At 38.9% G+C, this 65,191-nt stretch overlaps 1 protein-coding gene across 1 annotated transcript; it reads left to right on the top strand.

The window, feature by feature from the left end:
- The first annotated feature begins 20,210 nt into the window (after nt 1–20,210).
- On the top strand, nt 20,211–53,308 carry ZFN1 (zinc finger protein 1). The gene is made up of 7 exons (XM_006848397.4): nt 20,211–20,577; nt 21,102–21,259; nt 21,909–21,971; nt 45,559–45,678; nt 45,890–46,183; nt 49,782–50,105; nt 52,010–53,308. The coding sequence occupies exons 1-7, from the start codon at nt 20,454–20,456 to the stop codon at nt 52,328–52,330; spliced, it is 1,404 nt and encodes a 467-aa protein (XP_006848460.1). The 5' UTR covers nt 20,211–20,453; the 3' UTR covers nt 52,331–53,308.
- Nucleotides 53,309–65,191: the final 11,883 nt, after the last annotated feature.

Consider the following 65,191-nt stretch of genomic DNA (forward strand, 5'->3'; position numbering starts at 1 on the left):
TTTTTGGAGTACAAATCAATTTTCTTTCTCTTTCTTTCTTTCCTTTTTTTTTTTAAAGAAAAAGAAAATTCGACCTATAGATCAATAATGTTATGAAAAATTCCAAAAAAATAAAATGATCATCCTAGATAAGTGTTATGCCGTGGAAGTGGGTGTACATATCACTCGCGAGAGTATATAATATACATACCCATATTTTTAAAGGAAAAATTTATACAGGCTGTCAACCTTATTTATGGAAACAAGATTGCAATAATCTACATTGTCTATTTTAATTGAATAATATAAATTTGATATTGTCTTAAAAGACAAGTCATAGTTTGACAATGTCTTAAAGATGTGTCAAATTTATATTGTCCAAGCCAAATGGAGAGTGAAACCCTACTTTTGCAAATGGGAATGCATAGTACCTATAAAATAAGGTATTCACAAAATTAATAACTATAGGTATTATGGAGTGATCCTCGAGATTCAAGCCGGGGCACCCGGATCTCTAGGTTGAGAGACCCGGTTGCATTTATTTTCTTTGATATATTTCAGTTATAATGTGCCAAATTTGATTTTCAATCCCAAGCAATAACCGCATCTTCTCTCTCTCTCTCTTTTTAAAAAAAACCGCTTGTTTACCGCCAAATCGCGAGATCTTGAATGAAATCCCACCAAATTTAGGCCTTAAAGGAGCTAAAATTAAATATCAATCTCACCGGATTTAACTTAATAGTTTGGCATACACCATAGGGGCATCATTTTTCATCTTTTTTTTTTAAAAAAAAAGGATTTTCAAAAGAAGTTGCCCTATCACTTTGTTCTTCCCTTAATAGGCTTAGGGCTATCTAGAATGACTGATTTAGAGCTTTGGACAATGATTTTAAATGTCTGTACTACTAAAAATATACTATGGGGTCTACTAGGTTGTTGTGGTCCTAGGGTTTAGAAACTCAGAAAAAATAGCCAATTTCAAAATTGGTGTCTACACCTCACATCTCTGCACTCCTCTTTCATTTAAGTGCCTAAAAACTCAAAATCCAAATCTTTTAATACTTAGATAAATTATGTAAATATGTCTTATATTTAGCAATAAAATTTATTCTCAATGTTTCATACTTTTACGTTCATGTCCCACTTTTTAGAGCATGTATCATATTTTAATTAAAAAATTTTCTAGATGTTGAAAAGCTAGAAGTTATATCTAAATTTCTCGCATCATGCACATGTAAGAAATACAAAAATAATAATTTAAAAAATAAAAAACAAAATCCTCATAAAATTTGTGGAAATATTTCAGGCATTTTATATTATTTTATTTTTTTATACTTTTAATTGATGCATAACTGTGAGAATTATGAATACACAAAATTTTAGCTCACTCTAATATATGGAAAAATATAGAATAATAAGCACATTCGTAAAAATTGGGAAATAAACGTAAAAAATGAAATTATAGATTTTTTAAATTCCAATAATAAGGGATATTTATCAATAAGAAATCCCCTCACAGGATAATTTTGAAGTGGATTCTTAAAACTCTATATCATACTTAAGGAGCTTTTCTCTAAAGGAGCAAGTGTACATTGTGGTCCCTTAGACGAAGCTATAAGGGTACATTTGGTCCGCGTGTAAATATTCGAATGTTTACATATGTAAATACTTTACCTGTGTAAATATTTGCATATGCATTCATTTTACCATGTTTGGTAGCACGCTTTGTCTCACCATCTTATCCAATATATTAAAAATGTCATAGCGAGAATCCAATCAGTTTCCCCAATTTCCACAAAGAATACTGCCATCAAAGATTTACCAAATTCCGGCACCGATTAGCTTGAATCACTCAGACATTTGATACACATGCAATGCTCTCCGAATGGACCACACAATAAATTACATAACCATTTAGACCCAACCCATCTTGAGATCGAGTAACAGTTCAACAAAAATAAACAATGGAATTTAGTTGTGCCACATCATGAAGTAGAGAAAGAGAAAAAATCTGAAGGCCTAAAACATCAAATGGTGGCATCTAAAAAAATGGTAATTTTTTTGGCAAATACATCAGTCGTCATATTAGCCTCACGATAAACATGACAGATAGATCGTGAACTATTTGCAAGTTTAAATTGACAATTAGCAACTATAGTATAAAGTGCCCAAGGAGATTTGGAGCAGCCCTAAATAACCTATACAAGAAGAGAAGAATCACTTTCAATCTGTAAGGAAAAACAATCCATTTGGATAGTTAAGTTAACACCTGCTTCCAAAACACGAAATTCTGCATAGTTATTCGATGCAACACCAAGAGATATGGAAAATGCAGCAACAAAATACCATCATCTCTTCTAATGACTCCTCCACAACCTGCTATTCATGGATTTTAAAAAGAAAGTCCATCGGTATTAAGCTTGAAATGTTGAGAATGAGGAAATGACCACGTAATTAGAATGGTGTGAAAGAAAGACTAATGCGATCATGTCGGGGAATATTTTTTTATTTTTCTTCTTTTCACCTATTTTTTTTTCTTTTCTTTTGGCAAAGATCACTAACAAGTAGTCTTATTACAATAATCTTTCTTTACAAAAAATAAAACTAACAAATCCAATATCTTAAAAACCTTTACGCTATTAAACCAATTTTCTTTAAACAAAGAAAATATCCACAATTCTTATGCTTGGGAATGTAAAAACAATATAATTAAATATAGCAAGAAACAAAAAGAGAGTGCCGGAGATTACCTCAATCAGGCTTATTACACCCCACATTGAATCACTAGCATCCGATGGCACGGGATCAATGATCAACTTTCGATCTCAAAGGGGAAAACAAGTTTAGGTCAAGCCACACTAATAGAACATGAACCCTTTTGATCACAAACTTAAATCCTACGTGACTTCCCTTAGCAACCTGGTTTGACAGAGATGGATTCTCTTTTTGCTACACCCTAAAACACTTAGCCATAAATCTATAGTTGAGAGATGAGAGAGAGAAAAACCCCATAGCCTAAACCCTTAGCCCTTTTTTATAATGTGGGAGACAAGAGAGATCACAGATGAGAGAGTGGGGCGTGCCTCCTTTGGGCTCTCATGAGAGATAGAAAATTTCTTAGGAGAGAGATAAAAAGATAAGGTGTAGAGGTTTTGGGTAGAGACAATCCATTTTTATAGGCTTTAACCAATATTAGGGTTTTTTAGGGTTTTCCTTGACTTGTCTATTTTTGTGATATTCAATATGAACTATTGATCTTGGGTGACTTGTGGTGTGAGATATTTTGAGCCATCCATTCCATAGATAGGTCATCAACATTATGCAAGGTGCTAGTACATTTATCCCCCTCTTTCCTTTTACCATTATCCCATCAATATAAATCAAATAAAAATAATCCTAATCATAATATTGTGTTTTATAAAAAAATATGCACAAGCCTTATCAAACCTTTTAAAAGATTCACTCAAATCTTTTTTAATCACTTATCCCATAAAAGATAGGAAACCCCATAAAAGTGGGGCATGCCACCCCATGGGAATAGGAAGCCCCAAAAATTACGCCGTGCCACCCATGTGGCGGCTTTGGATGTCCTCACCAATTTTAGGACATGGTGGGCCCATGTGCACAATGGGCCCCCAATGCTATTTTTAAATATTTAAAAATCAACAAATGATTTTATAATTAACTTGAATATTTAAAATTAAAAATCGATATCTCCGTTTTTATAAATCCAAATTTTATAAATAAAATATTCTGAGATCTAGAAAAATTCAAATAATAATTCTAAAATCATATCATCATAAAATAAACACAATTAAATTCATTAGATGGGATAAGGATTCATATGGTCTATGAATAATTAATCTGATGCACTCCACCTTCAACTGTGGACTATGGACCACACTTGCTTTATCAAACCGACCCAGTGTTTTCCATGACCCACAATCCATGCAGGGGCTCATTAGTGGGTCACCAAAGTTTGACCGATGAGCCAAGGGGCTGCAATCTCTCCCTTAGAGACGAGCCAACGTCAACTAGACTTGATGCCACCACAACTCCTATAGAACATAGGGGTAGCTCTCGCACATGCATATGCTTCAACCTGAAAGGTGGCTTGCTTTCTCGAAACGGTCTATCAATATGCATGACGTGTGATGGTATATGGATGAGGCTTTGGCCCCCGTCTTTGAAGGCCACTATCACACACAAGGGTCACACAACCCCTCGGCTCAGTCATCCGGGCATACTCTGACCTCATCAAGGGATGACCCATTAGAACCCTTATCGATTTATACTCTATGCCCAGGTAACATGTGTTTTCCCAACTGACTGGCCTAGACCGTCAAGCACAGTCCGGTATCAACAAACATCATTTGTTTAGTATGGTCCACGAGATACCACACTCCCACTGAATTTATGTTCCACTATATCATTTCAATTTACAAGCACTCATAAGGCCTTTAATGGCCACACTCACCCAACATGAGTGGTAGTACGAAGCCCTAGCATTTGCCAAGTCTTGAACATGGTGAGTGATTCTTCTAATCAATTGTTCATGCTTGGATACCCTTGTTTATGATACAAATTAGAGAGATCTCCAGATGAAAATCCCTCAGATCTGAACACCACAAACTGATTTTTTAAAAGAGTGATAGAGAGTAGGACAATCAAATTCTGATATGAGGTCAGATCTACTCAAAAGTGATCAGATCTCCTTTTAGATCAGTGACAGTGCCAGCATTGATCCGAAATACGAAATACAACATAAAATACAATAAAACTAATTTAATTCTAATAAAATAAACAAAATAAAAAGAAACACATGAAAGAGTAAAAAGGTAACAGACCAGACCAGTTGGCCTAGGGCTCCTGAGGCTTCGAGGGCTTGCCCGTGTCAGTACCGACTGAGTTTTATGTCGTGCGTCCGCTTTGTTTCTCTTCACGTTTTTTACTAGGCCTTAGCTTGGTTGAATAAATATCTTACTCTAAGGGCTGCAGGTGACCTAAAGCTAAGGTTTTTCTAGGTCTAGGTTTCTCAAGTCTTACAATCTCTCAATTTTCTTTGGGCACACACAGGCTACTAAGGTTTCAAGAGTTTATAGACTCTAATCTATGACTCCGAAATGACATTTTTATAAGCTAAAAATCGTCTGGAATGGGTAACATACCACGACTAGAAGATTTGGCTTAGATTGCCATATTGATAGTTCAAGGCTTGGGCGACACTGGGAGCGTCGCCCAAACCAAAATGGTCTAGGTTCATGGAACTTATCCAAAAATTATCCGGGAGGAGTTGGCATGCAGAAACTGCCAATTTGGGGCAGTCGAGTCTAAGCGACACTGGGGCATCGCCCTGAACAAATTAGCTCAAAACTGACAGATTCCAATTATGGGGGGATCTACGAGCTCTTATGATGCTACCTACCAAACCTTGAGTCAAAATGAGATGTTTTGCTATTTTTAATGATTTTTTTACCAAAACAGGGTATTCTGCAGGATTTGGGTCAGTCTGGGCTAGGCGACACTGGGAGCGTCGCCCAGACCAAATCTATCCAAAATTGTAAAATTCTAGTTTTGGGGGGATCTACGAGCTCTAGTGATGCTGCCTGCCAAAATTTGGGTCAAAACGAGATGTTTTGCTATTTTTAAAGTTTTGTTTACTAAAACAGGGTATTATGTAGGATTTGGGTCAGTCTGAGCTGGGCGACACTGAGAGTGTCACATGGACCAAATCTGCCTAAAACCATAAAATTCTAGTTCTAGGGGGATTTTGGAGTTGTCGGGATGCTTCGTGCCAAAATTTGCAAAACGAGATGTTTTGCTATTTTTAATGATTTTTTTACCCAAACAAGGCAGTTTGCAGGATTCTAGATCACATGACAGACATTATAGACTATGGTGGTCTATGATCTGAGGGTTTACTTAGATAGTGTGGTTCTAATGATTTAAGAATATCACAAACTTTGCCAGTTTTAAAAATGGGGTATCTACAACCCTTCCTTAAAATACGCGATAATTTTGCTCTTCCCAAAGCATCCAGACCGTTGTGAAGAATAAGGAATGCCAAATATTAAGAATACCATCTGACTTGAATATGAAAGGTATATATTTCCTCAATGTGGTTGCAATTGATGAGTCTGGGATAAGTTTTTTACTACATCTCAATGAAATCGTTCTTCATATCCCTAGTGAAAAAACAAAATCGAGCAATAGATGATATATGTTGTCATCATTAAAATAACAAAAGGGACATACATAAGCTAGGGCGATTCCTCTTTGCTGCAACAGAGAGTAGGTGGAAAGACACTAATGAATGGCCACCCAAGAGAACCATTTTTTCCTAGGATGGCATTTAGATGACCAGAGCACTCTGAAAAAGGGTTCGCAGGAGCCCATGTGCCAGATAAAGTTACATGCCTCCTTAACTGAGAATAGCTCATTAGAAGAAGGAATCCATACCAAGAAGTCATTCTGTGGTTTAAAAGGAATTGTAAGTGCCACCACCTCCTTCCAGACTCTTATTAAAGGATTAGTTGTAGGAAGAGGCAAAAGCCAAGTATGTGGTGAACCATGTAAATAATCTATTATCTTAGGTTTAGCTAGAACCCCCAAGTCCTTATGAATACGATTATCATAGGATTAAAAAATAAACCTCTCTGTTAACCAAGGATCTGCCCAAAATCTACTGACCTGTCATCCCCAATAATCCATCTAACATTGTGGCGTAAAAAGGATAACCCCATTTGAATGCCCCTCCATGCATAAGAATAATTCTTCTTATGCGCTTCCCAATAGATGAATTTCTAAAGTATACGTGCTTAAAGAAACGTGCAATCAGAGAGGAAGGATTAGCGATGACCCTCCAAGCTAACTTTATCATTCATGTAGTATTGAACTCAAAAATTTCTCTAATTCTAAGCCTCCCTCTTCCATCGTGAGACATACCTTTTTCCATTTTACTAAATACAATCCTTTCTTACCATATGTGCCTGCCTACAGGAAGTTTTGTTGTAGCCTTTCTAACATATTACATATGCAGTTGGGAAGAATAAAAGATAAAATCCATAAAATAACTGAAGAACTGATAACTGATTTTAATAGTTGTAAATGACATGCATAAGATAGGGATGAAGACTGCCATGTCCCTATCTTACTCATAAACTTACCAACCAGACTATGGCAATGGTTATATTTCAAAACTCTATGGAAAAGAGGCAAGCCCAAGTATCTTATTGGGAGAGTTCCTTCACCAAAACCTAGTTCTTTCAAGATTAATGCTTAGAACTTTGGGAAGCCCCAAAGAAAAAAGCCTTTGCTTTTGGATAAATTTAGTTTATGTCATGTGGTCTTTTCAAAAGACCAAAAGATAGAATGCATGGCTCTAACAGCTATGTTAGAGGCTTTTACAAAAAATAACTGCATCATCAACATAAAAAAGATGTGATACCCCATAATCGCAATTAGAGGGGAAAGCTACAGGAAGCATACCTTGTGTCACATCATAATCTAATTGCCAGCTTAAGAAGTCCATAACCATCAGAAATAAGTTCGAAGATAAAAATATCCTTTTGGAGAGCCATTATGAAGTATTAAAAAATGAGTACTAATGCAATTTGTCTCTTCGTTGGAGAATCCCAAAAGCTCAACTTTCCATTAAAAGGGAAGCATCGAGCAACTCATTCCATGTATCAGGAACACCAGGCAAACACTAATGACTACAATTTTGATATTTTATCAGCCGCTGCAAATTCTTCAAGGTATTTGAATTGCTTTCTGTAAACTAAAGGATGTGCATCTTTTCCATAATCTATCATTCTATTGATATTGAGATAAGTTATAGGAGTCTTCATCTTGTAAAGAACTTATTCTAAGACACACACTCTCTCTCTCTCTCTCTCATCCACCAATTTTGATCCTCGCAAAGAGGTCGTGAGCAAAGAAGGTGACATCCTGGTTCATAGCTTCAACTATAGATTGTGTATTGTGTCGAGGTATTCTTCTGGTGAGATCTCAGAGCATGGCTCGTTCACCAAATGAGTGTTGGGTCGTTGCATCTGCTGAGCCCTTGGCTATGGGCTTCGATTTTGTACCTTCAAATCCATGAAATTAGAGAGAGAGAGAGAGAGAGAGAGAGAGAGAGATGGAAAGCGCAAGTTGCAAGTTGGGGAAGACGGCAAGGGGAAGAGAGAGAGAGAGACGAGGGTTTAAGTGGATTGAAACAAAATTTCGAGTCTGGCGTATTTGACAAAAACATGAGCAAGGGTTCTCGGCTTTCTTTCCATGATAAACACCGCGAGTGGTCAAATTGTCATTCCTACAAAGGTTTTGTTATGGTACTCCTACATATTTCTTTAATTTACTCAACATTTTTTTACACTTATTACCATTGCTTTGTAACACAAAATTTTTCGAACAAGGATATTTTTTATATCAAATTAGTAGTATGTAATTAGTAGTTAAAAAATAATTAATCATCCATATAGGTGATGTCATATCTCATATGGATGATGTCATTTTCCACTATAATTATTAGATGATTTCTTATCAAAAATTTACATTTACCCTTGATAATTATAAAAAATACCCCTAAAAAAGTTACTGAGAGTATGTAGAAACCAATGCTCTTCACTTGAATGAAAATATAGACAAAAAATAAGCCAATACACTTGCAAATCTTACAATGCACTTGTTATTTCAACTCAAAATTTCAAATTATTGCAATATCATTGTCATAACAGTGAGCTAATGACTTCCAAATACACTCAAGAAAGAGGATACAACTCAATTAGAGTCCCTTACACATGGACAAAACAAGCCATGAGTGGAGATCATCAAACTACAGATGAATAGTATGCTCTTAAAAATTCAGTACCACTCAAACTTACAATATAAAATTATACATCAATTGACCTCAAAACAATATCACAACATGATCTTTATTACAATATACATATGCTCAAGTGTATAATGCATTATGATCATGGGAAGCCAGTCGGAGCTCGGCTTTGGGTCTTAACTATGTGCCATTGGGTAACATACGATGGCATAGCACAAAATCGGTCAATTCATCATCTAATCAAGTGGGAAGCCAAGCATCTACTGATACACACTTAATCATAAAAGGATTTGTAGCGATCTAAATATCAAATCAATTGGAGAAATCATGGGAGAAAACCACTGTCTCAAAACACAAAACCAGTTCAAATGAGTACAATCCGACATAAAAAAAAAAAAAAATTAGCATAGTCTCTCTTTATAAAATCATCATCAAGGGATAAAAAAGAAGGTTCAAATGACTCATATGATCATAAATATCTCAAATAAATATTTGTCAAAATTACTCCAAAATCCAAGAGATAAAGCTTGTGGAAAACTATGTCAACATGTGTATGGATGAAACATTTAACTATATGGATTAAAGAGTTAATGATCAATCAAGAGAAAAAAAATCTAATGATCAAATAATGAAGTAATGTTACTGTAATTGAGAATTTACTGCTAGAAGAAACAAAGAAAATCAAAGGAAACAAACTTAATCTACTCAATTATTGAAAGCTTGAAGATTAGATTATCTATGACTTGAATTTTAAGAGTTGGGTCACCATTAATGGAGCAAAATGAGATATTCAATGGAATTTTTCTCTCACTTTAAGATCTTAGATAAAGAAAGGGGAGTAGAAATAGCTTGGGTGTGTTACTCTTTGGAAGAGAGAGAGAGAGGTGCATGCCACTATTTTTCTAGAGAAATTGAAGTGTGAACTCGGGAAAATGAAACCTCATCGGGTATTTATAACTTTTCAACCTGTGGAGATGTTTTTAGATGGATGAATTTGACCGTTCATGTCATCTACCAATGGCTACAAAGAGAAGCATAATCCTAGCCCATCATCTACTATCAAGTTGTGTGGTATGGATTTAAATACATTTATCATCATTAATTCATTATAATTTCCCTCGTAATAAAAAAACCCATACTTTTCATATTTAATAAAACTAAAACCAAGATGGAATATATTCTCTTATTGTCATTAAAATGAATTCCAGCAAAAAGTAAATCTCACAAATTCCTTCCATTTCACAAGAGCATGTGGGGATAAGGAAATCATGTCACATAAGCTAAGCGGTTATTTACATTTTTACCATATATCCTTCGAGTTAGGCTTGTAATTACAAACCAGTGCCCTTTTTAGAATCCTCCACACATGTACACAAACCACTTGCTTTAAGCATTTAATATGTGCCAAAAATAATTTTTTAAAATATTAATATTTTAAAAAATTCCATAATACTACACACTAAACTAAGATGACCAAAAACACAAAGAACATGGGGATCCCCAAGTGGGGTTGACGTCACCCCCGCATCATCTCCACGTGGGGAGACATGGGACCCCTTGAGCTGACACGTAGACACCCATTGGCCATTTGGGTGTCTTGTGTGGGCCCCAACAACCGTCTTTGTTTGTCATTTCTTTGAAACAATTTGGAAAACCAGATTTTTTTGCCTTAAAAATTTTACAAAAATTACCATAAATTCACAAAAAATATTTTAATAATTTTCCATAAAATTAAATAATTTTGACATTAATTAAATGGGAAAGTGTAAAATGAGACCGTTTACCTTTTGTGGTTATAATAATCTTTGACCATTGGATGTAAAGCTGAGTGGCTACAATTATTTTATTAAACAAGCTCAAACCTCAAAGGAAATTTTCTCGAACTTTGTGATGCATCCAAGCTATTAAATTTCGCATCAAATGGTTGTAAGGAATTATGGCCACCTTGTATAAAAAGTAAATGGTCTTATTGTATATAATCCCTAATTAAAAACATTTACAATGAAAATTATGATTTTTAGAGTTGAATTACAGAACGCAACACTCCAATTAGCTAAACCCGAAATCAAAAGCAACCTTCTCGATATGACCCAACAGACTTATGACCCATAGTGTATAATCAAAGGCTCATGATCTCAAGCTATCAAAGTCAAATTGACTTGTGAATAAATCCCCAAATTTAAATAGATTTCGAGTGCACCCCATAGAAGATATGCACACACGCGATGTAGGGGTTATACTCTTGGGACATATGCACAACTCTATCTAGTGGATTCCTAGAAGAGCGGCTTCCCATGGATTATAACTATATATGCATATGCTATGATAATGTTTTAAAATCAGAGATTTAGGCTAATGTCATCTATTGGCTCTAACCTTCTTGTAGAAATAATGACTTTTTATAGAGAGAAAGAAAGATTGGTTTCTAGACAAATAATGAGTTTTTAAAGAGAAAAAGATACATTGGGTTTTTAGAGAGGGGATGGGTTTTTAGAGACAATGGTTTTTTTAGAGAGAATTAGAGAATAAGACTATAGAGAGAATGGATTTTTAGAGAGAGAAATAAGTAATGAGTTTTTAGAAAGAGAAAGAGAGATTGAGTTTCTAGAAAGAAAAAGAGAGATTGGATTTCTAGACATAGAGAAAATAAGTATTTAGAGAGAGAAAGAGATATTGGATTTCTATAAAGAATGAGAGATTGGATTTTTAGAGAGAGAATGAGAAATTGAGTTTTAGAGATATATATATATATATATATATATATATATATATATTAGGTTTCTAGAGAGATAATAGATTTTTAGAGAGAAAGAGATATTGGATTTTTATAGAGAGAAATAGACATTGGGTTTCTAGAGAAAGATTGAGTTTCTGGAGAGAAAATGGGAATAGGATTTTAGAAAGAGAAAGATATAATTGGGTTTCTAGAGAGAAAGAGAGATTGGGTTTCTAGAGAGAAATAATGGGTTTTTAGGGAGACAAAGATATATTGGATTTTTTGAGCGATAGTAGCTTTTTAGAGAGAGAAAGTGATGATGAGTTTTTAGATAGAAAGATATTAGGTTTCTAGACAGAGAGAATGTGTTTTTAGAGAGAGAAAGATATATTGGATTTTTACAGAGAACGAGAGATTGGGTTTATAGAGAGAGGGAGAAAGAGATATTGAACTTCCATAGAAATAATGGTTTTTAGAGAGAGAGAATAAGGTTTCTAGAGAGATAATAATTTTTAGAGAGAGAAATAAAGATTGGGTTTTTAAAGAGAATGGTTTTTTAGAGAGAGAAAATAGATATTGGGTTCTTAAGGAGAACGGATTTTTAAAGAGAGAAAAATATATATTGGGTTTTTAGAGAGAAATGGGGGTTTAGAGAGAAAAAGATAATAGATTTTTAGAGAGATAAAAAGAGATTGGGTTTCTAGAGAGAGATATTGAGTTTCTAGAGAGATAATAGGTTCTAAAGAGAATGGGTTTTTAGAGAGAGATTGATTTTTAGAGAAAGTGGGTTTTTAGAGAGATTGTGTTTCTATAGAGATAATAAGTTTTTAGAGAGAGAAAAAAAGATTGAGTTTTAAGAGAGAGAGAGAATATATTTTGAGAGAGCCAAAAAAGAATGAATTTTTAGAAAGATAATTTCTAGAAAGAGAAAGAGGATTGGGTTTCTCGAGAGAGTATGAGTTTTTAGAGAAAAAATGAGTTTGGATTTTTGAAGAGAATAATTTTTAATTTTTTCAAAAAATGTTTTTAGCATTTATTTATTTTTATCTTAATACAGACAAGAAAAGTTTCAACTTTAAAGATTGAAGATTTTTTTTTAAAAAAAAAATGAGGCTTCTAGCTGGCCGGGCCGGGCCGGAACATATCAGCTGGGCCAAAATCTTTTTGGGCTTTCGAGCCAAGTGTGGCCCGCGGCAAGTTTTCATGCTTTCCAGGTCATTTCGGGCCATGTCCGTTAAGCATCCAGCCGATCATGGCCCGGTGAATAGTGCTTTTTCGATGGCCCAGCCCTGGGTGCCAGCCCGAAAACCTAACTGTCCGAATAGAGCTCAGGCCCGAGTCGCGGCCCGGCCATTGGTAGCCTGGCCGTTACAACTGGAAAGCACGTGCCAAACACAGCGAGTTTCTTTACTAAAAATAAGAAAGCAGTTTTGACACGTGGCGTGCGATGCATCTTCAATAAAAAAGCGAAGGGCCCAAATATTCCTCTATATTTAATCCGATCGAAGTAAAAAAGGGTTTGAATTTTGAAAAGTTGTCATCGCACGTGTGCAAAAAGTTGGAAAGATCTTTTAATGAACCACCAATGATGGTGGAGAATCTAGTATGGGCCCCCTCCAGAACAAGGCGCTTGGTGGGTCCCATCTTCAATTTGACACCCCCAAAAACATAACATTTGACGCCCCTCTCGACACCAGAAAAGAGTTCGGCTTATTTAACAAATTACCCCTTGGTTTTATGGAAATTCTCTACGCCCTTTTTTGTTTTTTTATTCGAAATTCACCTGAGGGAGGGAGAGAACCGTGTCGGCAAGTGGCCGTACCCTAGGGGATGACATCATGGAATCGGCTCCCAATACGTCGTGCATGACGCACCTCCTCGGCTCGGCTCGGCTGTCCTTTCTTTACTCCTCTCTCCCTCACTTCCGTTCCTACCTACGGGTGCCAACGGGCCACGTCCGGTCCATCCATGCAAGCCACTTCACCGGTTCCTCATTGACTCGGATACGATCCGGATCCGGATCCAACTCCTATCCAATTCGGGTCAATGTGAATTGGACTCGGACCCAAACTTAGAAATAAAATAAAAAATATGCTACATATATTTTGATATAATATTTTTTTTATTTTTTATATATTTTGTACCAAGTCAAATCTAGATTGGTTCGGGTTGACCCAATCCAACCTGATAGGGTTCAACTCAGACATGGACCTAGACCCAACATATGTTTGAGTCCAAATGACTTGTCGTGTCCAAAACATGGACCTAGACCTAGATCCGATTTTGGCAACTTGAGGACCTAGTGGGTTGACTCGATTGGATTACCACCCCTATTCCTACTGCTGAACCAAAAAAAAAAAAAAAAAGAGGCTTTCGAGGTGTCCTTCATCAAGGACACGATTTTGGTACGTCAGCCAAAACATGTGTCTCCTCATGCACTAGAAGTCCATCTTAGAGATGGATAAATGTGCTTCTACTATTATAACTTATAACGGATGTGCAAAATAAACATTAAAAAAATGCAATTTAACATAAGGATCACTACTTTTAAAAGTTTCATTTAACTCAGGTTCTTCTTTAAAAATATGTATAAATGACCAAATTGTCTTTCATTGGACTCGTATCTTGCTTAAGTGACATGAGCTAAACAACATGAATATCCCTAGTTGTTCAAGCTTAGGAAATCGAGCAAGGATTTACAATGTAAAAAGAAAAAGTGATTGATCACTTAAATGGGCCAAATTATTGAAATACTCTTGTTTGAGCAAAGGTAAGTTGGTTTTTTATATATTTTTTATAAGAGGCACCCAAATGAAACGAAACTTAGGTGGTAATCTTTCTAATATTAAATAAGATGATTCGATCGTCTTTAATGATTTTGAACTGTAACTATAGTGTTTAAGTGATACTATTTCCTATGGCAATTTAGGTATTTTTGAAACACCGGTTGACATAGAAATTGTGTACGAGAAGAACGTAAAAATCTACTTTTTACTTTTTGGGTTTTCCACCGCTAGTTGCCATGGTGGCTCTGCATGAAGAGAGGGGAAGAAGTTCACTTTGTCTTTTTTTGGTGTTTCTTTGTTAGATGTGATGATGAAACTTGTAAGGATACAGGACAACTTATAATTGATCAGGAGTTCTTTTCGCTTGGGGTGTTACAAGTTCACTTTTTTTTTTTTTTTTTTTTAACTTTGAGTTTAACCAATTACATTTACAGTCACCCGATTTGAAAATATGACGGAGCAAAGTGATTATTACCTCTTTGTATTAAAAGTAAATAGTCGCTTTATATATTTTACCTTATATATATTTATGCCATTAATATTGTTTATCATTAGTATCACTTCCTTGTGATTGATTTTATAAGCGAACCAAATCGATTTTATGCAAAAAAAAAATCCCCAACAAAATTTTCTTATCACGAAATTTGAATTAGGATTTAAAAAATTAACTCTTAATCTACTTGAAAAAATGAGGTAGGGGCCTGTCTTCCCACTGAATTACCCAAAAAAGTAAAAATGAGTTAGGATGCGAGAGAGACTGAGATAATATTAGAAATGTAAACTTTGTAAACTACTTGATGTGCAAATTTTTATTTATTCATAAAACTAGCACCAACAATAAAAAAAAAGTTAAAAATGTAATTTATGGAAAATCCTAAGAAGTCCAATCAAGGTAGAGGTTATCATGTATAACCCAAATAATGCAACCTTTAAGGGAGCACGACCCACCGAAATTTTAGTCCATTTGTCACGCTCTAGTTGGTGATGATCTATGATAGCCATGCTCAACCATAAATGGGAATCCAATGGCCACTTACTTCACTATTTCTAAGATCATTTTTACATTTGTTGCATTGTGTGGAAGGACAAATGGTGAAATGAAACAAAATAAAAGCCAAAAAAAAAAAAGTAAACCCATCTTTCTTCTACTCTTCTTTGTCGTATTATGAAATTTTAATAATCGAGGGAAATATCCACAACTATAAACATGTAAAAAGATCTACCAGAAAGAAACATGATTGTATATTAGAGGACTATTTATTTTTAGTACAAGAAGATCACAATCATTTTTAACCATTAGATGTGATACTTAATATATTGAAATGTATTGTAACATTTGAGAAGTTTTGTTTTAGACATTGTGTAAAATCAATATCATATTCTCAAGCACCTGATTGTATATCTAACTATTATAATAGTTGTGACCTCCTTCTACTACAAATAAATTGTCTCATTATATACCTTTTCGAAATAAGTAAGTAGACTCTAAATGCAAAATAAGACAAGGAATAGTTTTTCCTTGTTTGTTACTTTTCTTTACCAATCCTTTCTTTGGGAGCATATCCTAAAATATAATAAACAAATTAATAAGGAAAAAGCTTATACAAGGTTGCAACCTAGTAAGGTGCACCTAAAAAATCCAAGTACAAAAGAGTGTCTCAAAGTTCGAAAACTTTTCAATTGATCATCACGATCTCGATATGTATAGATGCAATGAAAAGAATTTCAGGTCCTAAAAACAATGTATCTTATAAAAAAATCCTATGGAACTTCAATTTCCAATAATCTCAAGTGTTTATTGATCTGCTCGATTTGTACTGTTTTTTAAAATTTAAATTTCATAATTAAGATTGAACATGAATTATTAAGTTGTCGAAAGGTTTATGAAACTAGAATTTTATTGATCTGCTCGATTTGTACTGTTTTTTAAAATTTAAATTTCATAATTAAGATTGAACATGAATTATTAAGTTGTCGAAAGATTTATGAAACTAGAATTGCATCTTCTGACGAGATTTGTAGGTGCACTTTATTTGTTCAATATAAGGGAGGCACCTTGTACAAACCTTTACCCAGTTGACAAACCAATGAAAGGTCCTAATACGTTCTACCTATCAAGTAAACAAGAGAGAATTATTTCATTTTGAAAATAGTTTGTATTAGATATACTTCACCAAAGTCCATTACATTAAAAAAGGAGAGGGCTAAGCCCGGAGAAACAAAATGAAACACCATAATAGAGCGCAGCTCTTTTATCTCCTAGAGAACCAAACTGAAAAAAAGAAAAAAAAGAAGAACGGTTTATAAGAAAACCAAACTAGGAAGATAGAGAGCTCGATTCACTATTTAAAATATTGAACTGAAGCAGTCCATGGCCAATCCCCATTGGTTAGTTCAACTAGTTCGTCCATATAATGCTCCAATAAAATAAAATAAAAAATGTGAAAAAGTATTTAAATTAAAAGTTCAGATGGAAAACAAAAAAAAAAAAAACTCATAAGACCACTTATTTTCTTGTTTAGTTAAAAAATGGCTTTAAATCTATTTAAAACTATTAAATAGAATGTAAGTCGTTTGAAACTTGGGTTTACGGCTATTTTTGATAGATCTTTTTTTTTTGAGTCCCCAATTTTTTAGCACGATATTTCAATAAAAAAGGATTTTGGCAAGAAAATAATTGCACAAATCTCGTGGAGGGCTCAGCGATGAGGATTTTGGGACAAATATTGCACAAAATCGATATGAAACAAGAAGAACAATGCAAATGCAGATTTTTTTAAAACGAGAGAAAAAATTGTTAAATATAATAACAATCTAGATCTAAGCAAAATGCAATGTAAAATGCTATAGTAGTTGTTGTAAATCCATAGAGGGCTCTATAACATAGGTTTTGAAACAAATTTGGAAGAAAATAGAGGAGAAACAAGGAGAAAAACAATAAAAGATAGAAGGGGTGTTTTGAGAACAAAAGGGAAACTTTTTAGTCTCCCAATCTCACCCAAAAATTGCTTCGACAATGTGGTGTAGATTTCATAGGTGGCTAGAAACCAAGGTATTGAAAAAAATTTGACAAAAATTGGTGGAGAAATTCGTATGAAAAAACTAAAAATAAAAATAAAAAAGAAAAGAGAGAGAGAGAGAATAAAATTCCTTGTTGGATCCATCTTGTTCTTCCAACAGAATCGGTTGATTGGCACGATAGACTCGCCTAGACAAAAACCAAGCGAGTCTTGTAAAACTACTCTTAAATCCAGTTCCACAGGGATCTTACACTGATCCCATACCGGTTCGTAGTTGGCTTAGGCAATTTTGAATGGGATCGTTGGTTTTTGAAACACTATATGTCATTATCAGAGGAAGTACAAGAGGAAATAGAGACCCACAAATACGAAATAAAATGGAGCTAAAAGAGAGAAGAAAAAAAAGCAGAGAAACGGACACAAAAGTATTTCAAAATTCGAAAATAGTACGATTAATAAGAGAGGAAATACCATTTAGTGCATATAATGGGAGTATATTATGCATCTACTCTCCCTCGGGAAAGAATTACTTAGGATGATCTTTTGATATGAAAATTTGGGAACCAAGCTAAATCACTGCATTGTTATTTTTAAAGAAAAAAAAAAAATATTTTGAGTTTGTAAATAATTCGATTCATCCAAAAAATAGACAATCCCAATTCAACCTCGAGTTATTGAAAAAGTTTCAATGGCACACCCATATATACTTGCATACAAGTAGTTTGAATTTTTTTTTGGGAAAAAGTTTATATGGGCTGCAGCCTTATATTATTGAAGTAAGGTACATCTCCAAAAATATCTATATGCATTGATAAGAAGAAAAAAAAGGAATTTCATGTCGGAAAAATAATGCCTCTTCCAACAAGCTATATGGACAGTCTATTTTCAAGATTTTGAAATGTTTAGAGATATGCTCATTCTGTATTATTTTTTTAATTTTAAATTTCATAACTAGGGATAAAAATTGATTTTCAAGCCATCATAAGGTTTTCAACACCTGAACTATTATTCAAAATTTTTTCTTGGAGGTGCACTTTACTTCTACACTACAAAAAAAAAACAGTGCCTTGTACAAGCTTCATCCTTTTGTCATTATCTTTTTTACTTTAAACACATACATTCAAATTTAAAGAAATGCATACAATGAGACTATTTACTTTGGTGCGGTTTCTATAAAGTTGCAACTTTAAACAATCCAATTAAGTCACACCTCCAAATTTCATCATAACATGTAATTTCAGTTAAAAAATCTTTAAATTATCTGAAAAATCTATTTTCATATTTAATTATAAAATTTTAAACTCTAAAAATAATTAAAATCAAGTAGATCTATAAGTATATGAAAATCTTGAAAATCGATCGTCTAGATAATGTGTTGCAAGATGCACTATTTATAGGACTCAAAATCTGTACTTTGTCGTATTCATATATCTCGATGTCGAGATGATCAATTAGAACATTAAAACAACATTTTTCCGATGAAATTTTGAGGTGCATATGTAATTCTACATTTTAAGGTTGCAACTTTAAATAAACTTTTTCCATTTACAATAATAATTGACTTTCATATTTGCAATCAAGTGGTCGTGGATCTATAATTTTTTGGGTACAAAATCCAAGAAAAAAATCTTGAATATCATGATACCCTTTCATATATTGGATTTCACATCCAATGGCAAAATATAATTGTAACAACTTTGTACCCAAAATAAATGGGGAAAGGTTTCTATACTTCCTTCCTCTACAACATAGAAGATCTATGCTTTCCCTACTATCCAGTTGTCCAATTATAATAAAGAGAGCCACTCACTGTTTGATATTGATCCGACATCTCAAAGTATTTTATTTTTAGTTTTTTTATACAAATTTAATGAATATGAAATTTGTCACATGTCATCTTCTCATTGGGGTACATCTATAAAAAATATTAACAATAATTTTTTGATAAAATATAATGATAAAAATACCCTTTAAATTTCAAAGGTATTTTGGTCATTTTATTTATTAGGAATATATTTTTTTTTATATTTTTCACTAGTGTGAGTTTAATAGAGGATTCGACGTACAAAATTTAGTGTAAAAATAGTTTATAAAAAAAATTAAAAATAAAATAGTGTAGAAACGTGACATTGTACTTGGAACAATCTTAACCCTCTATTTAGAATGGATGGTTGGGCAAGGCGAAGTATATAAGTTTTATGTTGTAAGGAAAACGTAGAAAGCTTGCCCAAATAAATGAACTCGTAAACAATCCCAAAATTTAAATTTGAAGTGGGGGGAGGAAATGCTCCCGCGGGAACATAAAATATTTTAGAGGTCCGAGAGAAAGAGCTCGATGAGACGAGCTGAGCTGCCTTCAGAGCGAAGCCACCTGGGCTCACACAAGCACAGAAGGAGAGAGAGAGTGATGCTGAAAAATTTAGAGAGAGAAAGTAGGGGGGAGTGGGGCCATTCTGACAGCCGTATCAGAAAATGGCGACGTGGTGAGACGTGGTCCGTTAATGTTCCCCAAAGGGAGGGGGAAGACCTGTGGGCCCCTGCCGGAACACTAGTGCATGCGTGGTTTTTCCACCCCTGCGCTTTAAATGCGCCTCTCTCTCTCTCTCTCTCTCTCCTCTGCTCAAAACTAGGCACGCCAAGTGTGCCCGTTCAATGGTGTGAACGGATTTCACGTGCCCTCCCTTTCTCTCTCTAAAACCCTACGAGGCTACGGCCCATTTTCTCTCTCCTCCCTTGTCCCACCTGCAACAGTTAAGAAAGAGACAAGGACTTCTAGAGAGAGAAAGATGAGTGAGGAGAGTGAGGAGAGAGAGAGGTGGGGGTCCACTGGAGAAGAAAAAGCAACAAAAGTAGGGGTAAGCAGTAAAAGAGGCGAACAGAACGAAAACGATCGAGCTTAGAGAGAGATAGAGATTGAGAGAGGAGAGAGAGAGCACACGAACGACTGGCTGGTGTGTATCGCCTGGTTCTTCTTTTCTCCCTCTGCTCCTCCTCCCCATGGCCGATTACGATGACAGCCTTCGCCCTAGGTCCTCTAAATGAGCTCCGATCTCTGTTTCTATCTGGTCCGATTGACCTGGCATGGCGAGCTTTCTGTGGTTGTGAGTTGTGGTTAAATGGAGTACAATGCTACAATTCAGAGGTCTAGGTCGGGTTTTGGTGCTCAGCAAGGATCAGCCATGGCTGATTCTTCACAGACTCATCAGTTCTCCAGACCTAGGGCCGGGGAATCTTCTGAAGGTTAGAGTTTCTCTGTAGTCTTTTCTCTCTGTATGCTGCATTTCTAGGGTTTTGGTTTCTTCTTATTCCCTTTGTTCGTTAATGCTAATATCCATCCAGAATTGGTGTTTTGATTCAGACTTCTTGTGTGATGGGGTTATGTACTTCGATTATGTATTCTTCCATTTTTTTTGTGGTGAATATTTTGGAAGAACCTATTTTTTTGGCCTCTTCGCCTTGTTTGGAAGTTCAGTTCTTTCATTACGGCAATTGATGTGAGAAATGCTACCTTTTGCTGCTCTTTGTCAAATTCCTTTATTTTGGGTTCCCTGATAGTTTTTGTTGGTTGTTCCCATTAATTTCATATGATTCTTTGATGTTGATATGAGATTTATCTGTGCAAAAGTCGCATGTGATAGGGTTGGTGGTAGGGCAGAAATTCACCGAAAGGTCATGGCTTTCATTGACTTTTTGTACATTCTGGGTTTGTTATGTTTGCGTACGACAATTAAACACAGTAAATATTGGTGGGTCTTTTGTTTCAGATGCAATGTGGCCATTGAGTTTGAGATCCAGTGAAACCATGGAGTCTGGGCCCTATCCTGAGAGGCCTGGTGAGATTGATTGTGCTTATTACATTCGAACTGGGCTCTGCAGGTTTGGAATGACTTGTCGATTCAACCACCCGCCCAACCGAAAGCTGGTACTTTCTTTTGATAATTAACCATATAATTTGGACAACCTAATTTTTCTTGTGCATGTATCATAGCAATATCAACTCGGAAATGTGCTTGACTGCTTTCCTATGCTCTGATTCTTCTCATTTGGAATGATGGGGCTCTCAGATTTTCTCTTATGGCGAGGCTCTGTGCATTTTTGGAAGTGACTTTATATGTTAATGTCTTTATCATGGCTGTGTAGATAAATCCGTATTTTGGAGACGTCCTTATTTGGTTAGAGTTACCAATGTTTTGTTTGGATCTAGGCTAAACAACTGAGCTCATTGATCTCATGTTCTAGAGGAAGCAATTGTTGGATAATTTGTTATCAAGCTAAATGTAGTACTTTCTTTGTAGCTCAAAGTATGTGAACTATATTTACATATCTCACTGAATCATGTGGATGAGTTTTCTCAACTTCGTCGTTCTTATTCTTTTCTGTGTTACCTGAGGTCTGCTACTGATTTCAGCTTGTTTTAGTTATCTGTTTATTGTCTAATTTTATACCTGTCAATACACTGTCTCAGTTTTTGATGTTTCATATGGCATTATCGTTTCTTCCTTTTTTTGATATTATTTAAAGTTCTAATTGTGTTGAGATTGCTTCGTTTACTATGTTTCATCAAATGCCAGGCAGTTGCTGCTGCACGAATTAAAGGTGGGTACCCCGAAAGGGTTGGACAACCTGAATGCCAGGTACTGTTAACTGGTTTGCTGTTTCCCATGTGATACTTTTGTTTTCTTTTTTATGCTCATCCTCTATTTGTCTGGCATTCATTTTTGATGCCATTGGTGTATTCCCTGAAAATTCTGTCAGTGCTTTTTAAATTTTGTAGATCTAGTTTTACAGAAATGTGTCTTGAAAAATGATGTTTGTACTGAGTGTCATCTGCTTTGGTAAGGTGGGACTATTTGATTATCAGATGCACTGCAGATCTTATGATTTCATTAGTTCATTTTGAGGGTGTTTTCTGCCTCGAACCCTTTTGTGGTGTTGCAATCGCTCTTACAGTTGGCTTTAGCTGGGTGAGACTGTCGACTAAATCTAGTCTGATCCATAGCTAGGTGGGAGGAAAAATAGAATGATACTGTCATCAGTATTCATTCTACTCTCTTTGTGCTAAATATGGAAAGAAAAGGAAGTGTACTCCCTTTTGACATTTCAAAATTACAGAGAAGTTAGAAGAAATGTGTTCCGAAAGCATTCCGATTAATATTTAGTGTCTTCAGAACGAAGCACACATGGTTCTGTGAGCAACATGATGGCCTTGTAGGAAGTCCACAGGCCTTTGCATAAGACCATTAACACTTGGCTGTTGATACTTGGCTTTCACTATAAGAAACTTTATCAAAATGGATGTTGAAAAATTTGGATAAATTTTTGTTTCTCGCACATGAAAAACCATATATATATATTTTCACATCGAACTCTAATTTTTAGGAAATGTAATGACATTAATTTCAACGTTAAATTGGCTGAAGATGCTTAAAAACATAAACAAATGTCAAAATATTCAAAATGAGAAAAGACCTAACAGTCCTCTCTGCTAAGCTTGATTCAGTTCTCACTCCGAGTTAGTAGGAATCAAATGTTTAGATGTGAAGGTAAGCCTCTGAACACTGTGATGGTTTCTGGTGTACATTTGAGGTAATTCTTTCAACGTGCGCTTGAGGGTCTTTTCCTGTTACTTTTCCCTTGCCGTTTTCCATTGGCATACATCTTTTCATTTACAAAAAGCATTGGATGTCGAATAAAATGCAGGATTTTCATGGGGAAATTGTGTATATGTTGGACATCAGATCTTCAAATGGGGTTTGGTTTCTTGAGTTTTGTGTGAGATGATTGCCTTCTGCCTACAACTTCCATCACGTTTCACATTAATGCTTGTTGTGCTAGAACCTCATTTGTCAGCTAAAATTTGCGATTTCTTGCAAGTTTTTTATCCGTTACGGATCTTCTTTGGCTTTTGGCTTTCTTAACCATTTATGCATGTGACATCATGATATTAGATATTTTAGCTTAGTATAGGTCAACACCAGTCGAGAGAAATCAAAATATCTCCCAAAGAGATGGGTGCTTCATCATATAGTGCATACTTTGTCATAGTCCCATGACTCTATTCCAAAAGTTCTTTCAGGTAAAACTTGGAATTTGGCCTTTGATACCACTTTGGAATTTTGATGTCCGGAATTGGAAATTGTTGGTGTTGATGAGAAATTTCATGAGGTGTGGCAACTTAAGTGTACCTCAGTGATAATTATCTTAACCAGTTTCCAGACAATGCTTGGCAAAACATTAACTACAGTTGGCCAAGAGTAAAATGCATGAACATTCCTCTTCTTGTGTGAAGTTTCTGTACTAGAAATGCCTGCCTTGTTTGTTTATGGTTGAATTTTTTGTATTGGAATGCACTGTAATGTTATTTCTGCTTGTTGAGCTCTCTTAGAGCTCCCTTTTTTTGTTACTTGGTTGTGATCTAAAGTCAACACATGGAAGTCTTAGGTGTTCATTAGTGGAGTAGATCAAAATAGAAATAGATAGTTAATTATCGGAGCAAATGAGAAGTTGTGCTCTTAAGCATTGCATAACAAGGACTCTATGCTTAGATAATAAGGATGGTCATCCATGGAAATGAATTGGATGCAACCCATAATTGTTGGGTGATGGAAAGCCCGAAAACATGACCTTCAAAAGACATGAACATTTAATAACTTAAGAAGAAAAGGCGACAAAAATGACATTATGATTAATTGATCTGTTATTGTTGTATTTTATATATTTCATGTGTAAAACCCTGTTAAAGATAATATAATAGCATATCTTCTTGGTGACGGGGGATCATTCTTTGAGTTGATATCGTGGGGCTTTTGTGTGGGAGACCACATGCTACTCAGAAAATAAAACTTGTCCAGTGCGCCTTGCTGATTTCATGTAAGATAGCCTATTCCTGAACAGTTCCCTGAAGTGCTCTTTCGATCACATTTACAGACAGAAAAAGCATACACCAGACTGGTTCACAAGGAGGTTGTGAGCTTAGTATCCTCACCATGGAGGAAGTTGTGAATTTTTATTTTTATTTTTTGTTTCCTATTCCATATTTCTTTCTTCTTCCTTTATCTCTTCTCTCTCCAGTCCTCCCCAATGTCCACCTTTTTTCACTACAGCTCTGTCTGTCTTTATTTTGTTGAGGAGTGCAATTTGACTTTTTAATCAATGATTTAATTATAAAAAATCTTGTTGGGATATTGTATGGCTTCTCAAACCTTTTGTTGGTTTCTTGCAATTAGTCCTCTAAAACATGGCTCGGCAAGGTACTTGGCACCCACCTGAGCCAAGGAAAGCCCCAGAAAATAGGGAAAAATTCCCAAAAGATCTGAAAAAAAAAATATAAAAAAAAGTAAAATTCCAAAAAATTATGCTAAATAAAAAGTATATAAACCGCCAAATGAGAAAATTGATGTCATTGGCTTGAAAATCCAAAAAACAAAACCCCAAAAATATGGAAAAATAAGAAGAAAAATAGAAAATCATAAGAAAAAAGTATATACGCGATTAGTTATAAACATTCCGGGTTGATTTAGTAAAAAATCTGATGTATGAATTTAAACTAAAAAAAGAAGAAGAAATTTACCTGAAATTTTTGGCCCATCACCCAATAGTCTACTCAGTGTGAACTGACATCCTTGCTAAAGCTTCCTTGGAAATCGAAACCTCCAAACCAGTTTTTGGCATTGAGTTCTGATCTAGGAGATTTGAGCTCTTGAAAAATTTGGATGAATAGTACAAAGGGTGGGATTTCTGTACCCCCTTTGGTTTTGAGACTTGTACAGTATTCTGGTGAGTACACTCACTGGAGTATTGTACAAACTAGGGCGAGTCAGGCACTAATTTGTTCCGTACTCAGGCAAGTATGTATAGTACTAGACTGAGTAATGTACTTAGGAACCCTGTCCCAAGTGACTTAAGTTTATGATAACTGGTTGCAATTTTGTGTATAGCAGCCAAAGGATAACCCTGTGATCTGGGTGGCTAACATTTTGTGGTTGTCATGCAGTGTTTCAAAAAGCGGACCGCCCAGTGCCTGGGTGGCTGTCGGTGGTTATGGGGGCTTGGGCGCATCGCTAATGGCTAGGCGCCCAAAAAAAGCGGATATCCTTGGGCGCCCGCCTAGGCACCCGGGAACTCGCCTAGGCGGCAGCCCAGGGCTTGCGCCCTGCCTAGGGGCAGAAATGCTTGTCGTTGAGGGTATTTTTGGGTCATTTTTTTAATACTAAAGGTGCAAAATTGTGGGTTTTAGGTACATTTGAAACCTAAAACCAATTAGAGCCTAATTTAGATAGAGAAAACCCCCCAAAAAAAAATTTCTACTGGGCCGCCAAGGTTCTGGGCGGCCTGGAGCCCCCCGACAGGTGCCGCCTAACGCTTTTTGAAACACTGTTGTCATGTGATTTGGTAATTGATTTGTTGCTTGAGCCTATAAATCTGTAGTTCTAGCAGGGGCTCACCTTAGTGTTGTTGGCTTTGTGCAATTTTGTGGTACATTGTATGGAATATTGGGAGTTGGAAAAAGGATTTCCTGTCAATCTGCAAAATAGTGATATTGGATGGCTAGTGTAAGATCATTGGGTTGCTGGGGATGACTTATAGCTTAAAGTTTTTATGTGTTTGAAAACTCGGTTGAGAACTTGTTTGAGTCACTTGGGCTCGGTAGGATGCTGAGTCCAGAACCATACACATGGGAACCAAGTTTGGCTGGTTACCATTATTTTATTATTTTTTGGACAGACTCAGCCAAGTCTGTTAGACACAACTCAGACTCCGGACCCATCTGAGTTTGGACATGAATTCATGTGTTATAACACTGGTGCATGTGGCTTGGTAGTGGACCTGGTTCGGATCTCAGCTGCTGGAAGTTGGTGCTGCTTCTTTGTATGAATACTGCTTGTCAACGTTCTTCAGTTTCCATTGTTTTGAAATTTGATGAACTTTCATTTACGTAAATCTCTAATTCTGTTTCAGTCTCTGTGCAAAACTGACTTAGAGTGTGCACCTGACAACCTTTGTAGTGCCAATTTTTTGAAGTGCTTGGTCCAGAAGGGGCCTTTTCTTTGGGTCTGAATTGAAATTATAGTATTGTGGTTGGGTGTATCAAAAGAATTTTGGAAATGACTAACCCAGAAATGGGGGTACATTCCACGAAAAAAGTTATAAAAGAATGTGGGAAACTTTGGCCAAAACTTGAACCAAAATGTCCAAAATTTGAACTGATGATATTAAAAAAAAAATCACATTTACTGTGGACTTGCACGACCTCTCTTATCTTAAATTTGGTATACTGGATATGAAATTTGTACTGTCCCTTTTGTTTTTTGTCCATTGGTTAGGCACAGATTCACCAAAAATGGGGAGAATTTAAAACATACTAAGAAATGTGGCAAAGTCCAAATTGGAAACAAAGCTCCTAAGGGAATCAAATAGAATGCCTGTAGGTGATTATAGTGATCTGATTTTCGGTCTCTTTTGCTTGAGTTCAATGTGCCATTTAAAGAAACTGGGAGATGCATGTACTATTTATGTTCTTTCCTATCTATTGTTTGGATAAGTAGCTTGGACATTTGTGACATCAGGGTCTTTGTTAGCAGTTTCTGGACTGCCTTGTACATGGATCATGCGTGGGGCCTGCCACTCTTGCATTCATTTGAGTTTTGATTCTTGGGATTAACCAAGTGAATGCTCTCATGTAACACCAAAGTGAACCGGTTGCCAAGTCTGTTTCTTTGAGGGGCACAATATTTTAAGTGACTTCTATGGGTAGGCTACTTTTGCTCACCAACTGGTGGTTATTTGCAACACAGTTAATGATGTGCTAGGTGGTTTTGGCTTTGGGATCAGTGTTTCAAAGTGCTAAGCGGCACCTAGGCGATCGGGGGGGTCTACACCACCCAGCGACTAGGCGGGCGCCCAGAACCTAGGCAGCCCAGTAGATTTTTTTCTTTTTGGGTTTTTCTCTCTCTAAAATAGGCTCTAATGGGTTTTAGGTTTCAAATGAACCTAAAACCCACAATTTTGCACCTTTAGTATTAATAAAATGACTCAAAAATACCCTCAATGAGGGGCATTTCCGCCCCTGGGTGGGGGCACAGACCCCGGGCGGCTGCCCAAGGATATCCACTTTTTTTGGGCGCCTAGGCCTGGGCGATGTGCCCAGCCCCCAGAATCGCTTGGGCGGCCTCTCAGGCGTTGGGCAGTCTACTTTTTGAAGCACTGTTCAAGAGTGCTTAGGGATTGATGTGGCCCGTCTATCATGTAATGCATGTAATATAGATTTATAGGGTAGTACAAAAATGTTTTTTTGTAGGGGACATATGACTTGTTGGGGGGTCGATTGATTTTCTGTTTTCTTTGTGTATTTACTTTGGAGATTGATAGTGGCATTTGTGTTTATTCCCACCCAAAATATGGGTTGAACTACGAGAAATACATGCTATAATCATCACTAATATTTTTTGGGGTGACTGGAAAAAACATGGGTGTGGTAGCACATTCCCTCTACATTTTTTCCTTTCAATCATTCCAGAGTGCTTGGATGAAGTTTTCGCTTTAGGTTCCTCCCCTTTCCTAATGTGGCTTCACAATTATGCTTATGACATGCTAATCTTGTTTCCAGATGTGTGGCATGTGGTTGCAGCATGGATTTTATGTTTTTTTGTCCTGCAATCTTTCTGTAATTTGCTTTGTAGTCTGTTTGTGGTTGCTGCATTCATTTGGGCTTGCTGGTTGCGCATTGGGTTGATTGGATTGATTAATGGTGCACAAGAGCATGGTGTATTGCACGGTCTTGGGCTGGGGGTTGCTACCTGCACCGAATTTGCTTGAATTCTTGTGCAGCTTGAGCATTTGGGGGCAATTTTTTTAATTGTATGAGGAATTAACTATCTTGGATTAATCCAAAATAGAATATTATATGACTTGATTTCTTTGACTTAGCTCATTTCTTCTAGAATTATAGTTTCTATGACGCAAGTCTGTGAAAGAGCCATTGCTAGACTATGTTGTAATTGTGTCTTTATGCCCCTTTTCTGTGTTATTTGTTTAGTGTTGGTTGCATGGTTGGTGCATGTTAAGGTTTGTAATTTCAAATTTTTTTTAGCATCTTTTATTGATTTCCCCTATCACGCAGAAAACCTTACATGTGCAACCCCTTTTCTCATTTGATAAATACAGAAGGAGAAAGGAAAAAAAAATAAAAATAAAACCGTAGGATAGGTTTGCTACCACGTTTAAGAGCAAGCGATGAAAGTAGGATTTTCTACATGATCAACACGTAGAAAACATGCCTGTCTGTTTTCTACGTTTTCAAGAACAAGGCACATGACCAACATTAATACAGGGTCGAATTCAATGGAAAACAGACAGGGCACTTCCTATAAGACATCGATATTTCTTAAGAATATGCATAAGATTTTTCTGAAATTTTACATGGAGAAAGTAGACTAGACAACGAAGAAAATGGGCATACCGTGCACCAGTGGAAGTTGTTGTCATGTGAAGAACCATGCTTCAACACAATTGATTTCTTTAATGAAAAACAACAAACAGATCTATTGCCCAAGGTCATTCCCTGAGACTTCTGACACCCTTTATTGTTTTCCTAGACCTATGGCGCACCTAGATTGAAAGCAAAAAACCTTCCCATGGAAATTTGTATGAGGAATTTTCAGAGCCACGCTTTAGGCTAAAAGAGGGGGCCTCGACCCCCAACTCGGTAGCTGCTGGCCCTCTTTCTATCTCTCCCCTCCCTCTGTACCAGTTTCTTTTTGCTGCATTATCTCGCTTAGAGAATGATTTTTTAAACCCTTGAGGTTCCTATATTTAGCACCTACTTTTGGGCCTTTTTTCTTCTTATGTTATTTTCTTCCTATCAATACAAAGTTGGCATTCTCAAAAAAAAAAAAAAAACCTCTCACATAATACCTTCATGCACTCCACACACCATTCTTTCTCTCTTACCTCACCCTTCCCCCGTTGGGTTCTCTATTTAGGGACACCTCTTTGTATTTCTAAAACTCTTTTGGTCACAAAGAAAACTGTGATCCTTATGGGAGAAAAGTGGTGTCCTTATTATGGCATAGTTTAAGACTATTTGCTATTAAAAGTTATTTGCCTTCTACTGGAATTGGGAAACCTAAGGGGTGGGAAAGATTAAACGTTAAACATCAACCCTCTGATCAACAAGCGCTATGATTAAAGGGCTAGAATCACATCTTCATCTTAGTAGGAACCTTCCTAACAATCTTCCAATTTGATTAGGATTGCACCTTCCTAGAAACCCAAGTATTCTTGAGATCCTAATCTAAATAGATTTTATTTTAACTAACGAAATCCTTTAGATAAATTAATAATCTCCTATAAGTATGGCTTCCAAGGGCAAAGCTCCTAGCTCCTCCTTCCCTTCTTCCTCCCCTATAAAACCTTGACTTCTCTATCGCTCGTACGCCCATCCCCTCAAAGCTAAGCTTTGTGTGGCCTCTTCGCCTCAGCTTCAGCTTCCTTCTGCACCCTCTGCTCCCACTCTTCCACCCCTGCCCTCTTCTCCTCCTTTTGGCCTTTACCCCTCCTTCTTACCCCTCCGTTTGACCCCCCACCTCCGCCTCTTCTCTGTGATTGGAGTTTGCGTTGGTGGGCTCTTTCCATCCTCGTAGGAATGACCTCAGGGGCATTGAATGCTGGGCTCTCAATTTCTGGCTCGACCTTGACCTTTCGTGCCACCACTGCTCTCTTGGGAGAGTTCTGTTCTTCTTCTCCTCCTCCTCCAAGAGGTCATCCCAGGCTCTTCATTGCCTGTTCAAAGGTGCCTTGCTATGGATCACCCCCTGGTCACCCTCCGTCGATGCTGCTTCCACCCTTAGAGTTTGGCTGCGCATTGATGTCATTCCCCTTCAGGCTTGGCACCGTAACTCCTTCCACTTCATTGGTTCTAAATGCAGTAAAGTCCTTGTCGTTAATTAGCAATCTTGTGAGTACCTCTAGCTGGGTGCCATCCTGCTCTTAGTCGAGGTGCTCAACCCCCCCTGTGGGTCTGTTTGGTCGGAGATCTCTTATATCTCTCTCCATCCTGGAAGCCGGCCTCTTCCAATGCGCTACGCTCTTTAGCCTTGCCTAGATTCCCGGCCAATGACAGATCTTGTCCACCTCAAACAGTCTAGTGCTAGGTTCAAAGCCCCTCTGTGGTGACCAGCTCATGACGATATCCGGCGGCTTCCTCTGATTTCGGGCCCTCGTCAACCCCCACCACTGGTGCCTCCCCAGTGCCTCCTAGAGACCCATCTAGTCTCCATGCTGACGTCGCCACCCCGACGCTCCGCCTTGCCTGGACGGTTGCGCCACCATCTTTCTCCGCTATTAGTGGCAACCCATGTTGTGACGTCAGTGCAAACCTCTCTTCTTCTCCCTCTCCCCTTGCACGCTCTCCCTCTCCTCCTCCCTCTGCTTTTTCCTTTCACCCCACTCCTCTTTTCCTTCCCCCAGGCCACGCTAGTGTTCCACTCCTTTTCATCTTTCCCCCTGGCTGCTTCCCCTTCTTCCTTGGCCTTATCTTCCTTCCCCTCCCATGTTGCAGTGTTTAACCGTTTGGCCCCGTCCTCTACCCTTCGATAGTTGGCCTTATACTTGTTCCGCCTCCACTTCCTCCGCCACCTGCCTTTTTCTGTCCCTCCCTCTTGCCCCTCTACCTTCTCAAACTCCTCCTGTACCGCTCTTCTCCTCTGCCTCTCCTTGCCCTCCCTCTCCCCTTGTGGAGCCCTTCCCACCTACCCTCCCTTCTCTCTTATGGGCCTCGCTGTTTAGCTCTTTATATTCTTTGGCCCCCCTCCCTTGTGCCTCTTCTTCTCCTCCTCATAGGTTGGCTTCTTCATCTCCCGTGGCTGAGGACCTTTCTGTCCCTCTTGTTCCCTTCTCAATCCAATCTGGGCCACTCTACCTTCCGAGACTCACATGTCCTCGGTCTCCTTGGCCTCGTTTGCTCCTTCGATGGCCTCAAGCTTCTTCTCGACTTTAGAGAAAGCCCAGGGCAACGCGAAAGATGTTATGAATGTGGTGGGGTTCAAGTTCGACGGGTCGACAGAGGATGTTGAAGCCTTCTTCCAATCTAATGCAGAAACTAGGTTCAAAGTAAGTGCTAAGGCCTCCAGGGAGCTCGCCAATCTTTCCTATACTATCAATTACGACTATCACGAGCATGGCAATGCTCGTCCAGTCGTCCTTAGGCATCCTAGAAGCCTCCTGTTCCAATTTCTTCTCAGCACTAGCCCAAGGGGTCGCGATCTCTCCCTGGCCAATGAAAGTGCTCGTATGGAACATCAGGGGTCTCAGTACCTCCCAAAAAACCCAAGCAGTTATGGAGTTTTGTTCCAAACATCTCCCAGCCCTTTTGGTTTTGATTGAGACCAAATTGCCTGAACCCACCCTCCTCCAGTTGAGGAAGGTCTGGGGGCGCAGACCTTGTCCTTATGTCCCACCAGGGGTTCACCTTAGAAGATCCCGTTGCCATCGACCATTATTGATTATTTTCAGCATCTTTTTAGAGCCCCTCGTAGACCCGCTTCCCAGATGGACGACTTCTCGTTCTCCCCGATCCAGGGTGCCTGGCTCAGAAGGCCGTTTGATGAGGCCGAGATTGTGCAGCCTGCAAGCCATCAAAGCCTTAGGTCAGGATAATGCCCCTGGTCCCGATGGCTTCCCAGTGGCTATCTTTAGTCTTTACTGGGATATCTTCCGTGTGGGCATACTCGCGTTCTTTTCGAAATTTTTCCAAGAGAGGAATCATGCATAAGGACATGAATGCCACATTCATTGCCCTTATACCCAAGATCGAAGGGGCCTCAGAGCTAAAGGACTTTAGGCCCATCAGTCTTATCAATAGTTCCTATAAGATCTTGGCCAAGGTCCTAGCTACTAGACTCAAACATGTGTTAAGCTCTATTATCTCCCCCAACCAAAGAGTTCCTGAAGGATCATCAAATCCTAGATGGGGCCTTGGTAGCTCATTAGTGCATCCACTCGAGGATGACTGCTAAAATTCCAGGTCTAATTGTCAAACTAGACTGGGAGAAGGCTTATGATCCTGTCGATTGGGAGCTTCTCGAAGAAAGTAAATGAAGGATGAGTTTTTGGGCCTGGTGGAGGAAATGGATCTGGGCTTGCATCGGGGGCCCCTTTTTCTCCATTCTTATTAACGGCTCCTCCCAGGGTTTCTTCGAGTTTCATAGGAGCTTCAGACAGGGAGACCCCTTATCTCTGTTTCTCTTTGTCATCGCAATGGAGGTTTTCAGCAGGTCAATCTCCGTTCCTCTTTGTCATCCCTCGACCTATCTCGGTTTGCCATTGTGCTATGGCAAACCTTGAAAATCATAGTGGAGCTACATCATTGATAAAGTGGAGAGAAAGCTGGCTGCGTGGAAAGGGAGATTCCTCTCCTCAGCAAACCGACTCACCCTCATCAAAGCTGTCCTTTAGAGGGTCCCTATTTATCTCATGTCTTTGTTCCACTTGTCGGCTACGGTTCGTGATCGAGTGGAACAACTGATGAGGAATTTCATCTGATTGGATGATGGTTCCCCTAAAAAATTCTGCCTTCTTGCTTGGAAATCGGTCTGCCTCCGAAAAGCTAAAGGGGGTCTCGGTATTCGTAGCATGAAATTTATCAATCTTGCCCTTCTTTACAAATGATGGTGGAGGTTGACCTGGCAGGGGGACCACCTGTGGCATCACATTCTTAACTTCGAATACCGCCTATCCTCCTCTCCTTGGTCCATCCTCGATAGTCTACCTTAGCGAGCCTTGGGTTTTTGGAAATCCATCTCACTCCCTGTCCATCTTCAAATCCCACATTCGCTTCCACCCTAGGGATGGGTTCAGAGTCCGGTTTTGGGTTTATCCTTAGATAACCCCTTCCCCCCTCTACGAGCTGTTTCTTAACCTTTTTCGCTGGGCCGGAGACCCCTTTGCCTTTATACAGCTTGTCCTTCTGACTGAAAGTGCCACGAGAGTTTGGAACCTTGATCTCCGCCACTTGCTTCGAGACTCTAAACTCCCCGCCTTTCAAGAGCTCTCTCTCCTCATCGCCTCTTCTCCTCCTCTCTAGAGAGGGGAAGACTGTATTTTCTGGTCTACTTCTAGGACCTTCTCGGTGGGCTCACTTTTTTGCTCTCTCTCTATGGCCATCTCGGGGACTTCTGTCTGCCATCCCTCTATCCCTAGAGCCTGGAATAGTTTTATCCCTCCTAGGATCCAGTTCTTCATTTGGCTTGCCCTCTGGGACAAGGTCCTTATCGTCGATCAGATTCAAGCTAGAGGCATCCAAATTCCCAACTGTAGTGCGATGTGTCTTGAGGCCAAGGAGACCAATGCTCGCCTCTTACTCCCCTATCCGTTTGTGGTAGACATTTGGAATCTTAACCTCTCCCTTTTTAACTGGACTCCTCAGAGTGTCTGCAACCTCGTCAACCTCTCGGCCTTCCTCCCTTGATGTCGCTCTGGTGCTCTACTCTGAAAAGCAACTTTAGGCACTACCCTCTAGACCATCTGGAAGGAACACAACAATAGAATCTTCGAGGGTGAGATCGCTCCTCTACTTAAGACTTTGGACACTATTAGGGGCTCCGTCATCTTCTGGGCCACCAACAGTAGCCTTTTCAAACTCATCTCGGGTTCCGACTTCCTCGCTAATTGGGTCTACATCCTCAACCATAGTTCAGGGAAGGTGCCTTGGTTGGCGCTCTAGAGACCTCCTGAGAGAGGAAGTGTCAAACTTAATTTCGATGGCTCCTCGCTGAGTAACCCTGGCCCCGTGGGAATAGGAGTCTTCAGAAACTTTGAGGGTCTCACCCTTCTATCCTATTCCATGTCTATTAGGAGAGTCGACTCTACTGAGGTAGAAGCCTGAACTCCACTCAAAGGCCTCAAACGCTTTGACAACCCCTGGGGTCATCCCCTTGTCGTAGAAGGGGACTCCCAGAATGTTCTCTCTTGGGCTTCTGGCATAGCTCAACCCCCGTGGAGACTTTGGCATGTTTTTAATGAGATTTATGATCTTTGCAGGGGTATGTCGTTATCTTGGACTCATATTTGGAGGGGGGACCAAACAGGTCGCTGATGATCTTATTAGCCAAACAGGGAGTTGCTTCAGGTCTACTTTGGGATAACAATGCTTTGCTTGTGTTTTTGGTGTCTTCCGTTTGGTTGTTGTTTTGCCCCTACTGCGTTAGGTGGTTTAGTTCCTTGTAGCTTATTTTTTTGGTTTTTTTCTTGGTCACCAGTCCCGGTAACAGTTTGTATTTTGGCCCTTTGGGTCCCTTTTGTATTTCTCTTATCCATCTATACAATGTTAACAATATATTAAAAAAAAAAATCTCCTATAAGCTTCAGACTCCACCTCAATCTAGATACTCATTCATTTAGATGTGGTTTCCAATTCCAATTAGGAGTAAGTACCAAGAAGGGGGTCCCAAATATATTGTTGACGCACCTAGCCATTCATGGCTATGGTGTGAGAGGCCATGGGGTGCCCATTTGAATGGGCCCCACGTGGTCCAATGTGGCTAATCATGTGGCCCACATGGGTAGCCCCAATGTGGTCCACATGTAGGCACATAATTACCATATTGGCCTCATTAATTGTTAGAAAAGAAAAACTAAATAAACAAGGATTTGTCTTGCAGAAAAGGTCTTTCTTTAGAAAAAAATTTATATTTGTAGAATAGTCCTTTTCTAATTTAACAAAGCACAACACAAGATTGAGTTCATTAAAAATATTTTTCAAAAAAATAAAAAAAAGGAAAGATCTCATTGGAAAATTAAGCGTTCCATGGGAAGATGCAAGAGGCTCATGATTGGCCCAGCTCACCAAGAAGTAAATAAGAGTAAAAACTCATCTAGGATTGCATGTGTGCCTTACAAGGAGTAGCCATATCTAGCCAATTAGTTTCGGTGATGACTTTTGCCTACCTATCTCAGGTACTAATATAGATATGAAGGGTCCCTCTCTTGCAAACATACGCGCCATCCTAAAATCCAGGATTTCAACCAATACCAGGTCAGTGCGGATGTTATGCTTGTATGCCCTAAAGAATGAAAATGTCGGGGTTAAAGCCCTTGTCTTTATAAGCCCCATTCTTCACACATGGACCTATGCATCCACCGGTTGATACACTTCAACTACCACTGGACACAACCAGCCTCAATGGGTTATTTGTGTCTTGGAATCAAAACCCAAACCAGTCTTGTGGAGTGGATTTGACTCTACAAGCCTCAGCCCTAGACTACAAATCATTCTTTTGGCGCTGCCTCTAATAACTCGTTCTTAGCTTAACGATTGAACTCTTCACTTGCATTTTGGCAACAACAAAAAGCCCTCGTTGGTGAAGTGTGCGATGCGAAGAAAACTACAGGGCACGCTAGTTGCCTGAGTCCGAGAGGCCATCACTCTCCTAACCTGCTTTAAATCTCATAAAGCTGCTGACCTAGCATAACATGTCATAAACCACTCTGAACACATAGCACCTAACACTCCTACTAAAACCAGGAATGGTTGTAAGAACTTGAGTACTCTAGAGATTACCGGGGTAGTATGTTTTTTGATAATGTTAACTGTATTGAAGTAGAGAAGTAGTACATCAAGCGAAGAGGAATCCCACAGGTCAGGTGTCTAGCCAAAAAATAGACTTATCGAGATGGTAGTTCTATGAAAAAAAGGATAGTAAAAGCACAAAAACCCCAACTTATTAAAAACAAAGTCATGTACAAAAATCCATGTCACATAGGGTCACTAAGCAGTATGTAGCACTCCATCTTTAGCCAGCTAATCCGCCAGGGCGTTGGATTCCCTCCAGGTATGCCTCCATGAGACATCGACATCCCTGCAAATGTGAGTAATGTCGTAAAAAATCGAGGTACTAGGGGCAAGGTGAGGAGCTAGAGGCCCAAGTGATGATGTTCATTGCATCTCCTTCAATGATCAGGGGTTGACCCCAAGAAGGATTGAAAAGTCTAAGTCCCGATAGGAGTGCCGTAGACTTAACAAGCTATGAGTTTGCATGGCCAATGTTCTTGGAGAAGGAAGAGAGAATATTCTTGAGGTGGTCTCAAAAGGCTCCACCCAAACTTGTCGGGTTGGGGTTTCTGAGTGAGCATCCATCACAATTGAGTTTGGTCTGACCCTCGTGGGGAGGGGATCAGAAACGAGACCTAGACTAGTTAGGGGCACGGTTGTAAATAAGATATTTTCAATGGAGCAGAAACGTCAAGGTCGGGGTTCCTTTAAAACGTTTGTGGTTTGTTACCTAGAAGATGACTGCGGTAGTTATCTAATGGAAGAGGGCCAACACCTCGGTTTTGACCCCACGAAAAATTATGGAATTTCTCTCTGTCCAAATGACCCAAAAAGTGCTGCTATGGACGCCTTCCACAGGGTCCTACCTGCTTTGGGCCATGGGGTATGGAGGGAGATGGTAAAGGGCCGGGATGGAGGGAGGGGTAACCCAGTTGATGCCGAAGAGTTGGAGCAAAGAGCCCCACAGGCAATGAGCAAGGTGATAGTGAATGAAAAGGTGGGGGTTACTTTCTTCATCCATGAGGCACTTCGCACAGCGATTGGGGATAGGAACACCTCTACTCTGAAGGTGATCCACCGGGAGAGTCTTTTGCGAGATAATGATCCAGGTAAGGGCTTGAACTTTGGGAGGGGCAAGGATGACTAGGCCTGAGCAACAATGGATGTACGTCAAAAAGGGAAAGTAGGCGGCATCAGCAGGTTCTTGTAAAAAGAGGCAACAAAAAACTTGCTCGACGGTGAAGGGGTCCAAATGATTTGGTTTGGGCCAGAGGGGGCCAAAAACATGGAGTGCAACATGGGCGACAGGGTCAGGAAGTAAGAGGTTTCGAGGTCAAAGAGGGGCCGCCTGAAGGAAGGGCTTTTGACTCTAAGTGAGCTCGAGAGGGGCACTTCCTCTGTGATGGAGGAGAGCTTGTTTGTGACCAAGGAGAATAGGGTAGGGAAAAGTTCTTTGAGTGGGGTATGGCCCAACCAGAGGCCAGACCAGAAAAGAACTCGGTGTCCTTCTTAGAGTAGAAGCAGATGTTGTTCGCGAAAAGGTTTAAGGAGGATAGGAAGGACTTCCAGGCTTTGGATGCTCTAATGGTCGAGTTTGCAGTTGGAAGCTCGGCGCTGCTAGGGATGTGACACTTGCATCGTATAACATGTCCACAGGAGGTTAATTTGGGTGACCAACCGCCACCACTACTTCCCTAGAAGTGCCGTGTTGTATTTCCTTAGGAGGCGGATGACGAGACAGCCAAGGCGTTTAGGTTGGCAAACTTTTTCCCAGGAAATAAGATGGTATTTTTTGGTGGTTGCATCTCCTGCTCGCAGTAATTCCTCATAAGCTGCTCTAGGCGATTGGCCACCACCACTGGCATGTGGAAGAGGGACATGAGGTGAACGGGGGTGTTGGCTAGTGTGGCCTTGATGAGGGTGGTCCATAGTTATCGGGATCGCCTCCCTTGCTTGGCAATCCCTTGCAGAACCTTGATTCTCTCGATCCCGGAGCGGATCTCGTCTGAAACTCAATTTAGTGTTTTCGAGATCTCGCTCCATCTTATAAGGGAACGAGTTCCATACAATTAATTTTGCGTTCCTGCACATTACAGGATCTAGTTCCCTAGTCTTATGGTTCGCACTCCAAAGTGCATTGGGATCTAAATTCCAAAATAACAGAACACAAGCATTTCCATATGTGGCAACCAGATCCCACCAATATGGGATCGCTTTAATAGAATACATGTTGTTGGTTAACAACGACGGGAGCTACATTTTAAAGCCACGAATCCTTATTACTTACATGAGGAACTCGTGTTCTAAGAAAATGGAGATTGCTCCTATAAAAGTTATTTCTCCCTCCATAATATGTTGGATCACTTTTATGGGCTCATTGAGTTAAGAAACTCAAAGAAGTGCCCTTGGGAACTTCGCTTCTTATGTATAGAATCTCGTACCTTTGTATAATAACTCTCGAACCTATGTAATAAAGGAGCTCGATCCCCAACACACATGGACCTCAATCCCGACCTTTGAGGTTGTACGGGCATCGATCCCTAACACAGGGATCTTCAGTATAGCTTCGATCCACCAATCCCGCCCCCGATCCTAGAATCGTTCTCGTACCCAACTATGGGGTGGATCTTCCAGCTAAAGAAAGAAAGCGTCCCTTCCAGCCAGCCAGGCAGCGGTCCATTTTGTCAATGATGCAGGACCATTGTCTATTTTTGGGCTTCCCAGACCTAGTGGCATACCTAGGTAGCTAGTGGGCAGGTCTTCCACTTTACACCCCCATCCAAGGGTAAGGAATCTCGTCTCAGACAAAGAGATAGAAACCCCAATCATTGTGGATTTGCCCAGATTCACTTTAAAGCCAGTGGTAAGCTCGAAGCACTTAAGGAAGAGCCGTAGGGTTTCAATTTCCTAGGGAACTGTGTCAAGGAAGACGCAGGTGTTGTCCCCATACTGCAAGTGCGAGATAACATGTCCCCTAGGGCTACTCTTGAAGACGGTGAGCCTCCCCGTTTGGTACATTCTTGAGATTGATTGGCTGAAAACCTCTTTTGAGATTGCGAAAAGGAAAGGGGAGAGAGGGTACATTAAACGACGCAGAGCTAAATGGCCTTTAATTAACCACAAAACCCAGCAATAAGAGCTTATCGTTGCTCTCCTTTTTAAGTTATAGGGTCAATCGTTGACCTTATAACTTAAGAAAGACATAAAACTCATATAAAAAAGTTATAAGGTCAATTCTGTCGTTGTAAAATATAATGTTGCAAATTATATTCGACTCTGGGTGATGTGAATGAACAAAACCGGCACCTCAACATTCTTCTCTCTGAAACCATACTCTTGCCATGGTACCATAGCTGGTTTACTTGTAAAGCCCCAATCAATAACCGTTATTTAACAGAGAAAAGGACGGATCCAATACAGAAAGAGGCCATCTCCATGGGATAACTACATCACTCACATTTTAGATGCAACCTAGAGAGCTCATTTTGCAGCTAAACTTTGGTGGCAAACTGCTTACTTTTTGAACTGTTTGGGCTTTTGTCAAAGTTTTGTGCAGCTGCAGTGGATGGGGTTTGAATTCATTTCTCTTCTTAATATCCGGGAATATAAACTAATGTTACTATATGGGATGTCTGTCTAAATTTACTGTTATATGGAATAGGTTAGTTGGAATGGAGCCGGGTAAGTGGGGTGAGGTAGTAGTATTTCTGTTTATTATTTTCTCGTCATCAATCCAATAAATTGGGCCACCCATCAAATTCTTCTTAGCATTTATATGTCGCTTTCTTCTAATTATGAGATTTTCTTTTTCCAGTTATTTTCCATGCAATATTCTTATCGCTAAGCTGATCTTTTATCTTTTATTGTGACAACTTGATGTCATTATTTTGGTAGCTCTGGCAAGTAGTTACACCATTCAACATGGACCATCAATTAAATAGAGTGGACAATGGTGAAGAACTGTTGTAAGGATACTTTTAAAATACAAAATCTCTTAACCATTAAAAAGAAATCCAGCACATTTTTTTTTCAAAGTTGTTTCCATTGCAGATTTTATAACTATCCAGCAATGGTAGCTAATTATGGCTTGGTGGAAACTGGAGTATGGGACTGGTTATTTTGGAAATCCCACACCTTGAAACTTTTTAGAGAAGTTTCCTAGCTGGACGTAAAAAGCATGTATCCATTGGCTGTATGATTTTTGCTGGTCTTATCTTGACAACAAAAAGCTAGAGTCGTTTTTTGGGTACATAGTAAAAGCTATGGTCATGAATCACAAGGTATGGTTCATTTGTGTTTTTGATGAGATGTGAGAAACACAATCTGCAGGGAGGTAGAATCTATACTATATTACTAAATATGGGTTAAGGGAGTGGTCATGCGTCAAATCATAGTTACTGGAATCTCTCACCTAAGGTCGTGATTGTGATTCAGAATATTGATTCTGCGATTCTGACAAGGAACTTTCGTTCAATGCGTTTATGTGAAGTCAGGAATCTCAATACTTTAGTTTAGGAATTTCAATTCCAACGCTTATAGAATCCCATTTTAATATTTATTAATTCTCAATTCCTTAAATTGTTGTATCTCGGTTCTACCTTTGTTGAATATGTGGAACACATATAATGATACTTAATTTGATTATTTTCGAATCCAGATTCCTGAACATCAATTACTGCAGTTTGTAGATGCAAGAAACCACAAATTATACATCAAGTCTTGCTTCCACCCTCATAGAATCTCAATCTGATTCTTTTGGAATCGTAATACCACAAAATCAAATACTGAGATGCACAAATCTGTGACTTATTAGTTGGTTCATATAGTTATGGATTTTGATTTAAATTATTTGGAAGCCAGTATGGAGACGATTGTATCCATAGTTCATAGTTGCTTCAAGTGAAAATCCAATGCACACATTGTCGAAGTATTGGTTCCTTAAATCAACTTTGAAATGTAAATGTCTGGAGTTAAGATCTTAACAAGTATCATTCCAATGTTTTTTGCAGGTAACAAAGGAATGTATAACTTCTTTTGCAAGTAACAAAGGCAAGTACAACTTTGTTATCAAAAAAAAAAAACTTGGGCGTTTGGAGCGTTAAAATTAAGAGAACTTGGGCCTTGCAATATTAAAAATTGAATACTCCACATCTTCATCTCAAGTATCAAAGGCACATACTATATCATAGTCAACACCATGGCGCAAACAAAATCCCATTTTGCACTATAATATGAAATCAAAATCACATTTTAGAAAAACATGACATAATATATATCTTTTATAGACAATTTCCCCTAGTGGACTACGGGTGTCTATTAATTGACCTTATTTCTGATATTGTGTCTAAGGCTCAATAGCCAATACATTGACTTCTAATATTAGGAGCCCTTCTTCAGGTCTTAGAGACCTCTGTTCTCAATTGCTTGATGAGGTTTTAAGTTGTTAAGGTGTGAGATGTCATTGATGTAGGAATCTTGATTCCAAGGGGGTCGAAACTCAACCCCATAGAGTTATAAATCTCACTTGTCAGGTAGATCGATGATGCAGGAAAATAGAGAAAATAGGCAAAAACTGTCCAAAAAACCCATCAAACGGGCCAGATTTGAGTGGATTTGGCTTTTCTTGCACAAAAAGTGACCTCAAAACCCTAGATAGCGCTTGTTGTTACTATTCACATACTGTTTTTACTATTCCCCCCCAAAAAATATTAGAAACCCTAATGTCCCAGGCCCTTTTATTACATTATAATAAAAAATACCAAAACTACCCCCCACTTAAATTAAAACATTATAAAATTACCCCATAAGTCCCGTCACTTAAAATAGAATTCGTAATGACACTTTTATCCCTAATAAAACAAGTAAATTTGTAAGTATTTACTTTTTAAACATCTCCTAAAATCCTAAAAAAATATAAAAAATCCTAGAATCCCTAATTGAACTTAAAACCCCTAAAAAATAACCCTAGAAAATTCTCAAAATACATCCTTAAAATTTAATAAGAAAAATGCAAAAATAAGAAACATCTTGTTTTACATCATTCTCCCCTAGTTGGAGAAAACTTGTCATCGAGTGTTGAATAAGCTATGATGAATTTTGCATTAGTCCTGCAAGCACCTTCAACCCGAACATTGAAAACACTATCATGGGACTTGCGAGTAATTGGACTAACTAAGACACAACTGTTGTGCACTGACACTGAGTTTTTGCAATCAATTCATAGTTTCATAGCCACTTTTGAGAACCCCTTAAGGTCATTATATGTTGATGGAATAACCGTGATGTGTACATCCAGTTTAGTCACGTTAACTAGCCAACATTGCATCAATACAATCATTAAACCTTGCTAAAATTGCCTTGGTTCAACCCTAGAACAGTCCAAGGGAGCATATTCAAGATGATCATCTCCAATCCCTAGATCTCTAATCGAATCACCAACTTCCTCTTCGAAAGCTTCTTCATCTTCATCTTGACCATTGTCACCTTCCTTGTTTTCACGTGGTTCTTGATAAAAAATTGGATCACTACCTTCTTCATCTGAATACTCATGACCATTGGAGAGTCCCAATCAATGCCTTGCTGATTTTGGAAGTAAATTAATGAGAAATTCTTTGGGTTTAACCTATCTGTTACTTGGGGTGTAATCATGCTGCGCCAGATCACCGATACCTCCCCATGATCATTATAGGTCACTTCCGGGTCCTCTTCATCAACCGGCTAATCGTAGATGGGATTTCCTTGAAAGGAATGCTTGCTTTCCTTCTCATAAAACTCCTTAGAAAGGTTAATGAGCTTGTGATTTGGACAATGTGATGGGACATGCCCGATTCTCGATCACTTGTACCATTTGATGTTGCTTCCAGTACCCCTCTCTGGTTGCCCAACTCCCAAAATAACCCCTTTTTGGTCCAGGGCGCCTTACTGGTTGGACGTTCTAGCAGTGCCAGATGTTGAACCCACACCAATCATGCTGCCTTTTCTTTCAAAATCACCACCGTGGGCTGCTGTCCTATTTCCCCATCACTCACACTTGCACTCGCACCAGCACCCCACCTGTTTGAGGGTCATTTCTGTTGAGTTGGGGTCCACTATTGCTGCAAAACTACCACATATTGAATTGATTGACGCAGTCCATTCACATACCTGTCAATGGAGTGCTCCTCCCGCTCGATCACATCACTACGAGCAGTCAAAAGGTGAAACTATCTCCTGACCTATCTCCTTAGCGCAACACATGCATCTTCTGATATAAAAACTGTAAATAAATTTTCCTTTTAATTTTCTTTTCATCTTCTCCCAAGTGTTAATTTTGGGCTTTCCCATTTTTCTCACCTTTCTCTCAACTGTTCCCACCATGCCGAAGCATTTTTCTTCAATTTAATGGCAAATTTTTAACCTTTTTATTCTTTGGCACATCCTTGTAAATTGTACTCAAAGGCCTTCTCTACTGTGTTTAAGCAGTACATAAGGTCGTTTGGGTTGCTACTTTCCTTCAAAATCAGGAATATCTACTTTTAGATCTATGGGTTTTGAATGCTGCCTATACATCCAATCATATTCTTCTTCACTCGACTCATCCTACGGAGCACGATTATACTCAACATCATGTTGGATGGACAAAACTTCATCTCGCCGTTGATCAATGCCTGCAAGCCGCTTTGTATGTTCTTGAACTTGTTGACTCAAATCCTCTATCTCCTAATCCCGCTTATCGCGAGGTCGATCCATATGAATACCATTGCCTTGACCTCTTCTTGCAACCATATGTTCACCACAATCACAAAATCTAGGCAAAGAACCAACAAAACCTAGCTGAAACCTGCAAGTTCTAGGCTAATTTTGCGAAAGTTGGCCTAACATCAACACACCTTCGACTTGTTGTAGATTTTTAGCTTTGTTGTTGAAGAAGACCTAGGGTTTGATGCCATTTTGATGCAGGAAAATAGAGAAAATAGACAAGAATAGTTCAAAACTTCATCAAAACGGGCCAAAGAGTGGATTTGGGTGTCCTTGCACAAAAAGTGACCCGAAACCCTAGATAGGGCTTACTGTTACTTTTCACAACGTGTTTTTACTGTTCATGCCCCAAAACTGTTAGAAACCTTAACACCTCAAGCCCTTTTATTATATTATAATAAAAAGACCAAAGTTACCGTCGCGTCAGTTAAAACATTATAAAAATACCCCATAAGTCCCTTGACATGAAATAAAAATTGTAATGACACTTTTATTCCTGCTAAAACAAGTATTGCCATAAGATAAAAATATAAAATATCCTAAAAAATAAAAAAAAATCCTAGAATCCCTAAAAAATATTAAAACCCTAAAAGTAACCCATAAAAATTCCTAAAATACATCCATCAAATTTAATAAGAGATTAAAAAATAATACACATGTTGTCTTATATTAGTCGAAACCCGATTCCAAACGGGTATTGAATCTCAATTCTAAATACGTTAAAAACTCGATTCCAAAGACGTCGGCATCTCAATTCCATATATGAAGGAATATCGATTTGATATGGGACATATTCAAATAGGTTAGAAGCTTGATTCCAAAGAGGTCGGAATCTTGATTCTATATATTTAGGGGATTCTATTTGGGTTGAATCTCGATTCCTATTTGTTTCCCATAATTCCCCTTATACAGATGTCAATTCCAAAAATAGGAAGCTTTTAGTTAGCCGCGATTCCACGATACCTGAAATGATTCAGAATATCAGGCGTTTCCAACAACTGTGTCAAATTATGCTCCTAAAATACCCTCAGTAATTTCCATATATTAAGAAATATTTGAAGTTTTGGAAAGTTCAATGGAGCAGGTTGTTGGGAATTGGGTATGCGCGTGGTTGGTCGGAGTTAACCCATCCCATAACCCATCCCATGTTTGACCAACCAAAGAAAAGTGTAGGTTGTTGGTTTTTCTAAACATTGTCAATAAAATGTTGGAAATATTTTCTCTCTCCATTGTAAGGAAAAACAATGAAGCAAACAGACCTTTTTATATTTCTTACTACCCTTCGGAAGGAAATTCATCTTTCTCTCTCTCTCTCTCTGTGACCCCCCCCCCCCCCCCCCCGCCCCCTCCCTCTTCTCTTTTTTCCTCCTCATACCCATGCATCACATGGCCTTCTTTCTAGTATGGGTTGAACCCCTTTTCTTTTTTTTCCTCACACCCATGCATTGCATGGCCTGCTTTGTAGTATGGGTTGAATACCAGAGAGTTGTTTTTTTTTTGGTTTTAAGTCAGGTTTAATACCATAGATTGAACAAACCTACAAACATTTGCTGCTAGCAGCTGGACACGTTTGATAGTCGCTATTAAGAGCGCTGATATCTTGGCTTGTACAATTCCTTTATTCATCTGATCGTGCTTATTACCTGATAGTTTGTAGTGGCATGATTTGAAACTTGACTTACAATCGATTTTGGATGCTCCACTCATTTGGAAGTATTTCTTCATTTTTTGTGCTTGTCACTTAGTCTGTTACCTTTGAATATGGCTACTTGTGGCAATTTCATAATTCTGAAACCTAGTATTTACAAATTATCAAGACAAAGAAGCATCTGTGGTCTACATGCTTTTTCCTTGCTGTTGAGATACAAAATCTTCGAGATATCCTCGTTTTCATGCTTATTATAAAGATCCAATATTTCTTTTACTGTTTGTTCCAGTATTATTTGAAGACAGGAACATGCAAATTTGGAGCTACTTGCAAGTTTCATCATCCTAGAGATAAGGCTGGCATTGCAGGAAGAGTACTTCTGAATATTTTAGGCTATCCTCTCCGGCCGGTTTGTACATGCCGTTTTTCCTATCAATTGTTTTCTTGAATATCTAGTTTTTCTTGGTACTTATTCTTGTTTATCAGTCTTGGGCTGTGATTTGTACAATGATTCTCTATTTTGCTTCTTTATGCACCTTTTATCATTTATTCTCATGACATTCTTGGATCAAGAGAAGACTTTATTTTGGCTAATTGCTTATGACATTTCCTTCCTGCAGAATGAGAAGGAATGTGCCTATTATCTGAGAACTGGACAGTGCAAATTTGGGAGCACTTGTAAATTTCACCATCCACAACCTAATGCAATGGTCTCATTGCGTGGATCTCCTGTTTATCCCCCTGTACATTCTCCAACAACTCCTGGTCAGCCATCTTTTCATGGAGGATTTCCAAATTGGCCAATGTCAAGGGCTTCTTTTATTCCGAGCCCACGTTGGCAGGGTCCTTCAAGCTATGCACAGCTGATTCTTCCTCAGGGCATGGTTCCTGTTCCTGGCTGGAACACATATTCTGTAGGTCTTTCGTTTCTGACTTAGTTCTTATACAAATGTTTGCTCACACACTTTGCTCATGGAGTCCATATTGTCTTTGGAAGTTCTGTTCTATTTGTCATATCCTTTGCAGGCAGACACCTAATTTAGTAAATAGTTGTTTCTGAAGAGTTCAATTTTATGATACTACTTTTTTTCACTTACACCTTTTAAATTTTTTCTCTGCATGGGATGGTCTTATATCTGTTATTTCTTATTTCCTTCTAAGTTGGTTCTTAAATTCTTAATATATGAGAATTGCTGACTGCCATGTTCCTTGAAGTTCTAGAGCGGTTTGTGTTCCCCAGGAAGGTTTTAGTGACAGGTATATATGCTTAAGATTATTTTGATATTATATGATATTCCTGAACATATCACTTTGTCAAGCTCCTTTAGCAAGGTGGTGTTTTATGGACATGTAATTGTTGTTGGATATACTCAGGTATATATATTTGTAAATGCTTACTACTATCATCGGAACTTCTTTTTGGACTTGATATCAGAGCAGTTTGGGATGAGGGGAATCGGGATTGAGCAGCATGAGACAGAAATTCGAGTAATTTTCCTCATGAGGGATTTACTCCATCGAAGAACCGCGTACCCTTGTGGCATAGTTGGTCTCAAATCAACTTGACCTCAGGCCTTTTATTCAGCAATCAATGAGTCTAAAAGTAATTGGTGCTAATCTGAGCTCTGGTTAGCAGGATATTTTTTAGCTTATTTTTGCATAGGCCTGCATTTGTTTCTGAATTTAGGCTGATCTAAAACATAGTTATCCAAAACCTATATTTCCACATTGTAAAGTGCCTATGCGTAACTGGGATGAAACACTTGTGAAAACTTCCTGAAAATGTGTTCCAAACATACTTTGTCTGGTACTACCAACTAAAAAAAAAAAAAAAAAAAATGCTTTTCTTGTTGTACTAGGAACCATTTGTCATAATAGTAGAAAGGTATTTCCAGTACCTAACTGCCTTCCATTTCGACTTGGAAAAATTTGAATTGAACAGAAATTTGGAGGAAAATGAGGGAAGTCATATTCTTTCTTGATTGAAGGGAATACAGGAGAACGAAACATTTTAAGTGATGGTAAGTCCTCAGGAAAGCTTTTAACTTCTAGTTGTTCCTTAATTCATAATCTGTAATAATGCATAAACATATGTGATAAACTAAAGATCACATTTGAAAAAGATAAAAGGAAATGAATTAAAAAATTAAAGGAGAGAGAGAGTGGCACAATAATAATATAGAGGTTTTTCTTGAGCTATTAAGCTTTAATTTTTTTTGGACAGGAAGGGCCAAAAGGTTCATATTTGCCGTCTTAAGTGGCTGTTGCAATAGGAATAGCATTATTCTTTTTAATTCGTATAAATTTACTGTACTTTCCTTGTCTAAAGTTTCAGAAAGACGTAATTATATAAAAAAAACACACGACAGTACATTTCACCTATACTATACTTCTATCATGTTGGTATATTGCCATTGTTTTATGGATGCTGTTTTCAGTGACATATCTGAGTTTATCCATACTGCTGATATCGTGTGAATCAAAACAAACCAAAAACCTTTGTTTTCCCTAGCATAACAATTCCTATATCCATACTTCATGCTAAATTCTGGCTACTAGGATTCAAAGTACCCAAAGCATTAGCAGATTCACATAAATCTGCTTGACTGTCTATCCTTGACTTCTATTGATTCTATAGGTAAGGGAACCCTCCCACAGGCCTCCTCTGCACACATAGCTTGATAACCCTGACTGCTACTTCCATCCTGGAAAAGCACAAATTGCCTCTCCTGTTCTTCTAATGTGAGCTTTCAAAGGACATTTTTCTTGGAGCTATTTGGAGCAAGAGTGCACCTCTTTGCAGGGCTGTCGCACCCATCAGATGGCTGTATTCAAGGAGCACCAATTTTTTAACTTATGTGCTGCGCATTCATTGGGTGAATGTGCCCTACAAAGTAGTTTGTTGTCCTTCCTCCAAGATAGGCATCCCCCCTATTATTAAAAAAAAGAAGAAAAAATTGGTGTCAGTGTGCTAAAACTTGGGCAAGCCAACTTGGACTCGCCACCCTGATGAGTTTGAGTATGCCCGAGATGGGTATTCCGACTCGAGGATCTTAAAAAATTAAAAAAACATTATAGAAAATCCAAAAAAATAAGAAATTTATTTGTCATACGTTTTTTTTAATGTTTTCTATTATTTTGCAAAGATTGGAAAGTGTTTGTCATGAATACTTATTTTTATGTTTTTCCCTTTATTTTGGATTATTTCTAAAATGGTGCCCGTCACAAATTGATTTTTTCAAAATCCATTTTTTACTGTTTTTTTACCTCATTTAGATGTGTTTTGTTTAATTTTACTTCAAATATTTTTCCTATTTTTGGGATTTTATTTGTATTTTTTTTTTAGCACTTTTTGGCTTGCCAAGACCCGGCCCGACTCGGGCCAAGTAAATTGGACTCGGCCCAAGTTATTTGGCTCTGGCATGGGCCGAGTTCCATCCTCGAGTTGTGGTTTTGCACATTGATTGATATATTCCCCCCAAGACTACTACCTTTCTCCCATATCTATTATTGACTTAACAAGGATCTTTAGTGGTGTTCACCGGCCTCAAGCAGCTAGCGGGCCACTTTTATGAATGGTTACACCCTTTGAGCATTACACCCTTTGTGCACCACTTTTCTTGGGTACTTGTTTTGTTGGGCTCCCCCACACTTTCTTTTCGCCTCAAGGAAGCTTTCTATCTTAATATATGGTGAGTTTTGGGTTTACTGAGGGTTGGCACTATGGCCCTTGATAGAGAAGAATGGAGGAACAAGATTCATGTAGCCGATCCCAAATAATTAGGATAAAGATTGAATGATGATAATGATGCTTTGTTGGTTACAATGTCATTATGTGCTCAAGGTTGTTAAAATTATTGGGAGCTCTAGGACATCTCTTTTGAACCATCCAATATAGGGTGGGGAAGTTAAAATATATGGATGTTAAGAGGTGACATAGGGAAGATTGCTTGGAGCGGATGGTTATGTCTTGATTCGAAAATATCTTTGCTAGTTTCCTTAGAGCTGATAGGACAAAAAATTTCGGAGTTCTGTGGCTTGCGGAAGAGATGGGAATTCCACAGGCATGGTGTCAAATTCAAATTTGACAGGCCCAGCCAGGGGAACGTCAATACTTAGCGCTATCGTCATGAGATCACTTTCCTGCATGTTTGGGATGAGATGTAAATGTTCAGTTGTTTTGCAAGTAAACATTATTATCATTCTCTACCACATAAGTCAGAACTTTACTTGTCTGTCATATGGCTGACCTGTTTATTCTCAGATTTTGATTATATGAGTATTGTTTATATTGTTACTTCCTGGTTATGAGATCATACTCTATTTTCTAAAGAGTCATCATCAAGCTGTAAGATGGTTATAGGTTCGCATTGAAACTCTTTGCATGTTCGTACTTTGAAATGAAATTTTCTTTTTTGTGGTTTGGCTTCTATTAAGCATTTTCTGGATTTAGCCAGGAATTTTGATCATTTGCCATGCCTTTTTTCGTACTATATTATATATCCATGTCAGGGTCAGCTGGGTTCAGCTTCATCATCAGACACTCAGCAACCACCAGGAACTGGTCAGTCTTATGGAACCCCACGACAAACTGAAACAGGAGGTGCAAGCTCTCCTGGGGCATTCCCATTCCGATCCAGTTCTGTCCCCATGGGACTTTTTCCATTGCAGAGGGAGAATGTTTTCCCTGAAAGACCTGATCAACCTGAATGCCAATTCTATATGAAGACTGGAGATTGTAAGTTTGGTGCCATGTGCAAGTTCCATCACCCAAGGGAGAGGCTGCTTCCTGTTCCAAATTGCATGTTGAGCCCCATGGGCCTTCCTCTACGTCCTGTGAGTATTAATTTGATCTTTATTTTATTTATCCAAGTATCATTTGAAATGTTTCATGTGTAATTCTTCCCTTGAGATCTGCTCAGGATTCATTGGAAATTGTGAACTGCAGACTTGTTTTTTTAATGCAAAATTAGATTTTGAATCTGATTTAAGTATAGACATAATGTCACTGTTATCTAATTGTTTAAAGTTTCTAAAATGATAAAGATATTTCTAGAGTAACTTGATTGGCTGATGCAGAATAAAGACGTTTTATAGATTTATTGTTACAGGTTGATGTAAAATATGAAAGAAACAGATTGGTTGAAGTAAAATATCAAAGAAACAGATCAGAAACTTGCACACACCAGTGATGAAAATGTTCATGATACCAATAGAAACTTACAAGCACCATAGATGAAGTCAGTTTTCATGATAGCAGTAAGACTTACACTTGGGCCGGTTAACATGAATTGAGCACTTATATTGGGATTGGTTGGCTGATGCCCCAAAATCCTTTGCTTGCACGTTGTTTTATTTCTGTTAAAAGGCAAACATATGATATGACACCTTATATATGGGCACTGGGAAGCATTCCATGGGAGGCTTGGTTTGGATACACCTTGGGCAGACACTTGGAGTATCAACCGTGACTGACATTTGAATTTTATTGCTACCAAATGTTCCGCCTAAAGGCTTAAGTTTTGGTTTTAAGGAGTACCTGCTTCATATTGTGAAAATCTTTTGTGGTGGCTGGATCTCCCATGCTTTGGACTGAGTGGAAGAGTTTTAGGTCATTGTTTGAAGTTTAGATGGGGTTCTTAACTATCTGTTATATGGTTGACCTGTCTAGGCATATGAAAGCTTAAGCCAGTTTAAATCGAAACAGAGATCTGGATGAGCTATTTGCATATCTGCACGATTCTTTCCTTTTCAAGAAAGATGGCTGCAGCCTTTGGAGCAGTTTATGGCAGTTTAGTTTTCGAAGTTTTATTTTTAGGATATTTGCATGAACATAGATTCTTGAGACCCTTTTGTTTTGAAAATGATGTTTGATCTCATTTTCTGGTTCTCAGGTATTTCTTTCATTTGAAGTCTCCATAGCAAATATTTTCTGTATATTCTTGAAGAAGAAAAATTAGTTCATCATATTTTCTAAGTGAGATGGCCATAACTTTCATGTTTCGATTTTGTCTCTCTAGAAATATGCATCGTCCTGTCAGAATTTTTAATACAGTATGGAGTGGTGTGCCAATTTGTTCAAGCCTTCAAACCATTTCTCACTAAAAAGAAATACCATAAAACAATATGTATGATATGTATGTTTATCTGGAGTTCTGAGGATGTTTAGAAAATCAGAGACAGTTGGTTTTTTCTTTTGTGGAAGCTGTAGAGACAGTCCGTTCTGTGATTATGACTTTTTTGATCTGTGCGCCCTCTGCCCCATGGAAGGACGCATGAGTCTCAGGAAAGTATACTACAATCCAGTGGACTGTATGATTCAATGGGCTTTGGGAATGCATCGCCCACTGGGTCATCACCAACTGTTAAAGTAGTCGGTGATGGATATATAATTAGAGACACCATGAGAAGATATGAACTCAATTGGGGGGGGGGGGGGTGTTCTCTCTCCATCACTATCTGTCATTTCAATTGATGGCCATGAACCAGTGGACCATGGATTTTCATAGTCTGTGATTAGTATACTTTTATACGAGTTATGCACTTCATACTTAATTAAGTTGTTGATGTGTTCTGCCACTTTCTCCAGTCGTGGTTTCTCCTGTTTCCATGATATGATTGTTCTTTTAGTTGCAGATTTCTTTATTCACATGCACACACAATTCAAATAGAATTTATTTTGACAAACTTTTTGAGATAGAATAGGATTGCCTGAGGAGTTTCATGTCATTTGTGAACAGGGAGAGCCTTTGTGCATATTTTATTCTCGTTATGGCATCTGCAAATTTGGCCCAACTTGCAAATTTGACCATCCTATGGGACCCTTTGCATACAATCTTTCAACATCTTCAGCTGACGTACCAGTTCGTCGTCTGCTGGGATCTTCATCAGGGACTCCTGCCTTATCTCTCTCTCCCGAAGTTTCTGGGGAAGCTGCTGTTGGAAAGTCTAGGAGGATCCCATTGTCGGAGCCACGACAAATACCTTCAGGTGATGAAAGCATCGAGACAGAGGGTTCGCCTACGGCTTCAAGCATTGGTCCAGTTTCTACCTTCCCTTGAAAGGCATTTTTGGATGACAAATGAAGCCACAATAGTAAGCTGCAGTTTCAAGAACTGGAAATCTATGGGCTCCAATAATGAGGATATGGCCCGTTTTTGACTGTGACTACAAGGTTTCTGAAAATTTCACAAAATGATTCCCACGAATCTCTTCTTCAATCAATCCAGGAGTGCATACCCTAGGTCTTCTGTGCACCCCTCATTCTTTTCTGTGAGTGCAGCAGTCAACTTTATGGGGTACCATTTTTTCTTCCCACCATTTGAAGTGGTTCCCTGTGATCCCAGTACTCTATTTAAGGCCTCTGTTTTATTCCTATTTGAAAACAACCCTGTTGCAAAAGTAGACCCCCTTGTCCTGTCCCCCAAAGCCAAACTGGGTTTTTAAGCCAAACTGGGTTTGTTCTTCATCTGCAACTTTTTCCATCATCTTAATTACTCTCTGACCCACAAAGGTGGAGTTTCTCCTCTTCAGTACCAACTATTTGAATTATATGTAATTTATTATCTGTAGATGACTATGACATTGTAGAAATCCCCAGACCTCGTAGGCTTATTTAATAGATTCAGATGTTGATGCCTTATAAGAAATTAGGAGGCTCCGGCTTGTGTTCTTGAGAGCATTGGGGTCATCATCTGAACCTTTCTCCTCTCAAAAGGCAGTCCTCATCCATCCTTTCTTCGAAGAAGATGGAATGTGAATTCATTTACACATCCTTTAGATGCATTGACTTAAAGCATATGGGAATGCATCTGTGGAGGCTAGGGTGTGATGGTTTGTATGCATGTAGCCTCTTGAGGTGTCATGATCTTGCTTTTGTCGACAGGATTTATGAAACATGTCAGATTGGTCGCAAGACCAACGGAAACACTTAGTGCAGCTGAACCATCAGTCAAGTGTAACAGGTACGAGGAGACTATCATAAGAACTGTTGTTTTTCGTTTTGTATCATATAAATAAAAGAGTTGTGCCTGTCAAAATCTATCGAAAACTTGAATGCTTTTTTCATTCATAATCAAACTGGTCCACACTGAGAAAATTTTCTTGCTAAGAAATGAAATTCTCAGACTGCCTTTGCTACGGCCAAATTTTGGCATTTCAAACTGCTGATTGTTTTTTCTTCTTTTTTTTTTGAATCTGTTGACTTTGTATTAAGTAAAAGAGGTGTGCATATTACTAAAATAGGCTACCCACAGCTTAGGAGCGCTATACAAAAACCATCGAGATGTGGAAGAATAAAAAAAATGCTATACAAGCATATGATATAACAAAACATGAGTCTCGTGTGAAAAATAGCAGCAAGCGCTCTAGAGAGATGCCAGGGAAGCACCCTCCTTAACCAGGGTGTCGGCCATTTGGTTGGCCTCTGGCCAAGTATGCTTCCATAAGACCTGTGTATGCCTGCGAATGTAAAAAATCTTGTCAAAAACTGTTGTGAGTCTCCAAGGGGGGGTTCATGTGAGGCCCAAGAGATGACATTTCTAAAGTCAACCCTCCACAACCAAAACTGTGCTCCAGGTGGGGTTGAAATTTGTTAGGCCTTCCAAGAGTACCTTCCACCATAGTCGAGTCTGCTCGGCCACTGGGGAGGGCGAAAGAGAAGAGGGGAATTCCTTCATGATTGCCAAGGTTACCGAGAGAGCACCCATCAAAATTCAGTTTAGTCTGTCCGGGCTCCCGTGGCCTCTAGAGGGATGAGCGGGGGACTGGGCTGGCCGTGTGGTGAAGGATCGCTAGCCAGTTGAGATGGAAGTCAGACCGGGAGAGGAGCTTGAAGCAGTCGTGGTTGGTGGCCCAGAAGATTACCATTGACCTGACGGTCTCCTTTAGGGCTTGCCGATAAGATATCTGTCCCCAGAAAATTCTGTGTTTGCCTACTCTCCAAATGGGCCATAAAGTTGCTGGTACTGAGGCCTTCCAAGGCATGGTGCCAGATTTGGGCCATGGTAGAAAACACATCTGTAGGAAGAGCTGGGGGACAGATTCTGGTGTCACCCATGACAAACCAAATAACTGAAGTAGGTCTTCCCACAGCCCTATTTTGTTATTATGAAGGCTTCGTTCCTTTAAAGTGCCGTAGGAAAGTTTAATCTCAACTTTCAATGGCCGTCGCATAACTGGAAATGTCGAGTATTGCTAAAATTAAGCTTTTTCGCGTTTTGAATGTTTGATTTTTCTGTTTTGATAGCATCTGAAAATCTATATTGAACATTCTTTTAGTACTGTGACTCCCAGCTTGCATGAGGTCAAGGGTTCAATTCTTGCCGCTACAACAAACTAGCTACTCGGAAAGAATTGTTATTAGTTATAAGTTCCATCTGATAGCATTTTTCCTCTTGTTCTTTGAATTTACATTCAGGTCCTTATTCTTATGATTGTCCGGTTAAAGGGATCCAAATTCTCTGATCAATTGTAACCTGATTTATGTGGTAGTTGGATTAGGTTGGAATTTGTTTTGACCACTTTCCTTACTGTGTGTAACACCAGTGACCCAAATTCTCTAATCAACTGTAAACTGGTTTATATGATAGTTGTATTATGTTGGAATTTGTTTTGACGAGTTTCTTACGGGGTACAACACCGGTGACAGTCAAACCAGGACAATGATTCAAATTTAACAAACCAGACCTCAGCTGCTATTTGAAGACACTATTCTTTTTATTTGATAATTTGCGCAACAATCTGTTTATAAATGAGTGATGTTTTGACTGTTTTCCTTAACTTGCATCGAATTATCAGAATTTGAATGATGTCACCTCTCGTGTAGCAGCCAGTCCTCTAAGAGACTTACCTTTGCTCGTGACATGGTAATTATTGGAAGTTGTCTCGTAAGGGTGAATTGCTGGCAAGCTAGCCTGCTCTTTTGCACCTATATAGTGGAAAATAGTGAAACTTTTCTTATCCATTATGTGGAATTAAAAAGTTGGATGAGACCCACGCTTACCAATCAATCATGCCTTTATACTGAAACATCAAATGCTATTTACAAGTGGATTATAATATGTGAACGAATAAATGCAAACCCTCCCCCCCCTCCTCTTCTCCCTCTCCCACTCCTAAGCTGTTTTTTTGAATTTTTAGCCTTCTACTTTTTGTCCTGTTGTGACCCAAAATTGTGTACATGCATCATTTATTCCATACAAAAATGAGTACATGTCGATGTGGTTTTGTGTTTGCTAGACTGTCAGCTTCATAATTTGCTTCTATGTATAAGTGGGTGACATCTACTAGCTGCAAGGAGACGGTGACATGGATTTCATAATTTTTTTTGAGAAAAGGTGACTAGAATTGTATTACTGGGTAAATGTACACAAAAGGGGACCCTCTTAGAGGGCACCATTTATATCCCCAAAGGGTTAAAAAATGATATACCAAAGCAAAATTGCAACTACAAGGAGAAAAGTAGGAGATTTTCAAAGATCTAAGGCCCCCCTTGGTGCCTAGGCAATGACATTTTTAGACTTCCCAAGGTGTGACCCGAAGTGATGAGAAATCTACGGAGACCTTTTAACGGGGCCGTGGCTTCTGCTAGAGTTGAGTTTACATAGCCAATGGGCAGGAGTAGGCTTGCAATGTTTGTCCATCGAATGAATGAAAGAGCCCACGTACTCCGGAGCGAATGGGATTCCCAAGGGAGCAGTCGTCAAAGTTGAGTTTGATGGAGCTTGAATCGGGTGGTCTCCACATAGAAGACCTTGAGATAATTGGCTTTGCTCCATGCAGTAAGATGTGCCAATTCCTATAAATATCATGGAAGGGGATGCCTTTGAACAAACTCTGGTTCGTGGCCCAAAAAGCCACTAAGTTCTTGACTTTGTCGGCCAATGCCCCAACCGAAGATCTCTCTGCTCTAAAATTATGTGGTTCTTTTCGATCCATAGAACCCACAGAGTGGTTGAAACAGAGGCTTTCCAAAGTTTTCTACCGGCCTTGGGCTAGGGAGTACAGAGGAAAGCTGGGTACAAGTGCTGGATGGAACTTGGAGTGACGCATGTCCACTGGAACAGATAAGACCATAAGTCTGGCGAATTTGCAATGGAGAAATAAGTATGCATTGGATTCTTTAGCCTCCATGCACAAGATACATCTATTATTAGGGCATTGCAGTTCTCTTCTTTGAAAACGATCTGCCGTCAATACTCTCTCATGAAATGCCATCCAGCAGCATACTTAAATCCTGGAGGGCAAAAAGGAATTCCAAGCTTTTGGTAGCCAAGAGAGATTGGAGCCTACAATGGTGGGGGTGAGGGTCCGAGAGAAAGAACAGACCGAAAAAATTTGTGAGGGTGATGGTTTCCAAACAATCTTATCATTGCCAAATATTGGTAGGAAAATTGGGTGGAGTACTTCTACCAAAGCCCCAAACTCATCAAGCTCGAAGTCATCGAGGGGTTGTCTAAAACTTGGCGACTAGGATCTCAGCACAAAATCATCTGCTGCGGTAGATTGAGCTTCACGCGCTATACGAAAGAGGTTGGGGAATTTATCCCTCAGAGGTCTATTGCCGACCCATATGTCATTCCAAAACCACACTGAGGTCCCCTCACTAGGAGTGTATATTGCGAAGGAATAGTTTGCGACGCCTCAGGATTGACGTCCAAAAACGTGATGTCTGACCACTACTCCTTCAAATAGGAATCCATTGATTGCTATCATGACAATACTTGTGGTTGATGACATCTCTCCAAAGGTGGCTTGGTTGTGTGGCATTACTCCACCACCACTTGCCCATAAGGTCATTATTGTGAACTCAAAGATTGTGAATAACCAGGACCTCTGAGACTTGGGCAAACACAGTTTAGGCCAAGCTATGAGATGGAATTTGCGCCCATTCTCCCCAAACCAAAAGAATTCCCTCATCATACGCTCCAATCTGGCTGCCACAGAGGTGGCGATTTGAAAAAACGACATCTGGAATACTGACGTGTTGGCTAAAGTGGCTTTGATGAGTGTGAGCCTACTTGCCTTGGATAGGAACCTGCCTTTCCACCCCCCGAATCTCCAATCAAATTTGTCTATAATGTGGCTCCATTGAGAGAGTTGAGGTAACCCCGGGCAAAGGGGAAGGCCTAGGTATGAAGAGGGCATAGTTTCGATAGAGTAGCTCCACCTGTTGGCTAAGAAATGTGTTAAAGAAGGGTCAGTGCACACCCCCATCATCTTGAACTTGGAAAGGTTTGCCTTAAACCCAGTGGCCATCTCAAAGCACTTTAAAAAGAGCAATAAGGGGTCAACATGTTGAACCGAGGAATCACAGAAGACCAGGGTGTCGTCTATGTAGTGAAGGTGGGAGATGCAGGGGCCGTGACGACTAGAACAAAAACCCTTCAAGAGTCTTGCTTGGTAGAGACGCGAGAGAGTGGTGCTAAAGACCTCCGCCACCATGGCGAACAAAACGTCGACAACGGGTCGCCCTGGCGAACATTTCAGGGTCCCATTGAGGAGGACCGAGAAAACTGGGCTACAGATGCACCCTCTAATCCAACTTATTCACTTAGGTCCAAAGGCCATTCTTTTGAGGGTTTCATCGAGTATTTCCTAATGCACATGATCGTAGCCTTCTCCCAATCTAGTTTGATAATTAGTCCGAGGGAGTTTGAAATGGATGCATTCATGGGTTATCAACGCCCCATCTAAAATTTGCCTAACTTCGACAAAGGCTCCTTGGGAGGGAGAAATGACTGAGTCTAGAACGACCCTTAGTCTAGAGGCCAGAACCTTGGATAGAAGCTTGTAAGCATTGTTGACCAAACTTATGGGCCTAAAATCCTTTTATTCTTCGACCCCTTCGATTTTTGGGATGACAGCAAGGAAGGTGGCATTCATGGCTTTATTTGTTACCCCTCTGGAGTGAAATTCTAAGAATAAATCGATGATGTCAGGGTGAATGACTTCCCAGAAGGTTATAAGGTAACCATCCCGGCCAAGAGCTCGATCGAGGCTCAAATCATTGAGAGCCAAGGGAATTTAGCCCCGAAAAAGGGCGTTCCAACCATGTAGCTTTATCTGGCAAAAGAGACCGGAAAGCAATGTCGTCTATTATTGGTTTCTCCGGCTGGGGCAAGAGGAAAAAGATTGGAAAAAAAGGTGACAACAGCTTGTTTGATCGAGTGAGGGTGGTTTATGATCGAGTTCTCAACCTTGAGATGGGTGATATAATTCTCACGCCTCCTACAACTTGCTATCTTGTGAAAACCCGTGTTCGAGTCTCTCTTATTCAACCATTTGACTTTGGCTCTCTGGGCCCAATATACTTCTTCTATGAGGAGTGTGGCGTGATGGTCAAGCTTGGCCTTTGAGTGTTGCTTGCATTCAGATGGAATTGGTGGTTTAGACTCCTCTAGGTCATCCCATGACTGAATATTTGGAGAAGAGATTCTTTCAAGGACTGGAAATTCCCTAGATGTTGGGCTTTCCAAGATTTCAAAGCGGATTTAGTTTCCTTTGAAACCGAAACTCCGCCCACCCATGAACTTGAGCAGAATTCCATGAGGCTGTCACCAACTGTTTAAAGTTTGGCTCATTGATCCACCATGGTTTGAACCTAAAGGGTTTGGGGCCTCAAAGGACGGCTCGAGTATCGAGCATAATTGGGTGATGGTCTAAGGTTGGTTTGGGTAGAAGCAAGGAGTAAGAGCCCGGGAAAGATTGGTCCTATTCTAGAGAGATTAGAAAACGATCTAGCTTAGAGAGGGAAAGGGTTTATGGAATGGTTTGACGAAGTGAATTGGGCTTCTTCAAGGGGTATGTCAATGAGTTGATTATAGAACATGAAATCCAAAAATTGAACCATAGCCGGTGATATGGAGTGATTTGAGTTTCGATCATGGGACCAACGAGTGACATTGAAATCCTCTCCCAAACACCAGGTGGCCGGAGACATAGCTGAAATGGATTGTAATTCGGCCCAAAAAGAGGGCCTGAGGTAGTCAGGGTTGGGACCATATACCGCTGTACACTTCCAGAGTAGATTGTCTGAGAGCCTAAAGAGGCTTACTGTGGCCGAAAATTGGCCAACCAAGCAATCGATCAAATCGTGAAGGGTGGGATCCTAAAGAATCCAAATACCGCTTGAAGCTCATTGTGCTTCAAGGGCAATTCACCTATAAGGTCTGAAGCCCCATATGCTGCGGATATCGTGGAGGTTAGGGGAGGGGAGCTTGGTTTTGCTCAAGGCCAAGAGGGAGGAAGAGTACTAGGTACAAATATCGTGGACTGCACAACTTTTTTGAGGGTAGCCCAGGCCATGAATGTTCCACATTAGAATTTTCATTGGGAGAGACAAGAAAGGTGGGTACACCTTGTATGCCGAAGCAATTGAGGACAGGTTGAAGCTTTGAGAGTGGCCGAAGGTGAAGTGGGGACCAAAGAGTTGCCTTTGTCATAATTTACCCCGAAAGCCAAGCGATTTTGCTAGTTCTCCCTGTTTCTTTAATTTGGATGGGGAATTAACTTCGGCTGTTATGAATTCCTCGAAATTCGTTGGGACCACTGAATTTGAAGCCCATAACTCTCATAACTGCCCTAGCGCTGCCTTGCGCCCTGTCCATATTATCAACAAAAGTGGAATCGACCGATGCCGCTGAATCTGAAGGGAACAATTGAGGGAAATCTGAGATGAAGCTGGGAATCCAAATGTGGGGATGATGAGGGAACCTTAGGCGAGAGAATAGAGGCAAAAGAGGGAGCTCGAGGGGAATCCATCTGGGAAGAAGGGGAAAGAGTACAAAGAGGGGTCGAGTTGAGGGTCTCAGGAGAGAGCAACAGAGGATGCGGGAGAGGTCAGAGGGAATGGAGAGGGCTTGATGAGGAGAGACTAGAAAAAGAGCTACGCCCAATGCCTTCTTGGCTGCACTAGGGGAAAGATTAGGGCTCAAAGACCAGCTTGGAGGGGTTGAAGCCTGGTTGTGACTCCGGAAGGGTTGTCCCACGGATTTCATATTAAGTATCTCTATATCGATAGGCTGCTATGTTTCCTTGGTGAAGCAAATCTGATGAGTAGGATTTGGCTTCTGCTTTGTTTTCAGTGCAATGTTTCAAGTGGGCCCTGAATATATCTTGCTTCAAAGATGCTCTCTTGAGGATTCAATTGCATCCTGCCGAGCATGGGCTGCCTGCAGCTCGAAGTGCATCTTTAAAGTACCTTCTTGTGGGAGGCGGTGTAGCCCACCTTATTTTGCAGGGAAGATTGTAGTAGTATCCTAGAAACCTCCCTGGCATTGAGAGGTCTCTAATCTTTGCTGAATGCTGTTGAATTGTTCAATGCTACGGGTGATTTATGTGAATTGTTTTATCAAAGGTCGCCACATACCTCCTTGCAAATTTTTATCTTGCTTTTCAGGTTTTGTAATTTTTTGCACAGCTTGAAGCCATGCCGTCCTTCGATCTGGGTTGTGGTCCACACTTCTTCCAAAAATGGTCCATGCTCTTGTTCATGCATCTGCATAATTTCAAAATGGAAAGATGGACGGCCCTGATCTAGAGGCATCTATGTTTAGAAAATAGGTATGTAATTTTATGTTTATTTGGACAATGCTTTGCATAAGACTTGTGAGAGTTTATCTTCCCAAATTGGAGACACTAGAAAACTTCCAGTTTGGAAAGATTAGGTTTTTCTGAGGAACAATTTGATTACGTTGAGGTTCCGCCTGCCAGAGGTATTTCTAGAGCTCATGCTGAGCAATGAAGCTCTTGAATCCTTTCATACTAGTTGTTATTATGCCCCACCCTTCCCCTGGGCTTTGGGGCTGTCATTCGTGCATTTAGTGAGATTAAAATCATCTCCAATAATTCCAATTTTGACTCAATTTAGAGAATTCTAGCTAAGTCATCCCAAAAACGTATGTTTGTTAGCTTATGAGGTTGTACACAACAATCAAAATCCTTCTGAATCTATCAGATGGCCCAACAAAAATTAATAGAGGTTAGACCCCTGTGGCACATCAATACACCTTATATTCAGAGGGTCCCATAAAACCCAGACTGCCTCATAATGCACCATTTGCCAACTTTCCATGCCGTTGGACTTGATTGTTGCCTCAGACTTTTCTAGTTGCTTGCAAGTTGGAAATGGGGAGCTCTGTCTCCTACAAAATGAGGATGTCAGGTTTGTGTTGTATTACCAGAAACTAAATAATCCTCTTCCTTCTAGAACTCTTAGCCCCCTAACATCCCACAATAACACTTGCTTTGGGACTGTCTGTGTGCTCTGCCTGGCAGTCGGCCAATCACCAACAAGCAGATGCTCACTTAGTGGTCTCCTACTATTAACACTCCCATATCTTTGTTACTGAATTATCTAGCTTGCGACTACCTTTTCTTTTACTCATTAACATTCCCATTATTGGTGATTGCCATTTATGATCCTCTCTCCCCCTTCAAAGTGATTGAGTTTTGAGCAATTGGCTAATGGTCCTGTTCTCCATCTCTGAAATCGAAGTGATCCTCCATCAAAGGTGATAATTGGATGGGTAATAGCATGAATTTGTTTTCCTTCTAGAGTTGGCAATATCTTGATAAATTTAGTGCTGCTGCCACGTTCTTTGAGCCTTGTGATATGGAACTGCTAATGCCAATATATCTCTCCCAGTATGAGGCAGTCTTGCAGGTAGGTTTCTTATGGTGTCCCCCGAACCTTCCACTGACCATTAAGGGGTCTCTATCTTCAATGCTGCCAAGTTCTTCAATGCTATGACTCCTTGAAGCCTTTTTTTATTGTTTACCAAATACCTGAACTTGTTGATACCTTTAGCTTGTTTTTTAGGATTTGCTTTTGCATACTCCGAAGCCATGTCATCCTTCAATCTAGGTTGTGGTCCACAGATTTTTGCTAAATGTCCAAGCTCTGTCATGCAACTAAAGAATTTCAAAATGAAATGTTGGAGGCCCCGATCCCACAGACCTTTATGTTAAAAAATATTGTTGCGTAATCAGATGTTAATTAGGACAATACTTTGGATCAGATTTGTGGCAATTTGATATTCCTAAGTTGGAGGCAATAGAACTGATCCGGTTTGGAACTAACAGGAGCTTTAGATAAATTGTTTAACCTGGGGGATTTCTAAGAGCTCTTGTTGAACAATCAAGGTCTGGAATCCTCTCAAACCAGCTGTTACTATCCCCCAATTTTCACATTGGAGTTTTCATTGTGGATCCAGAGACCTTAAATCATCCCCAACTACCCATGGCAAATCCTAATTAGAGGAATGTTAGATAATTCATCCCTAAAAAGGTCTGTTTATTGGCCCTATTAGGCCCATTTATGACAATTAGAATCCATTTGACGCTATCAAATGATCCAACAAAAGTAACAGTGGTTGATCTAGGCCCTTTCCATTATCAATGGGCTTCCCAGTCCATTGGACTCGTTTGTTTGCTGCCCCGACTTCTGCCTCTCGCAGATTCGTAATGTCGAGCTTCAACTCCTCCAAGGGTTCCATGATGCGTAGGATTGTTTGTTCGATATATGGATTCATGCCCTCAAACTTTAACTTCATATTAGATTCTTGAGTTTGTCCGCATTCCCATTAAAGGATTTCTTTGAAGGCACGCGTGAAAATACATCTCTGAAATTTTGTGGGAAATCTATCTATATTTGGAATTCCAGTATAACATTTCAAATTTCACTAGGGATAAGGGTGGATTATTCACCGTACATCTCATGTTGGCTCAGTCTAGGGTAGCTGGCTGAGATTAAGCCTTTTTCTAAAATTTTATGTAGTTTCTCCTTTTAAAATTTTAAGATACTTTTTCTCTCTAAACTTTTAGATTTGGATAGTTTCTCTTTAAAATTTTAATATGGTCTTCCTAAAACTTTAAAGTTGAGATAGTTTTTCTCACTAAAAAATTTTATATATTTCTCTCTCTAAAAAATTTCATATACGTTCCCTCTCTAAAATTTGATATAGTTTTCCTATCTAAAATTTTAATATGTTTTCTCTTTTTAAAATTTGATATAGTTTCTCTCTTTAAAACTTTAATATATTTTTTTGTTCTTTAGCAACAAAATGGATCATTTCCATGAAATGTCAATTCTACCTATTTAGGTGGAATTGGGATTTCTAAAATTTAGGCTTAAAATGAGCATCCGGGGAATCTTACATAAATCTCAATTCCAACAGAAGTGTCAATTCGAAGTGAACCAAACACGATTGGTCCAACTTTTTTAAGAAAAGTGACTCTTGGAAATCTGAATCCAACGAGTCAAACGGGCCCTAATGGATCTAGGTGGGCTAAACTGACATTCTCCTAGCAATCCACCCTGAACATTGCTCTGACCTCGATAAGGGTTAACTTTGCAAACCTTCCAAGGTTGTGCCTTATTGTCCAGAACTAAAGAGTTTTGGACTCCAATCTCAGGATAGACCACCCAACATAGGTGAGTCAGGCACTACGAAGCATACCTATATGGTCTCACATGGACCACACTCTCACTAGAGCACAACATCATTGTAGTCTACGTACTAGCAAGGCCTGTAAAGGCCGCATATCCCAACATATCCGGCTTGGCTCTGAAAGGCCTTACAATCTCTAGGGCCGCAAGTCCCAACATATTCCGCTGGGCTGTAAAAGGTCTTAACAATCTCTGTATCACCATCTCTCACCTCCCATTATGATATTTTACAAGTATATATCACATATTCTCTCAAACCTACTGCAATGAACATTCCAGTGAACACATTTTCAACCAATAATTTTAATAAAAGTTATGAAAATTACAAATAAATTCTCTTTTAGTTTTGATTTTTAAAAATAGTCCTATACATTTCACACTTTATAATCAAATCCCATTTTTTGATAACATAAGGCGATATATATATATATATATATATATATTATGTCAGCCCACGGGCTGAGTGCTAAAAATATTAAAAAAATAATTCGTAAAAATATAAATTGACCAAAATACCTCCAAAATGTTTCGGGGGTATTTTGATCAATTATATTTTACGGCTTATTTTTTTTATATTTTTATTAGATTCTTCTATTTTTGAAGAATAGACGTTCCAAATTTCAAGTGATTTGGATTTGTAGAAAAAAAATGAAAATTCGAACACGAAATGAAGTCGTGATTGTCAGATCGGCCCATATTCAATTTGGGCCCTTGGCTGACACTGTAGCTATCAGCCCGTGGGCTGACAGAATATTTTCCTATATATATATATATATATATATACTAAAAAACGTCTATAGGCGAAAATGAACAGTGATTTTGCTCACTTTCATCACCATCCAAAGTTCATCGTACGGTTACGAATGTCCGGTGGTATTTCATTTTTCAATTTTTTTTACAAATCGGAATGGTCTGATATTTGGAGCGTGTGTATATTTTAGTAAGGCCCACCTAAAAAAAATATAAAAAAAAAATTCATGAAAAGACATTGATCAAAATACCCCTGAAACTTTTCAGAGGTATTTTGGTCAATTTATTTCATGTAAAATATTTTCTTGATATTTTTTGTAGATTTGCCTATTTTTTATGAACACACGCTCCAAATTTCAGATCATTTTGATATATAAATAAAAAATAAAAAATGAAATACTACCGGACAATCGTGACCTTACGATGAACTTTGGATGGTGATGAGGGTAGGTGAAATCACTGTTTATTTTTGCTTATAAGCGTTTTATAGTATCTTTTATATATATATATATATATATATATATATATATATATATATATATATATATATATATATATATAGTAATGATTCTATAAGACCCTCTCCCACCCATATATGTCGGACTCCAAATGATCACAATTAAATTTGGCACCCTAGAAAATTTATCATATTATGGGACTTGACTTTTTTAGAGTTCCGTGCCAAATTAATGACGTATCATTTTGGGTCCTTTACATGGAT

The sequence above is a fragment of the Amborella trichopoda genome, chromosome 6 (assembly GCF_054954075.1).
Source record: "Amborella trichopoda isolate Santa Cruz 75 chromosome 6, AtrichopodaSantaCruz75HAP2 v2.0, whole genome shotgun sequence".
Taxonomy (NCBI): Eukaryota; Viridiplantae; Streptophyta; class Magnoliopsida; order Amborellales; family Amborellaceae; genus Amborella; species Amborella trichopoda.

What these genes read in the sequence shown, in the direction of transcription:
- ZFN1 (XM_006848397.4), top strand. Translation starts at nt 20,454, where the DNA reads ATGGAGTACAATGCTACAATTCAGAGGTCTAGGTCGGGTTTTGGTGCT. An exon ending in GGCCGGGGAATCTTCTGAAG is followed by an intron (nt 20,578 to 21,101) that starts GTTAGAGTTTCT and finishes CTTTTGTTTCAG; the next exon opens with ATGCAATGTGGCCATTGAGT. An exon ending in CTGGCTGGAACACATATTCT is followed by an intron (nt 46,184 to 49,781) that starts GTAGGTCTTTCG and finishes TATCCATGTCAG; the next exon opens with GGTCAGCTGGGTTCAGCTTC.